The 64,286-nt window shown below is 39.8% G+C and overlaps 1 protein-coding gene across 1 annotated transcript; it reads right to left on the bottom strand.

Annotated features, from left to right (window-relative positions):
• Positions 1-4,734: 4,734 nt before the first annotated feature.
• On the bottom strand, positions 4,735-14,443 carry TLR3 (toll-like receptor 3). The gene is made up of 5 exons (XM_010570028.1): positions 14,362-14,443; positions 10,949-11,397; positions 9,322-9,513; positions 5,684-7,509; positions 4,735-5,041 (listed from the first exon to the last, which is right to left on the bottom strand). The coding sequence occupies exons 2-5, from the start codon at positions 11,387-11,389 to the stop codon at positions 4,813-4,815; spliced, it is 2,688 nt and encodes an 895-aa protein (XP_010568330.1). The 5' UTR covers positions 11,390-11,397; positions 14,362-14,443; the 3' UTR covers positions 4,735-4,812.
• Between the last annotated feature and the right edge of the window lie 49,843 nt (positions 14,444-64,286).

Genomic DNA, 64,286 nt, shown 5'->3' with positions numbered 1-64,286 from the left:
GGGCGCGGCCGGAGGCCCTTCCCGGCGGGCGTTGCTAGGCGAAACAAACCCCGCCGAGGGCGGCGCGGGGTGCCCGGCGCCGGCAGAAAGCCTGCGAGCCGCCCTCCGCCTGCGCAGCCGGCTGTCGTGCGGAGGGAGAGGCACGGGGCGGTGACCGGCCGCGGGCTGCGGGCGAGGGGAAACGCAGCGCGGCGTCGCGCCTTGTAGCCGAAATCCCACCTCACGTCGAGGGGCGGAAGGCGACGCCGCCTGCCGGGGCCGCGGGGCCCCGCCTCGCCCCCCTCCTTTGTGCGCAGAAAGGGTCTTAGGGAACCGGGGAGCGAGACGGGCCCGAGCCAGTACCCCTCTTCACACCAGGTCGGGCAACCGCAGAAGGGAGCCGCCGGCAATCCCAGGCAGCTCGGAGAGCCGCCGAGGGTGTCGGCACCGAAGACCGGGCGCTCTTCCGCTACAAATTGCGGCAGCAGCGGCACAGGCCAGGCAGCTGGAGGCAGATGAGGAGGGGCTGGGGCAGAGACCGCCCTAGCCTTGCAACACGGGGATGGATGGATGGATGGATGGAGAGAAGCGAGTTCATGCCAGCAGCAGTTTGGGCACACTGTGACGGCCGGTGTTATAGACGGGACAAACGGTGTGTCAGCTCAGAACACGGCAGGTAGCGTGGGCCTTGGCAGCGTCCAAAAGAACAGCACAGGGTGAAGGGATAGCACAGCGGCTTTATACGTACGAGCCCAGGATCATACATCAAGCAACTAGCTGCACTAGCAACTTACAGCTGGCAGCTGCCGGTAGACTACAGCCAAGCGTACAACGTGGGGGTTGTTATCCCTGCCTGGTCTTCCTAGCACATCAAGGAGGGCAATGAGCTGGCAGAGCAGAGCACGCACGACACCAAGTAGAGGGCTGAGATTTGAAACTGGGATATTCTTGGCCTTTTTTCTTATGAACTGAAATAAATATGTTCTGACCAACCCTTATGGAATAGGTCCACATAAACCTAACAGCGGCACAGTCTGCATTTATTCCTCACCATGCCAAAAAGCCTTGGCTGAGCCACAGTCAGAGTAGCATAATTGAGCACATTGGTGTGTAGTATATTTATCGCAGCTGCAGCCCCGAAGCAACCCTGCATGAAGACCTGGAATAGAAACTATTATGAACATCACAGCCTGTAACTTGTTCATTACTCCCCGTCATTCGAGAACCACAGAAACAGTCAGGTTCCACCCCAAATCTACAGACTTGAGCATTCTGCCTTGCTCAAGTCCTTTAGATACTCTGCTTTCAATACAGATGATTCCTCTTTAATCCTAGGTAGTATCTTTGACGCTACCACTTTGGAACTGTTTTTCATTTATTTGGTATCCACCTCCTCAGTAAATCAGCATAATTTAGTCTGATGCTGCCCCCTGCAAAGAAACTACCCAGCTCAGATACAGACTGTTAATCCCGAAAGCACTTACAACTCTGCACCCCAGTAAACTCATTTACTTACTCTCAGATAATATTGTCAAACAAATGCACAGGAGCAGAGCAGAAGTGGGTAACTTCCAGACAAATAGAAAATTTATATGAAAATTTTATGTCAAGTATAATTAATTGATGATTACCATTGGCCCTGTGCTTATTGCTTTTGTGGGTTTTTTTTTAATAACAGTCTAATTCTCATCGTGAGCCTTTATAATGTCTTTTTCTGTTGTAAGTTATTTTAAACTGAATGTAGGTACTAAAATAACTGGTTAGAATGCATCATCATATTTTTTATCATTTAAAATTATTTTCACTCAAGTGCAAGTACTTTTAGTTTGTATTCTTAGCTATATTACAAAACTAAGCATCCATAACGCATTTTTTCACTGTTCTGAGACTGACTTTGGGGGCATTTGTCGTAACAAGAAAAATCTGTATAGAATTTAGACATGCTGTCATTTGTCGGGGTTTAAGGGCCAGAAAAGACCCATTTGATCATTTAGTCTGATCTCTTGTATCACATTTGACCTCAGCATTTCTCCATGCATTCTATGCACCTCTATGTCCTTTTTAATATCCATGTGAACTGCTAACATTTTCTAAACAATTTATATTGATGTGGAATGAGACATTCTGCTACTCTGTGTCATTACAGATTTAGGAAACATGGGAACCCTTTCACATGTTAGTCTTTAAATAAGAGAAAGAGCAACTGACATGGTGCATACCTGGCACCCCATCCTTACCGACTTGCCTCCTCAACTTTCATGGCCTAAGCATGAAGAAAGAATTTGTCACTTCACCTGAAAAGGTTGGAAAGATGAGATGAAAGCATCACAATGGGGATAATCCTATTACTGTAATTAGGGAATCATCATCTATCCCTTCAACTGTAAACAAAGACTTTTTTGTTTTCATTCAGGACTTCCTGAGCAAGTGAAGACAGTCTACACCCCCCTCACTCTTCCAGTGCACGCAAAATCTATTTCATTAATTATTTTTCTCATTTACATTTGTTATCATCATGGGACATACAAACCTATTAAAAACCAACGTTTTTCATCTATGCATATAACAAATAATGAGAAAAGCTGCTTAAAATGTTAAGCATTGAACTATCTGAAAGCAGTTTTCTAAAGCAGTAAAAACAGCATTCTTGGAGTATTGGTGGTATTGAAATTGATAAAGGAAACACTAGGGGTAAAAAGCAATTTAAAAATACTCCTGAGCTACTGAAGGATCACACACACCTACTAAAAATTGACAAAGTTTTATAAGGTCCTGGAGCAGCAATTAAATATTAACAAAACCACACAAATAACTGTCTAGTGTCTAATTTACAATAAATTGTGCTAAAAAATTCCATAAAATTGCAACCAGTTTCAAACATTATGAACATCCTTTCAGAGCACGCTTTTCTGGTTCTCAGCTCTCTCCAGATCAGGCTACTAGCCCATACGTTTGAACCTCAATGCTCTAGCAATTGCCAACTAGCCCATGTTCCTGTGAAGTATGTTAAGGAAAAAACAAACTAGACTAATATATAAGAAATTAAACTACAGAATTCTATCCGATTTCTTTACAAATTCCTTTTGAGCTATCAAAGGCAAAACTACATACAGTCATAAAGAAAAAGGAAACAAAAGATTTGAAATTAATCTACTTTTGAAGTTTTTCTCCCACTCTACCTGTAACTGTAGTCACAGTAGTATTTCTTATACGGTTTAACACTATTTCTTATGGGGGGGGGGGTATTTTTTGTTGTCGTTGCACCAATAACAAAGTTTTCAGTAATGAAATTACAGTAGCACCACCTCCCCCACAAAGCTGTCTTCTGGTTATGCTACAGAAATATCTATGCCGTTACTCATTTTATACAGGTGCACCAGCTGTGCCTTGGCCATATTTCACATTAATTTCAAGTTCTATTTAAAGGCCCGCATATAGTTGTATGTGCATTCAAAGAATTAAGGAGATGTCTCTCAGTACAAATGTCCTTCTGTTAGCTCTCTGAATCTGAGGAGGGAAGAGTAAAAATTTTCTTTTTAATTATACCACATGGATTAAATCAGTTGAGTTACAGTCTGAAAATCTGTTTTTGATAGTCACCAGTACTAGCCCCTCCCAGAAGGCATAAGCAATCCTTCACTGAATGTTCTGAACAGGCTGCTCACAGGGTCAAGTTCCTTTCTGTGGCTTTTTCTTAAAAAAAAAAGGTTTTAAAACTTACTTTGAAACTCTGCTGCGTTTCCTGGTTTCAACTACAGAAATAATTTTCCATGTTACTTACTGTGCTTCACGTGGTGTCATGGCTTAACCCCAGCCAGAAGCTAAGTAGCACGCAGCCGCTCGCTCACTTCCCCCCCACCCAGTGGGATGGAGGAGGGAATCAGGGGAAAAAAAATAAATAAAAGAAGTCATGGGTTGAGATAAGAACAGTTTAATAGAACAGAAAGGAAGAAAATAATAATGATAATAATAACAAAAGGATTGGAATATATAAAACAAGTGATGCACAATGCAATCGCTCACCACCCGCTGACTGATCCCCAGTTAGTTTCCGAGCAGCAATCTGCCCCCCAGGCCCCCACTCCCCCCAGTTTATATACTACATATGACGTCCCATGGTATGGAATACCCTGTTGGCCAGTTTGGGTCAGCTGTCCTGGCTCTGTCCCCTCCCAACTTCTTGTGTCCCTCCAGCCTTCTCGCTGGCTGGGCATGAGAAGCTGAAAAATCCCTGACTTAGTCGAAACACTGTGTAACAACAACTGAAGGCATCAGTGTGTTATCAACATTCTTCTCATACTGAACCCAAAACATAGCACTGTACCAGCTACTAGAAAGAAAATTAACTCTATCCCAGCCAAAACCAGGACACGTCGAAAGCTTTGCAATTTTAATTTCACTGAATCTCCCCTTGTGTTATGAAAGTAAGCAGTAGTGTCCACTCTATCTTCTACACAGAATTTGCTATTTTATTGTGTTCTCTTTTGCATATCCCTTTAAAGTAGTGAGTCTATGTCTTTTCTGCACTACATCAGATGGACATTTTTCCTAGAACACCAGTCATTCCAGTGCTTTTCAGAATTTCTACCACATTTTTGATACACAGACTGAAATGACTGTCAATCATGACTTTAACATGTCACTTCAGTGCTGGTGAATTAAAATTTCAGCAAAAACATGAATATAGACAAGTAAATTTAAATTACAGTGACTCTTAACAAATCTTTCCAGCATGACACACTTTTTCAGGTCTTCCTGAAGGCTTGTTAGTTTTCCAATGATAGAAAATATGCAATTAAATGACTTCATAATTCAAATCTGTACTTTCAAAATTCAGTTCACTTTACTATTTGATTTAAGTGCCATCACTAATTGCTGATGAAATGCACTGACTCGTTCTTTCTGGGCTGGCCAGTTCAAGATGCAGCAAGATCTGAACATTCCTCTTCTCAGGTGAAGTGCATGATACAACTTGTAATCTTGGATATCCTGAAGAAAGATCAATATGATGGAGTCCCGACTTTGTTCAATAGCTTGCTGAAGAGCATGATACACCTTAAAACTGAAGCAAAAATTAGACAAAAATATGAGTTTTCTTTCATATGGAGGGAAAAAATGACAAACCATTCTTTTAATAGCTCATGTAATAGCACATAGCAAATTCAAGGACTGGACTCAAACAGGGGTCTTAATGTCTATTCTATGATATAAAATTGTCATTACCTATCTTAAATTAGTTACCTTATAACTAATGAAAAAAATCATCCTCTAAAAATATAACCTAAGTCTACTGTCTTGATATAGCCTTGTTTAGCATAGTTCCTTTCTTTTCAAGTTCACTACCTAAGAAAGGTGAAAAGACTCGTTTAAAGGCCAATAAAAATCATCTTTGGATGCTAGTGATCTCACCCATTATTGCTCTTTTTCAAACATGTAATTTTACAGAAAGCAATCTGCACAGGTGACAGCTTGACTTTTTGTAAAAAAAATACTGAGATATTCAAATTTCTAATAGTGTACATGTGGAACAATTAACTTTATTAATTTAGGAATTCTTCTGAAGTTACGATATATTAAGTAAATATACTAAAGTAGAATTGGCGTGGTATTTTTTATTAAATTACACAGCAAAAAATATTACCTTGTTAAAAAAGTCTGTTAAGAAATTTTTCCCCTTACATATAAAATTTTATATCCTACTCACTTTTTGCACCAGGGATCCTGTAAGAGGTGTTCAGTCACAACAAAAATAATCTTCCTGCTCGTTTTTATACTGTTAATTGTGGCTTCAAATTCAGATACACCTGCTTCAAAGTCCCGTTCTTCTAAACAAAACCTAATTTGAAAGTGGTTATGTTCTTCCAGAGAGATGAAATTCTTCGATACCCAATTCTTGTCCTGTTTTGCATGAATAACATAGGCATCATAATCAAACTCTTCCTGTTGTCTGTCAAGTTCTTTAAAACCGAGTACTCGATTCACTAAAATATTCCAGTAGAAAGCTATTCTCCACCCTTCAAAATGGATGCTGAGAACAATAAAAATGAGTAGCATCACAATAGAGGTAGTGATCACAAACAGAAGTTTAAATGGAGCACTGTCTTTGCAGGCTGAGCTATCAAAATGCAGCACCAGACTACCATGATATTTAGGTGGGGTGTTGCAAATGTACTGGGACTGCAATCCAGGTATATATGCTTGGGTCACATTAAGCCAATCAGCAAACCAAGCAATGCTTTCACAGGTGCAATCAAATGGATTGGAATCCATCTCTAGTATTCTCAAGCTCTTGAAAGCTGGGCCAAACACTTTTTCTTCAACTGAGGTTATGAGATTTTTCTGAAGGTTCAATGAAATCAGAGAGGTTTGGTCATCAAACAGAGTTGCTGGAAGCATATTCAAATTATTTGATCCTAAATCCAAGTTTTTTAGTTGAAACAGACCCTTGAAAACCTGAACTGGAATCTCATCAAGCCCATTTGATTTTAAATTAAGAATGCGCAAGTTGGGAAGATCTTTTAAAAAAAGAACAGGGCCACCTGGATTTGCATGTTTCCAGAGTCGGGCTAAATTATTGTGCTGCAAATCCAGAATGTCAAGTTTGTGAAGTCCATCAAACAAGTCTTCTCTTATGTTTGCTATGTTGTTATTGCTGATGTCCAGGACAGTCAGATTTTGTAGAGGATGAAAAGGTGAAGGAGAAAGTGCCAGATTACTGCAACCTACCTTCCTCAGCATCAGTTTTCTAAGGCTTGGGACAAAAATGAATGATTCACTTTGCAAAGCCAAGTTTTTGTTATAGGAAAGATAAATATCTTGTATATTATTGAGACCTTTAAACTCATGACCTGTGAGCTCTTGACTAATTTCATTGAGACCAAGATCAAGAATTTTCAGATGTCCCAAAGAGGAGAATGCCCCACTTTCTATTGTAGAGATCCTTGTTTTTGTGAGGTTGAGAACTTGCAAACTGGAATTACCAAGTGATGAAAATGTTTTATTAGTTATTCTTTGTAAGTTTATGTTGCAGTTACAGAGACTCAGGTATTTCAGGTTGTTCAGACCCGTGAACGTATTAGCAGTAATTCCTGGAAAATTGTTATTATCCATTATAAGGTACTCCAGGTGGTATAACCAATGAAAGGAAAAATCTTCAATTTTCCCAGTAAGTGAATTTATCAGATTCAGATGTTTGAGGCTGGATAATCCATAAAATAAACGTGAAGATATATGAAAGTTATTATGCTTCAGGTTTAAGTATTGTAAACTTGAAAGCCACTGAAATGAGTCATCTTCTATCACAGACAGAGAATTTTGGGAAAGGTTTAAAACTGTAAGATTTGTTCCTTGCAGTCCCTGGAAAGTTGACTTGCCAACATACGAAAGCTTCACATGGCTTAGTGAGAGGTTCTGAATCGCCGTGTTTGATAATTCTGTACAAAGTTTCTTTGTGCGATTTTCACCAAGTTCAACATCATTCAGTATGAGGCCAAACAGATTTCCGATTGCATGTAAACATCCTACATGAAACTGGAAGGAAAAGGAAAAAAAGAGTTTTGACCTAAACAAGGGGATTATGTAAGAAAGTTGACTCATAAAGCCAAAATTTGGAAAGGTTTTCAAACAAGATTTTGAAGCAGAATATGACCTCCTACACAGATTTTTCTACAGCCAAGGTCAGACAAACACTTCTTGGAGTTTATACTGAATGATTCAAATGCGTAAAGCTACTTTGCAGACAGCAGTACTGTAAAATCAGAGCAGCTTAAACTAGCATAAAGTAGCACTGCCCAAGAAAGGAGCAGTCCCATCTACTTATCCACACACTGTACCCTTGTGCCAATATGGCCATACATGCAGTCACATGATAAATCAAACAGGGAACCAGCCTGACTACAAGCTAACCAAACCAAAAAGTCTGTAGAGTTTCCCCAGTGATCCAGTGCATAGCCTCATTAAAGCTTGTACCAGAAAGAGAGAGGGATGAAGTGGCGAAGGGAAAGAGGATGGTGGGATTGCCTCTCAGCAGTGGTACAAGCTTATGCCACTTTAAAATGTTCTTGTAATTTCCATGTACATGTTCTTTACAAATCAACCAACTGGGAAAAAACCCAAGCAAATTCAATGCAAATTCAGTAGTCATACGCTGAGGGTCAGCCAGTTGAGAACTGCAACACTTACCATCACTCTCCAAAGAATCATACTGCAACACTGAGAAGTGGGTCAGAGAGAAGAGTGCAGTCGGTGTAGGTTGCAGAAAAACCACCCACTTGTTTTTTTTAAAGGAGTAAGTACACTTTTCTGCAATGATGATTTCTCTGGGGTACCCCACAGACACAAATGAACATTCTCTTTGATCAACTACGAAGTGAGACCTAGATGGTATAACTAGCCTTGCATAACATCACACTTTTACCCCACTTAGAAAGTATGTGTCGTGGTTTAACCCCAGCCAGCAACTAAGCACGACGCAGCCGCTCACTCACTTCCCCCCTCATCCAGCGGCATGGGGAAGAAAATTGGGAAAAAAAAGTAAAACTCGTGGGTTGAGATAAGAATGGTTTAATAGAACAGAAAAGAAGAAACTAATAATGATGATGATAACACTAATAAAATGAAAACAGCAATAATAAAAGGATTGGAATGTACAAATGATGCACAGTGCAATTGCTCACCACCCACTGATCAACGCCCAGTTAGTCCCCGAGCGGTGATCCCCCCGCCCCTACTCCTCCCAGTTTATATACTAGATGTGACATATCATGGTATGGAATACCCCTTTGACCAGTTTGGGTCAGCTGCCCTGGCTGTGTCCCCTCCCAACATCTTGTGCCCCTCCAGCCTTCTTGCTGGCTGGGCATGAGAAGCTGAAAAAACCCTGACTTAGTCTAAACGTGACTTAGCAACAACTGAAAATGTCAGTGTGTTATCAACATTCTTCTGCTACTAAATCCAAAACATAGCACTATACCAGCTACTAGGAAGACAATTAACTCTATCCCAGCTGAAACCAGGACAGTATGTCAGCTCTTCACCTTCAGCACAAACAAAAGAAATCCTGCATAGAAAATACCTGGTAAGGGATGACAGAGCTACTTGATCTAGCTGTTGCTTGAGACCTCTAATCTACATGGAACCAGCTCTTGCTGATTCCAGTGGGAGAAAAATAATTGTGTATCACTACTGGAGATCAGGATTAATGCTGTATACAATCGAATGGTTTTATCTTGGACCTCAGTGGATCAAAAGTGTAATGTAAATGCTATACAATCATAAAGGATAAATCAGGATAGCTCCATTTTATACTTACACCTGCTGAATTTCTGTTTAAATGCTTCCTACCTCTTTCAGTGGGTTTGATGACAAATCAAGACTATTCAATGAGGTGTTGCTAAGAAAACTGAAGTCTTCCTTTTTTAACTCAGTGATTTCATTGCTATCCAAGATGAGCACACGAAGGTTCTTCAACTGTTGCTGCAATCCTAAATTTGCCGACTTCAAAAGATTATGAGATAGGTCCAAAATATTCAAGTTCTGGGGAGAAGATGCAAACAGAAAAGTATACAATTATTTTTATTTTATATAATACAAAATAATTTTGAAATATTGCATTAGAGTCCAATTGATTAGAAAATAGTTGCAATACTACAATTAAAATAAATTTGTAATAGAGAAATGGCAGCTTTCAAGATCCTGCAGAAGAAGCCTTCTGTATCTTCCACCCCTGTAACTTTCATTGTATCCATGGTCTTAACCTGCTAAAATATCTTCCTGCAAACCAAAGATTTACTTTATCTAAAATGCCTTAATTCACTGAAAGCCCTCCTGCTCCAGATAAAGTGATAAAAGCAAAAGCCTACAGTTGGCTGCAGTTACAACTCCTGCAGTATTAAACCTTGCATTCCACCCTCTTCACTGTGGTCCACCCCCAGAAATGGAAGTGAGGAAGGTGAAGAGGAGTGCAGTAGCAGCCTACAAAGATCAGTGCTGTACGCCCTGTAATACTCCAGCTCATGCCCAGGTGCTCAGACTCCTCCTGCACCTGCGGAGAAGGACATGCTACCCTAAAGGTGACTCCACAGAATGTGCCTTGAGGTGCCCCAAGCCTGGCCTCCATCAGTAACAGGTCAGCAGCAAAGCGAGGAAGGCCAGAACTTCAGTTCTGTTCCCAGCACCGAAGCTGGCTGTACTCATTTGTACTTAGTTGAGTCAGCATCCTACAATGCAAGCAAGTGCATCTCATGTAACTGAACTGGAATACTGACTTTAGCAGAAAAGTCCAGACTTGTTCAAAACAACATGCACACTCATTAGAACATTGTACAACAATTAGTACCCACACGTTGTCTCTATTTATTTTTGTCCTTAGGCCCTTCCTTTTGCATGATTCCCTGCCTGGTGCAAAGACAAGGGCACAGTCTTTTCCTGATTCCTGTGCTCATAGATGCTACAGAGAATAATATTTAACCACAGGGAAACTACCAGGAAAAAAAAAGATAGAGTAAAAAGACTTTTACTCTTTCTTAATCCCCAAAGTCCTGAGAGACACTACATTCAGCCTAAGCACTAGCCTTCATGATCAGAGTAACTACACTGTGCCCTTGAGAATTTAGGCTAGCTACCATTTTTATACCCCAGGCAACTCAGATTCCACACCATCCACTTCACCTTATATGTCATCTGCTGCTGCTATTCTCTCAGCACAAATCCTGCATGGCCAGGTGCCTCAATGGGCTGCAACAGGGAAAAGGGGATGGAGAGGATTGACTTAATAAGGATGGCTGAGACTCCAGTGTGCTTCTAACACAAGAAGCTACTAGGACTCTTCTTTAGAAAAAGAATGAAGGAATATTATATGCTGGGTATTTTCAGGTGCAAATAGGCAGCTGTTCTGTACACACAGTGGAAAATACAGTAAATTCCCCATTTATACTTTATTTACATGAAAAGGTGCATTTCTAACGCTTACCTCCAGAGTTTTGAAAGGATCATTTTTTGTATCTATTCTGTTGTATCCTAGATTGAGCTCAGTCAGGTTGGTGCAGGAAGCAAAGACTCCATCAGGGATCTTATACAATTCGTTATGTTCTAACTTCAGAATCTGCAACAGGGGCACATTTTTGCACAATTCCGGTTGCAGTTTAGAGATGCTGTTGTAGCCTGCGTTCAAGTAAACCAGCTGGCTGTACTTGGTCAGATTTGCAGGACCTAGCTGCCTTAGCTGATTATGAGAAATGTCCAAACCTGTTATATTGTTTGGGAGATCAGAAGGAATTTGAGTCAGCTTTAGGTGACTGCAGTCAGCCATTTCATTTCGGATCTGACATTGCTTTCCAACTGATGCACACAGCAAGCAGACAGACACCAGTTTGACAGATAAGCTGCTCCGCCAAAGAACAGCACTTCCCATTGTTTTATCTGCAAAGGCAAAATGAACACCATACAAATTACAATCATTTTGACATAACTTATATCTTAAACTGAAGGCTAAGCAAGCCAGGCTCAAAAACCATGCAGTTTTATACCAAGCAAACACTCAGTATTTTTCACCCGTAAAGTAGCATTCATTTCTGCAGAAAAGGTATGTCTAATAATCTAAGTTAAGATTTTTCTTTAAAAACAATAGTATTGTCTTATATGCTCAAAAAGCTACCAACACTTTATCTATTATCAATGCAAATTTCCAACATTTTCCCTTTTCTGATTAATTTTTCATTGCTTTAACATGCAAAAAATACAATAAATATGACAAATTACACACAGGCTCCTCAATTTTAATCACACTGATAAATATTTGTACACCGGCCCCTCAATGTTAATCACTATGCTCCGAGCTTAACTGCACTTAAAATATTTATAGTTATATGCAGTAAGAATGCCTAATATGCCACCACTTTATTTTACAGTTGTTGCCAGTTGCTGTTTTACAAGCCAGCCACACAAACTTCTAACTCTCTTTCTACCTCATAGTGAAAGAAGGAATACCAGGCTATAGAAAGGTATATGAGAAGGTAAAAGCAGACAGAATAAATCAGTACCGACCTAATCAGAGAAAGAAATGAAGAGCCAAGGTGTAGAAAAAACACTGTTCATAGATTCAGTACATTTATCCAAATTCTTCCAGGAAAACTTACACATTTAAGAATTTAAACACCCCACCCCATATCTTTTGAGAACTTCCATTAGGATATCAGCCTCTGTCCACTGGTGCTCTAATCTTCAACGGCTCTGCCTGTTTAGGCATGACATTTCTGAAGAATCTCAGAGTTTTTTGTATTTTATTCCATTTCAATTTAGTATCCATAAGATTTAAATTTACCTGGTGATCTTGTAATGCAGCTTTACTGGATAAAGAAGAAAATTAATTCCACAAAAATTCTGACTGGATTAGAGCTGTAAGAGCTCAGAAAGCTTTGACAAGCCTGCTGAGTCATAGAGCTTGTCTAATTAAATAGCATTTCCACTAATCAAGAGAGAAGTCCAGTGTATCTTCCGTATCATTCTCTACAGAATTAATCTTCAGTAGAGGGAGAACAAATACTTTGGGAGTGCTTGCCTGAATATTTTTCCATGCTTTAGCAGAGAACAGTAAGCTTAGGTTCCTCCACTTCAATTTTTTCTTTTTTTTAAAAAATATAAACCTTATACTTTCACCCCTGAAGCTTTGAGTATCTCCACAATCTCCAAATACACACATCTGTATGGCCTTCTGCCAACAAATTTGGAACGTACCTGCTCAACCTCAATTTACCAATGAGTTAAGTCTCAGCGTGATGGGCTCCCAGGTAGAGAAGACTGTCGGTGCCCCACTACAGAACAGGCTATAGACGGGAATTTAACCTTACTAGACTTAACAGGAATCTAGAACAGCTTCTCGAAAGACTAATTCCCAGGAATATGAGCTTCCTTAGTTCTGCAGCTCACATTTTCCTTTGCTTGGAACCTGTGTTTAATCAACATGATCTAGCTTTGAGCACATTACATTATTGCTCAAACAACGAAACAAGAAATGAAACAAGAAATTAAACCTGTACATTGGTATAGAAAAAGAAAAAGCCCTCAGAACTGATGTTTTTTGAAGAGAAGAGTTTTCACTACCGTAACAAAACACTCTTGAGGAACTGACACTGCAACCTGCAGCCAAACAGGAGTTTAGCAGGTCAGACCCCAGCAAAGTTTGGCACCACAGGTAACATGCCTTTTCAGAGAGCACACATTAGGACTCCTCTAGTAACAAAAAGCCACATTGTAGTGGCCAGAGGGGAACCCTGTGAGTGCCTCTGTGGGAGCAACCTGGCCATCTAGGGAGAGACATCAGTAAAATCCAATGGGAGTGGGCGTAAAAGCAAGGGAAAGAGGGACTTAAAGCATTGCAAAGGCATACAGAAAGGACTGCAAAAGACAATTTAAAATAAATCTTAATGAAAAACCAATTCCCTGCTGGGCACTGCATGTGGGCCTGACCCATCTCCTGCAGCTCACACAGTCTGGCTCTCCACTCACCTTGCCGCTGGCAAATGAGGAAGGGGAAGCGATAGCAAATAACTCAACACGATGGTCCTGCAGACAGCCTGACCTGCTACAGCGGCTGCTGAACACCGCACCCGTGTCCCTGTAGCTGAGGAAAATAAAGGACCGCTTGTCCTGCCTCATTCCTCTGTACCCCAGCTGCTGGAAGAGCTAAGGAAAACAAAGTGGGAGCTTGTCTGTAACAAAAGCTTTACCTCTGGCCTGCATCCCTCTGAGGGTTTGTTTTAGGGACATAGCTGCCAGGCTCCTCGGCAGTTGTTGCCAGCTCATCTTTAAGTCTGAAAGGCGCAAGAAATGTACTGCACAAACACAAAATGAGTTCTTTGGCTGACTTCCAGTGAGGCCTGAAGGCCTGCCTTTTCCTGCTTTTTTCATTGCGTGAAGTCTGGAGTCAGCTTTAGGCGTTTTATGCTTTGGTTGGGGATCCAGTGAAAAAAGCATACACCCATCGTCAGACTGAAGGGACAGTGTTACAGAATAGTATTTAACAGACAAAAGAAAGAATGACAGTTTTAATGTTACGAGCAAGAACTTTAAAAAACTGGAGAATTTAGCAGGGGAGCTTCCAGCATCTCCCAGGGAGGGACATTCCCACTTCACCTATGTTGCCTTCTCCTTTTTTTTTTTTTAACACCCAGAAATACCTCCTGCCAGCTGGGGACACCACACGCGGGCACAAGCACCAAAGCACACAGCTTTAAGCAAACAGCAGCGGCGCCGACTTTGCTAACTTGCAAGCGAGGAGAAATCCAAGATGACGGAAAATCGCCCGAACTCCTGGGCAGTCCTTCGGGCTTTGTACCTCCGATATTCGCGTTTATTACCAAGAAGCGAAGAACGGCATCCCCTTACCGCTGCGGGCTCTACCTCCTCCGGTCTGGAGACATCCAGGCACCGTACAACTTTCCCAGCGCACGAAAACCACGAGGAAACGCTCCGCCGGGAGCCGGAAGAAGTGAAACCGAAAGCGGGGCAGGAGGCGGCGTGGGAAGCCGAGCCGAGCCGGGCCGGGCCGGGCCGGGCCGGGCGGAGCGTCCGCCGGGTGCCGGGGGCGGAGGGGGCTCCTGAGCTGGGCGGCGGGCTGGCGCTGGGGTTTTCCCCACGGAAACCCGTTGCAGCGCGCAGGTGTGTCGGACGCGAGCAGCGTCCCACAGCGCTGCTTATAACACAGTTACGGTTTATTCCTAGCCAATTCCAGTGTCTCTGAAAATCCCCCAGGACACATCCCAAAGGCGGATAGGCTGACCGCCAGATTACCGACATGGGGAGATTACTCTCTTAACGTAGAAACCTACGGGTGCTTTGTTTCTACAGAGCCACGTAAAGCATCCCTTTTCAAAAGGGAACTTGTTTATGAGAGGGAGCAATATACTACATTTTTAAGAGAGATAATCACATATTTTCTGTTGCATTAGAAAGAAATCGTTTCCAAAGGTCCAAGTAGAAGTTTTAGGTACAGCTTTCAGACGTGTGCCCTTTTCATGCTGCCTGCGAGTTCGCAGGTCCCTGCTGTCCCAGGGCCCTGACCATCAGTTTCCTGGGGAGGACTTCCTCAGCACGAGCTTTCGGACGTGCCAAAAGGCGCCACTGCTTCCACTGCGCTGGCAATGGCGAATCCTCTGCGGGGCTCATCCAGCCATGCTTCGGACACACCAACACCACTGAGTTCACCTTACGTTCTTAGGTAGTGGTGCTGTCCCTCTCGAGTGCAGAGCGGGTAGCTGCAGGCTCACCCAGAAAAAGAGTAAACTCGGCTCTTCGTAAGAAGGACATAAACTCTTCATTCAAAGTGTTTGAAATCACAGCCTGCAGCAATGTGTTAACTGCCTGCCGACCAGGAGCTCTGGGGAAGGAGGGAGACTGTGCTGATTTCTGCCCTATATCCCGTTAAATCCGGGACTACTGGCAGATTTGCAGTGGAGCCCGGGGAGGTAGGCTGGCTACCAAAGAGGTTAGGGCCCTTACTTCCTACTCCTGCTCTCCGAATTCTTTCAACAATTGCCTAATATAAATTAATATTTATTCTTGGAGTTCGGACACTGAAACCGAGACCAGAACCAAGCTCCTTTGGAGCGGAAAGGCTCTAGAGCCTGTTTCATTCCCATTTCACAGTTAAACCTTGATCCTCCCTTTTGTCTTCCTAGGGGAAGAGCAAATTTCTGTTCCATGCCGCCCTGTGTGCTTCTGCACTGGATAAGATCATTTGATCATAAGCACAGCCACTTCAAGTCACATTAAGTTACTCTGAGGAGGATTTTCCCTTTGCATTTCGCAACTCTGCTGCTTTGGAACAGAAGAGATCACACTGATGGTAAAGCAGCATAATAATTAACAACCTTGGCAGATCATTATTCCAGCATAGCAATACTGTCAGGTATTTTGCCTCTTATCTCACCCTCCACCATACTCCTACTACAGATAAAGCATGCTCTTTGGTCTCACCTTACAATTTATCCACCCTCAATCCTCTCTTCCCTATAGACATAGGGGACTACCAGTAAGCTGGAGTTGTATCAGGCATAATGGAAGAAAACCACCCGATGCTGATGAAGCTGCTATTTTATCAGTAATGCCTTTCCAACACTCTAGCCTTAGAATAATGTCAGTGGCTCAGGGAGACAACGGCACAAGGGTACTCAAAAGCTCCACACTCTTGTGGAACACTTGCACTGGGTGTAAGAACATTTATTTTATTACAGAAAATGTCAAAGCAACAAAGCTCTTGTAGACATTTTGCAGCATGATTTACGAGAACCAGCAGGTACTACTGTGCAAGGTAGACTCTAGGGCATACACAACCAGTGCAGGTTCAGCAAGTACAGTATTTCTGAGGCAGAGGACAAAGTGGACACATCTGTGCCTATTTCCGTGGTGTGAAATCACATCAGGCTCTCAAGTTGCCGTAACTCCACTGTAGCTTAGTTTAAACTATACTTATGTTTTCAGATGCTGGAAAGAACATGGCAAACTCATAATGGAGGGGAAAGTCAAGCAATCCACATGTCCAGAGAATAATTTAGGAAAAAAACAGTGTAAAAACTAGGCAATGCTCCCACATTGTGGTCAAGGAAAGCAGCCTGAGTGAGTTGGTTCTGAATAGTGACAAAAGGCAGTCAGACACAATTCTGGAGATGTAGCTATTTCACACATATCTTTAACAGCAGCGTAAACAGTTGCTGCACAGACCTAGTTCAAGCTTATCCAGGCTATAGCCACAGAAGGGTAGGGATGTAGGTGCAGTATCTCACATAACACTCCCAGAGCAAACATGCCACCAAAACTTAGCCTAGAAAAAAGCAAAGAGGAAGTCTACTGATCTTAACCTGATCTTCAGATACAAACAAGTGTATTAACTTCGTACACAGCTAACTGGACCTCAGCATTTTTGTAAACCACAAGTCAGACTGCAAGCATCCGGGGGAAGACCCAGAATGACAGAACACACACAGACGCTTCCCATGACCATAAGCCACTTGAATGGTGAAAGCACCACACGTTGTGGTTGGATTCAGACATCCCATGCTGCAATGAATGGGTTCATGCAAACAGAATTTAAATATGTCTGGAAGCAAGCCTAGCTACCAGGAGAAAGAAAGCAGGAAAGAGCAGAGCTGAACAGTTAAGATCGGAAGCAAGTCTTGACAAGGGACATGCTGCAACATCGAGGCAACTAGAAGGGAAGACAGTGTCGCAGACAGTTAGCTTGTATCTACCTCCTGAGACAGGAGAATAGATGCTTCTTCTATGTTGTCATTACATGAATTCAGCTAAGTTTAACTGTGCTGTTGAATATTCTAACAGGTCAGGTGCCTTCTGGGTGCAACAGTTCCTTTAAGACTGCTCACTCATAACTGCTAATTTACACATTGTAAAAATTGAATTACAACATTAGCTTTTTGTGGACACAGAAGTGGGAAAGGGTATCTGAGGACTGACATGCAGATCAATGGTAAGGCAGACTATGTTCATTAGCATTCTCCCAAACCTCTGGGTGCCCAAAGACAGGAGAATTTGCTTCCATGCATTTCTTCTTTTATTCCTAGCTGAAAACATGACCTGGGCAGGTAGCTGAGAACTCCTGCCATTGTTTGGCATTTAAGCTATCCAGTAGCCAGCCATGAGCAGTGGCTCTGGCTAAACTGTTTTTTACCTGGAAATAACATGAAAAATGCCAGTGGACATGCATAGATAAACTCTAGCATTTGCTCACCAGCTTTGACACTGGTGTACACTTTCCTGATGTGTTGCACTGACTGTAAAGATCAACTGCAGAACAAGTCACATTATCTGAAAAATTCTGGCACAGTAAGAGCATTCACAAAAGCTCATCTCAGTACAATGAGACTGCTTTACATAGCCTAGCCAGGAGACAATTTAGAGAACTAAGAATTCAACTCTAGGGTGGATTCCTGTTCAAAACCACCTCTTCCCTCTATATTGGGACAGTTACAAAGGCAGCCTTTGCAACCCTTTTCTCTGCATCTTCTACTGCTCTAGCAAGAACAAGGATGTGTCGTTACCAGTATGTGTGCTGTGTTAATGCTTTTACCTACCATCCAGGGAATTCTAATCCCAAAGAGAGAACCCTGGAGCTAGAGAAATGAGAGGTCAGTCACTTCTAAGTTAACCTTTTAGTCAGGGTTAGAGACAAAATACTTCATTATTTCAACATTTTTTTAAAGAGGTATCACAATGTTTCATGTTTGCACCACTGGATTTATGTGTGTATATATATTTTGCTATTAAATGTTTTAGCTTTTTACATACTGAAGTAGTAAAAAGGCTGGAATTTAGGACTTGGATATTCTCATGTTATGGAAACTTTTTTTGGCAATTTCTACCTTTAAGAACTCTCCCCAGAAAGAGAAGGTGACAGCCTTCTGAAAATCTTGTTCTTACCTAGCTTTCTCAATTAAGCATGGATATTAAACATTTTTCATTGTGGTAGTTTATTTCCCAGCATCTCCCCACAGTATTTAATTGTCTGGTTTCAGAATCCCTTCCTTTTTTGCTGTTCCCCCTTTTTCTGGCACATTTTCATGTTTGTTTTCACAGTGTATTTCCAACAGAAAAAAAATCTATATCCTAATGCAGATCATATACAATTGCCCCCACACCAAGTGATTTCACCATGAACACAGCAAACTTGAATGATAAACTAGAAAAGCCAGTGTTTGATGTACACTCATGCTTGCAACACAGATAGCAAACACTAGTACAAGTCTACCACTCTCCGAAATATTTTCCCTCTAAAGACTATGCCTTTGAAGGCAATGTAATCTCTAGCTTCTAAAGGTAAGCTGTATTTAAAACAATCACAGCTGCATTTGATCTTTCCATGTACTAAAATCCCTATTCAGTTATATCCAGTATCTTTTTGCATTCATTGCATCTTTTCCTCAGTAGTCATTGTAACCTAAAGCCCTAAATGCTCAGATTCACTTTGAACTCACAGAAGGCAAGATGCACAGAAGTGAATAAACATGCAAACACACCCACATAGTCCACCCTTTTTTCTTCCCCGCCCCCAAGAAATATTTGGCTGTGCTGACAACTGACTTCAAATCCAAAATTACTTCTTTACAATAGCCCTTCATACACCTTTTGTCCACACCTATTCTCTATTGTCTCATGAAACTGTGGAAACAGTGGCAATAATTCATTCCTTAGGTTATTTTTTCCCCTCACCAAAAGAAAAAAGTTTTCAACCCTACCAAATTTGAGTGGTATGAAAGGAGAACCCATCAGCTGCCAGGTATTAAAAGTTTCTAAGGTGTATCACAACAGCCATATACACAAGTTGCTACATCTAACTTTACTTACAAGGTACCAGACAAATCACAAACATGCTTTTAAATGCAGTGAATATTCATTGTGAGCCTTCCAGAAATATCACTGCTTACGTGGTGCCAGTGGACCTCAGACAAATGATCCTGCTACTGTATATTCTGCATAATCACATGGGATTTTTGGCAATGCTTTGTTTTGTTGTGAAGGATCCAAGGCTAGTTATGCATTGCTCCCAAAAGGATTCTTTTTATTTTGTCTTAGATTAACTAAAATTGTACCATGTTGCTTTCAGCAGCTACCGCTTTCGGTTTGCAGGATAGCCAAAGAAATTTTAACAGTCTTTAGAAAACCAAATGTTTTAGGGGAACAACTACTTGGACAAAGCTTTTGAGGAAGAATGGTAAACATGACCCATATATTTTAAATGTAATAAATATAACACAAAAATGACAAAGCTGAATAAAAGTATATGATGAAGTAACATGATTCAATGCTCCTGAAACAAAACTTCTGTTCTACAGGTGGTTTAAATTTCAATTTTTCATTCTGAATTGGAGTGAACACAACAGCCATTTGAATCCAATCAACAGCTCTTTTAGGCCCATTGTCAATAGTACCATTATGTAGCCCCCACCCGTTACAAGAGGAACAGTGAAAGTTAGGAAAACATTTACAGAGAAGAAAAACAAGAAAGGTCAACCATAACTGCTATCAGGCTTTAACTATAATCTTGTTAGATTAAAATCTGAGGACTGAATCCCAACACCAGTGCATTAGATTGCTACTAAATTCATCTGCAGAGCTTAAACATCTGTTGCTATTCAATGATTAAGATTGTGAAAGCTTTTATCTATAAATAAAGTGTGGAACACTATCTTTCAATTCCTTCTCCTAGCCAGAACAAAGGCACAAAAAATAGAGAAGTATGTCTTATTGTAACTAGCTAAAAAAATACTAGTTGTATTTAACAGTTGATACACATTTCCAATTTCATTTAATTTGTAAAGCAAGTTTTATGTAAGTATTGGAAGTATGACTATTTTAGACATCAATTATGTCTACAAAAATCTGAAATCCAAGAAAACATTTTATAAACAAAATGTAAAGCATTGGGCCTGATTCAATGGCTTGAAATGATAGACTACTACAATTTTTTCTATATTGCACAAAACGCATTCCCTGAGGCCAATTTCTTTTTGCCTACAGCTTAACACTTTGAGCATACAAAATACATTTGGAAACATTTGTTTGCAAATACAAATAGGCATTTGTGCACAAATGATATGATCCCATGCATGGTAATAGCTGTGCTGCTCTTCATTAGCCATACTGATAAGGGGATTTAATTACATTATGCCCCAGTCACTTGGCCATAATTTTGAGCCAGTGAGGAATTTAGCAGAATAATAGTATGACATTCAGACTCATTTGCATAAGGGAAAGTTAAAACTGCAGAAGAATGTTAAGGAAGTATGGGTCACCACTCTGTTCAGCACAACTAAACCAACATGCCTGTAACATTGGAAACTGGTTATCAGTTGGGTTTCTACACTCGCAAGTATCAGGGGGTGCTTGAGGATAATATTAATGGGCGGAGAAGACAAAAAGAAATCTTCCAGTGTGTTATGCATCTATGCAAACAATGGAAAAAGAAACAGAAACTGTACACTTACTATAAGGGTCCTTTCTGCAGTAATAAGACTTTACCCCAGGCAGACAGAAACCTAGGAAGCATAAGGACCAGGGATCAGAATAGAGCATATAGAAAAATCCTATTAAAGACTGTCATCTTTCCCCACAGCAGGTTCCATTGGCTGAATTCTGACCTAATTTACTAGAAGTAAGGATTTATCATTCACTGCTAGTAACACAAGGAAGATGCAAAATGACTTGACAATGAAGGACACCACAGGGACTATTTAAATGTTTCTAACGAGTTCTTAATATCCATTTGAAATTTTGTATTATGCAACCAATTGCTGATTATTGTTAATTTTAAAAGATACTGAGAGCTAGAAAGATTCTGCAAGAGATGAATTTTCATTCTGCAGAGAATCCTGCCAAGCAACACAGCCAAATAAAACTGTAAGTGACAGCCCGTGTCCCTGAGACCTGCTTCCTGCTTTTACAGACACTTCAAAAACAGTCTAGATCAGGAGGATCTGCACAACATCTGCACAGGCCACTGTCACAGACCACTGAACACTACCCACAGTGTAATGAACTTGAAACCTGTAGCACACATTGACAAATGAAATAATATTACACAGGAAAAGTACAGGAGTGAGAACATCAACAGTGGTGGCTTCCTGCAATAGGAAAATTTGTTTTGGGACTGTCTATAACCTGTACAGGGCAAAGAAGGGTAAAAAAGCCAATCATCTTACCACATGGAGCACAGGAATGGTATATACCCCAGCCCGATACCTGAGCACGCTTAACATAATGAAAGCGGTGCATCCTGTCTGAACACCAGGAGTAACAAATCTACAGTGCTTCAAGACAAAGGAAAAAGCCCTAATGTTCAGTTAAAACTAAAACATTCCTCTCCAAAGTGAAACAAGAAGATCCCATAGCCTGAAATCAATTCAGTATACAGATGTTAAGACCCAGAAACTGAAGGAAGGAGGCCTCAGATTCCTTAGCTCTCAGTGACTGCCTTACATGCCTTCCAGTGAATATTAAAGCTCACTGGTAGAAACATTTGTAAGCAGAGAATTAAGTTTGGGGGTTTTGTTTAAAGTTTGAGCTTTAAGTCACCCAATACCCATGTCGGAAACTAGTCGGTATGGCAGTGTGTTGTACGACCTTTACTTAAAGGAGCTTAAGTCTTGCATAATAAATACTTTCAACTGTTCACAAATGCGTGATACAGTAAGAATCCTTAAATCAACCCCTGATTTACTACAAACCCAGGCTGTTTGCAAGTGTTTAAAGATGTGTTTGAAAATCATTCAATTTGTAAAAAGCTTCCACCCAGCTGTAGCACTGATTACACAAGTATATCTTATGTTGAAAGTTATTTCGAACTGTGTGAAAATATATTAGAAAAGTGTCACATGGAACAACATATTGACTCCTGTGTAGGATAGCCTTCTTGTGGCTTACGGATATTATACCACATGCTTATACACATCAGGTCTCGAAACTGGATGAAATCTGAATTGCTGGGTTGCTCAACAGAACAAAGATTAAGGTATTACTTTTAAAAAAATATATAGATTCTGAGCTAAAATGAAAACTATTTTTACAGAAGAATGTCAGATTTTAGAAATATATGTAAATATCTAGCCAAATATGCCTGTGCATGTATTCATAGTTACTAACTTTAAACTCACGGTGTATGTATATAGCAAGGGGGCAATCCAATTTGAAAACTGTTTTGAAAACTGTAAAAGATAAAACCCAAAAAGTAGTTCCGAGTTTGAATAAAAATTCAGTGGGTAAAAATTTGGCCTCCAAGGACATAATTTCCATCAACTCTTTAGGAATTTCATTTTATTACAAGTTACTTCTATTACTGTTTCTTCTTGATATTAAAGACCCCAGGCAGGGCTAAATATGACTGTAGTCTGGAACAGGGGTAACCCATTTTAGACTTAGATTTTTAAGAAACACGTCAGTATCTCTCCAAGTTTATATGAAAAAAATCTCAATATATACAATCAAATCATCTTAGGCCTACACCAGAAACCTCTCTCCAAAATATAAATTCAGGACTAAAAGGTCTGCATACCACAAGACAAAGTAACCATTTCTGTATCAAATCTGTACTAGTAGCTTTAGCTAGTGTCCTGGTTTTGGCTGGGATAGAGTTAATTTTCTTCCTAGTAGCTGGTACAGTGCTATGTTTTGGGTTCAGTATGAGAAGAATGTTGATAACACACTGATGCCTTCAGTTGTTGTTACACAGTGTTTCAACTAAGTCAGGGATTTTTCAGCTTCTCATGCCCAGCCAGCAGGAAGGCTGGAGGGGCAAAAAAAGCTGGGAGGGGACAGAGCCAGGACAGCTGACCCAAACTGGCCAAAGGGGTATTCCATGCCATGTGACATCATGCCCAGTATATAAACTGGGGGGAGTGGGGCTGGGAGGATCACCGCTCAGAAACTAACTGGGGATCAGTCAGCGGGTGGTGAGCAATTGCATTGTGCATCACTCATTTTGTATATTCCAATCCTTTTATTATTGTCATTTTAGTATTATTATTACTATCATTATTATTTTCTTCCTTTCTGTTCTATTAAATTGTTCTTATCTCAACCCACGAGTTTTACGTTTTTTTCCCCAGTTCTCTCCCCCATCCCACTGGGTAGGGAGAGTAAGTGAGCAGCTGTGTGGTAATTAGTTGCTGGCTGGGTTTAAACCACAACAGTTAGTTTTCCATTCTCTTCAGATGCAGAAATCTTTCTGTGGGTTCTGATTTCCATCTCAACATATTTTAACATGACTGAGAACATAAATGTTAATATTTTTGACATTTGCATAACCATCCCTATACTGCTATTTCTCCATAAAAGAAAATGTAATCATGTTAGCCTATTGGTTGTATTAATTATTCACATTATGGTCAGCCTAAGCTTGTCTTTTACAGACAAGTTTATAGACGACTTGTCATTTGATCAACAAGTGAAAACTAGCACTCTGATATTTTCCTGGATGTGAAGATAGCCCAAAAAAAGTTCTCAATCCACAGATTTAGGTACGGTTTTTTTAGGGTTTCAATTCTGTCTTCTGGCTATTTGGTGATGAAAGCAGGGCCACATTTGGGAGTTGCTTAAGGAGAAAGCAAAGGTAAGGAGCAATAGGAAATTATGAGAAGAGCATTAAAAAGTTCTGGGAAAAATGGTCATATTAGCATTATAGCATCACAGTCCATAGAAGCAATATCACAGTGAAAAAATGGAGGTTCACAAGCAATGTATTCTGGACCGTCTAGAAGCCTCTGAAGTAGCTGGTTCTGCATGTGTCTTCCATACTGAAAGATTTGAGAACATGGTGGGTTTCACCAGCCGGCAGCTCATTGCTCTTACGTAAGACAACGTAAGTCCTGAAGGTAAGGAAAGTAACCCCAGAACAGGTATTTAGCCAAAACACCCGACCTGTGTTCTAGCTTCCTTGGGCCCCCTACCTTTGGAATACTGCCTTTTTCTTTACCTTCACCTCTGTACAATTTCTTTGCAGTGCTGGTGTCCCATGTTTATACTGGTTCTGATCAAGTACATATGTGAAAATGGGATTCTGGGACACTAATTGCATACAAGATTATTGACAATTTAAAATTACAACGTGCTGAGCTTCTAAAGGTTTTATTTTAGGCAGTAGGAGCACTTTAGGTCTTTGCTCTAATAGTGGCCAATCCAGTAAGCAAAACCTGTCAGGAATTTCTTATTAATTGTCCAAGGTTTGAGTCCACAATTATAATTCTACGATTGCATGCATCTGTCTAGCTAATAGCTCCAACTATTTGGACATCCAGAAATTTGGGTGAGAAATAAAGCTTCTGTGTATTTAAGTAACCTACTTCAGTTCAGCATGGATGGCTTATGTCAAGCATAAGGTATAATGCATATTGGGGAAGTAAAGCAGATATGCCAGGTTGCCTAAAAGTGATCTCACATTGACTTTCCCTTTTAATTACACCACACATGTTCAGTGTTGTAAGATGCTCTTTGTGCCAGGCTGCTCCTGACCACACTGGGAAACCCTCTGTAAAAGAGGGGTCATCTATCTACATAAACATGACCATAAGTCAAATTCATTTATCTTCAAGTGAAGTTCAGCACCTTTAATCTATCTGCCTCATATCTGTACCTATAATGAAAACACATGAATGTGTATACAGAATCAGCCAAAGTGTCTCAAAACAGTTATTTGTATCCCCCAAACTAAACAGCTGAAATATCTACTTTGGAAGTGATCTCCCTTACTGTACTTTGTAAACAGACAGTAAATACTATGTATCTCTTCTGATTTGAATTCCTTGGGTTAACAGTATTGAAGAAACCCTTCAATTAAAAGCACTGAAACAGAATAATGAAGTTTTCATTTGGAGAAACCATAGGAGGCAGAAAAGACAGCAGATTTGATCATATATAGTAGTACATGGCCAAATACATAAGTAAATACTGAATAGGTTCATTGAAATTCCTTTAGCTTTCGAGACCTGTGACTATTAGTCACTGCTTTATTACAGCTAACAGTTGAAATAAAAATAGATTGATACAAAAATAATGTATCCAGAATATTTTTAAAATGTTTTTGCACTGCATTATTTAGCAATTGACCTAATAATAATCTTTTCTACATAAGATAGTAAAATAATTTGAAAAGCATAGGATTGATATTGGTGCTATTTTTCCCCCACAATAAAGCTCTTTATAAGAGGAAATGTCACATTATTAGAGTTTGAAAAGGCAGCATCGAAGTATCAGGTTAGTAGTCACACTTACTCATCAAGCGATCAAATTTGTCAGGTTTTTGTACATGCAAAACACCACCACTAGATGTCAGCATTAACTTTCTGCAAAACACAAACGAACCAGCTGGTTTCTAATTAGCAATAGATACAAACCCATAAAGTAGCTCATGAAGTCCGAAGTTCCTTAAAGGAAAGGTTTAACCCTAACGTTTAAAGACTGATCCTGCAACTGGTTCAGGATCAGGGCTACCTAGCAGGCACAGCTCATTTTGTTGAGCTAAATTAGAATTACAAAGAAATTCCAAATTCATATCCTTAATAACTGAACATTTATTACACATAAAATGAATCATTTTTTTCAGCTGCAGTTAAGAAAAAGCCAAGCCCAAAGCCTTATAAAATCTGGTATGTGTACTGCAATCACTACTCATAAGCCTGCTGCTGCTGCTACTGAATTTACCAGAATTTTGACTAAATAACATAAGGAATAACATATGGACCCAACTGCATTTTAACAGCTTTGTAATAGAGCAATTCCTGCACAATTCAGAGCTACATCCTTATGATAGTAGTGAGATACCTGACAAACATGGCTTGTTACTCCTAAGACACAGCCTTAACCTTCCCCAAGACTGCCCACAAACTATTTTATCATATGATTTTCTAGTGGCCAATTCATTAAAATTATGCAAAAAAAACCCAGAAAGCTGCAAGCACTTGAGACTTTTTTGGCAACTGACAAAGTATCTGAGAATTTATCTCCTGATTCAGTTAAGTGTCTCTTCTATCTGCTTACTTCACTTACTGCCATGAGGATCTATGCCTTACTAAAATGCCTTTGACCTGTTTTTCCTTTCTGAATTCTTGTGTTTATTTGTAGAAGCAGGCAGGTATGAACATCAAATATGGAAGTCCCCAATGTAGGAACACTGGTATTAGAATCTAGTCTTTACACTGCTCTTCAAAGCAAGTTATGAAATTGATTAACACATGGTAATAATAAGTTGTTTTGAATTTGCAACATAGGTAGTGGAACATTTTTGGACTTAGATTTCAAGACAAATTTCTGTATTTAAGAGGACATGGACTGAAGGGAGCAGTGGTGAATAATTTTGGTTTAATGCTTTTGTCCCAAACAATGTCGGTAGGAGATTCATGCTATTAGTTTGACTGCAGCTGGGAGCAAGAGCAAAGCACATTGCAAATAGTCAGTATGCAAATCAGAAGCAATTCTATCCTTTGATGTTCCCCTACAGTGTAAGCCTGGGCAGGCTATTTTACTACACTTCTATGATTTTTCCCTATCCTATAGGCAGAGGTGAAACTTGTTTTTCATTTGAGAGAAAACTTGGGCATCTGCAGGTAAAATGTACTGCATATTATCAGCTGCATTTGTGCATGCAATCAGGAATCAACAACCTAGAATCTCACTAGTTTTTCAGATCAGTTCTTCTATGAGATTTTTGCCACCTGCATTGAAAATTAACTGACCATGACATTTGTAGCCTTAACAGCTTCCCTAAGCAGATTACTGTATTGCTATTTTCTCCATTCTCTCTTGTTCCATTGAAATGGCTGTTACAGGCAATTGGGTATTGTGTTGATTCAGTTTTAAGTCCTTTAGCATAGACAGTATCTGAATTTATATAGCACCTGACAACCTTAAACTCTGGGCATTACCATAGTGTTAGTGCTGGTTGAAGGATTCAAATTTGAAATCTCAAAAAATCTGCAAAAGATCCAGAGGGCAAGTTCGGTAGTCCTTGACTCCAAGAACACTTTAAGGTGTGCAAGAGCAGCATGCTGGTTTACCTAAGTTAGAATTGTTGGACATATATAAGCACATAGCAAAACTGTTTGAAGCAAATGGTGCTTCTTTGAGCTACACTGTTTAACCTCCAAATAATTCCTGTAGATACTCAGGAAACAATAGAGAAGAGACAGCAAATCCTTTAAATTGCAAATAAAATCACTTCTATCAAGAAGCAAGACAATTCACAATACAGTTCTGTAACTTGTCTACCTTGTAGAACAAGTCAGAGATGAATTGCAAAAAATAAAAAATGAGGAAGACAAACTATTTACAAACTTAAAAATAAAGGGGTTCAAATCTTCTTTTAATTGTCTGTTAAGTCACCTGGATGATTTTTGCTACAAATAGTTATCAGGAAAAAAAAAAGATAAATTTCACAGAATCTCGGATTTAAAACTAAAGTGAGTGGTATCCCTTGAAATAGTATCTTTTAAATAGGTAATTTTTACTATAAGTTAAACAAGTACAAAAAAAGAAGCTGCTGCAGAGCAGCACATTTCACCACTGTTGCCAACTGCAACCGTTACACACATATGATTTGGATTCCCAGAAAACCTGAACTTGGCTTTAAATTGACCTTACATCAAGAGTAAAACCTTGGGGTAGGAGTACCTTATTACTTTTGCATGTTAGCCCAATTAAGTTGACAACTGGAAGCTCTTACATAAATATGACAGCTAATAACCTTCCCTCCAAACAAGCTGAGATTGTTTTAAAAATGATTCTTCAAGCTATAGCCTTAAACACAAAACAAGCAAGAAAGCTGTGGATAAGGAACAGCAAATATACAGAGTTTTTTTTAATGTTTTTTTCCTGTGTTTTAAAACTTCTTACATGTTTGTAAATTATCTCATGCCTCCTGTTAGAGATGCCTGTTTGTACATTCTTAGAGCAACTATTCAAAAGCAATTTCTCTCCATCTGACACCATGCTCCTCACAATATTGACAAGGTCAGCGAGGTCCACAGGAAGTCATTTACTAAGTGCTAGTCATGCAATTTACAGCTGCTTGGATGAGCAGTTTTAATTTACAGCACATTTTTTCAAGTTGCCAACCTGTTTTAAGGAAAAACACCTGAATTATTCCCATCAATTTTGTTGCATCCTCTCCGTGAGAATGTTAAGCCAGATTTTTAATGCCAGATATATAAAAACACAACCGTATTTGTATCTCATGAACTAAAATGGGAAGTAGTGCCCACTTTATATAATTACAGCCACTTTTCATTCCTGTCACATGTAATATGAGATGAAGAAATTAGATATCAGAGCTCTGAAAGCAGTTCAGGGACATAATTGAAGGAGTGATTAATGCTGCTGTGCAGAAAGGATCTCCTTAATCATTTGGGTATAGAATAGGTCATGGCTTTTTTTAAAAATACTTATAGTAGACATCAAAACACTGTTCTTTGCCAGTTACCCTGCCCTGTTTCACAAAAGTTTTATATCAACAACTTTAAAAGTTGAAAAGGGGAAAAAAGAAGGTCAAAGGATATCAGAAAAGTGATTTGTTCTCATAAGTAAATAAAACATTGTGTGCACAAATACATTCCTGTACAGTGCCTGGAAACACATCACAGAAGGGTTCTCTAATAAAGTGATCATATTATTCATTAACATTTAAAAACTATTCCAGCATACTGCCCTGTGGTATGTTCTCAGCCTGCTTTGCCGCAGTTAAGAAAAAGGTCCAAGGTTCATAGGGGAGGGCTTGTAAGCAGCTCACAAACAATGTGCTTGAAATTCCTTCCTTTTGTAGCAGGAGTGCAAAACTACAGTTGAATAATTAAGCTATTGAACAAGGATTTATGCCGAAAAGACTAATTTGTAAGCTGTGCTCAAAGTGTCTGGGTTTGAAGTGATTTGCATATTTCTTCCTCTGTTATTCTAGGAATGCTATGGGAAACTTGCTACCCCAGGTCTCAGCAGTAGGTTTCTCATGCATACCTTTCCAAACTTGTCTTTGAAAACATGAAAGCAATGAGTATGACAAGCATCAATGTTATATTCGTGTAGCTTATGAATACAGGTATTCATGAAACAGGAAGTTAACTTGAAATTTCTCACAATGTACAATGAGATTCTGTTTATCTAGGTTACATTAAAAATTAATCTTAATGATTTATGCAAAAGCATAAGGGCTGTGATAAACTTAAGTAATTAAAGCCAGCCAAGTGTTTATTTGCCAAGATAAAAAGCAGACTTTATAGCTGTGAAATAGGAAATAGTGATGACACTGCACAGAACGCAGGGCAGCCCTGGGCATTGCTCTCCACATAATTGTGTACTCTATTACAAAGCCTGCTCTTCAGCAAAAGTAGAATTCGGCTGTGACACTTCAATATTCACATTATATTCCTTATTTCATTGCATAATAAATTCACTAATTTAATCATGAGAAGTCATTAAGCTATCAACTTAAATCACTCATCCATATAAAATTACTTTCAAATGCTAGTTTAAGGAATGCACAAATTATGGCAGAAGTATTCACTTAGATCAAGTCAAATGATATTGAATGGGAAATCTAATGCAATGCAGTGGCTATTCAGGTTCAGTAAGAGAGACAAGCAAACAAGCTAGGCACTAAAGACACTGTTGGATATAACTCTTTTTACTGCAATGTACACATCCAGATGCATCTTCTTCTAGGGTTTGACTTCTTATGGGGATTTGTTTTGCTTTTTACATACTTCCTTATTTCTTGTGTGAGCCGTTATGTTTGTATCCCTTACACAGACCAAAGCAGAATCCTTTGGAAAGAGAGTGGAACATAGGTGCCTTCGCTATGGGGCAACTGAGCATGCCTAATGGAATGAGGGTTCAGGACACTGCAGAGTGTACAACTGTATCGATGAGGCCCTGCAAGCGGTCAGTGCTGCCTCACTGCACTGCCCTGCCAAGCACCAGGAGCAGTGAGCCTTTCTAGTACCCACAAGCATGGTGGGGAATGCATGCAGTCATCTTTGGCAAGTCCCTGAGATATGCTAAAAGAGACCCCTGCCATCACCTCTATTCACTATCAACCTTGTTGCCCTACAACAAACATTTCTGCAACCACAGATCAAGAGGGATGGCACTACATATCCTTAACTTCAAAGTACAGCACCTTTAAGTTAGTCCACTTTAAAAAAATCATCATAGTAAGCCTTATGCTGTAGATACACTTATAACTAAAGTAAATATAGCCCATTAGCTTGTTAAAAATGTGAAAGCTTCTTCCTCTGCATCTAAACCACTGCTTGAACGTTTCAATATTCTTGGTACCATTGCTATTTTTGACTTCAGAGTGTCTAGAAAAGATGCATTCACAGATGTGTGAGACCATGTTTGCCTGCAGATGACAGAGCCACATAACAATCAAATTATTTGCGGCTTGTTCAGTGTTTTACAGATTTTTGTTGGACTGCAGTAAATGGGGCTGCACTTTTTTACTGATCAGCAAGTTTTTCCACAGGAACAGCTACTTAACCAAACTCTTCACACTTTTGTCAATGTGTAACCCATTGAAAAGAATTTAGGGTCCTAGATAAGAACAGCCATCTCGTTTATTAATAGCAATGCAGCCATAGTAAGTCTTCTCCAACTACTCAATATTGCTGTGCAAATCTGTCATTGCAACAAATACATGTTGTAGCAAATGCTACCTGCTTAACTAGCTGGCTTTTAAACTCTTAACTTCATTTTGATACTATAGATGCTCTTGCAATGACATACGGCAAATACTGTCACTTATGACTATAAAGCAACTTTTTTTTGATACTAGGCAAATGAAACACTACCCTGTACCATTAGTAAAATGGGAAAAAAACTCTATAGATGCATGTACACAAGAACAATTTTCAGCAGGCCTAAGTACAAATATGGCAAATGAAGATAGGAGAACAGTGACATTCCAACTAATAATTCAGACTGGAAGCATAGCCTAACCTCATGACCAACAACTGCATGAAAAAAACAGGCTGTTCCAAAGGAAAAAGTCTAAATACAACATACATCATTCCACTAGCAGCTTGGAAAGAAAACATGATTATACAAAAGTCTGAGGAACTTTTAATAAAGTTACATAATTTCAAATGCTATATAACACAGGAAACTAACCTTTGCAGTCAATCGTAACAGGAAAGAGTACTTAGGGCATACCCAACGAGTGTATTTCTAGTTGTTCAAAGCTTTGTCTGAAAGCAGACAACCTACATGAGAAACTGATTTTAGATATCCTAAAGAGGACATTGGGGGTTTTGGGGAAGGAATTTTAAGGGTGGTGTTTGGATAAATACAACCTTTGCAGAAGCCAAAAGCCCACCGTATGGGTTGGAAAGAAGTAGGCAAAGATCATTGCTTGAATGGATTTTGTCAGGGTCAAGGCAAGAATCCAACAATACATACCACCAATGCCACCCACTTACAGCACTGCACAAATGAAGTTTCAGCAAATAACATCTGGAAGAGACACTTAATACAAAACTACCAGCTCTTACATGAAAACTGCATTTTCTAGGAAGTAATAGGCAAATGCGTGGCAAAATTAGGACAAAGTGACTGCTTATAAGTCCACTTACCCACAAGCTTTGATTTAAGGTTGCAGTACAGTTGGCAAGGCCATGATCTATTTTTCTGATTCTCATAGTCTTGCCCAAATCCAAGCCATTTTGCCAATGAAGCCTAATGTAAATTCAAAGAAAAACAGTTTTCAGCAGAAGTACTTTTTAAGGCTAATCCTGACAAACCAACATGTTCCAAGGGAAGTGCAAAAACCCTGCACCTGAGGAATAACAACCCCATGTACCCAAACACACAGGGGTACATTTGGAGAAAGTGGCATGGCAGGGAAGAACATGGAGGTCCTTACAGAAAACAAGTTGAGCAGAAATCAGAAATGCACCTGTGCAGCAAAAAAAACAACATCTTGGGTTGCATTAGCCAGAAGGCTGATGGAGGCAGTTCTTTCCCTACACTCAGCACTGCTGAGACCACATCTGGATCACTGTGTACAATTCTGGCTCCCTGGGTACAAGACAGATATAGACATACCAGAGCAAGACCAATGAAAGCAATTAAGGGATTGGAGTGTTTTCCATACAAGAGGCTGAAAGCACTACAATTGTTTAGCCTGGAGAAGAGAACAATCAGGGAGGATCTCTGTGTGTATAAGTATCTGATGGGAGGGTGTAAAGAGTCTGAGCCAGACTCTTCTCAGTGGCACCCAGTGAAAGAATGAAGCAGTGGATACAAACTGAAATACTAGAAATTGTTTAAACAAAAAAGTTTTTATTCTTAGGGTGATGAAACACTGGAACAGGTTGCTCAGAGATTGTAAAGTTTTCATCCTTGGATGAAGGACCAGACTGGACGTGGCCCATATCAACCTGCTCTAGGTGACCCTCCTTTGTGCAGAGGGTGGACTAAGTCTCCAGAGGTCCCTTCCTCCATCCTCAATTATTTTATGATTTAAAGAATCAATGAGACTTCACATCATCTGTTCAAAGAGCTCAGGCCAACCTACCTTCCTTTTAATGGGTTTTCATTTGGTCACATCTCTGAGCAATTAAAGGAAAGCACAAAATGTACCACTTGCAATGAAAGCCAATTTCAGGCTTCCCTTTACATCGTATATGAAACTGGAAAACATTCACTGATAATATTACAGATCCATGAGCCTTAACTGCAGATATTTGCACAGTGCTAATAGGAAACTGAAACACCCTATGTCAACAAGCATGCATTTTAAGCAGAGTTAGCGTAGAATATGCAATACTGCAGCAGACTAAAAGGAATTGGTGCAGAGAGGCAGGCTATCTCTGTATATTCAATGTAGACTTCAAATGTAGTTGGCCATATTCCAGCAGGAACAAGGTACAATGGTTCCTTTGAAATCAAGGGTGAACATCTGCTCCAGAGGAGCCTGACATTTTGCTGCAATCCATTTGTTTTGTAGTGCTCTGGTGGCCTAGAGTAGAAAAATAAATACTCCTTTCAGTGCCTGTCAGTAGGAAAGAATTGGAAATGTGACCTAGAGTATGATATCCTCTGCTTCACATTGCTCTATATGGACTAGAAGAGGGAATAAGTTATACAGTGCTGGAGTTTCTTTAGCCAAAGGTGTTAAGAGGTGCTGGAATGAGGGCTTCTGTTGACTACTGTCAGAAGTGCTGGGTCCAAGATTACTTTGCCTAGAACAGCTTCTGATCAGTAGACATTGCTGTGAGTACAAATGCCTGAACTCATTAACATTCTTTGCCTTATAGTGTCCATCGCATAGGGGTCCTCAAACTCATCAATAAATTCAATTAATGTTTAAGAAAATACAAGTTAACATTACTAAAAATATAACTACTGCCATTTTCTTGCTTTAAGTGCTTTTGCACTAGAAAAGTGTGAGGGGGCAAGAGGGTTTCCTCCACTGTCATTTTTCCCATCATTTTAGCTTTCAACTAAAATACAGGGAAAATACTATATGTAGTAAAACCATAAAATTAGTATATGTAAAGCAACATTATAGAATTAGAAGACTCTTGGATTTATTACCTTTATGTCGGTGAAAATAAAAAATTTAAAAATTTCTAGGTTGTAAATTTATTCAAGTGAGTTACAAGCAATACCTTTAATTTTCACACGTTTCCTTATATTCATTATATATCCTGAATGATGCACATATGGGAAAAGGAGGATATTATCGTGTGACTGAATAAAATTTTCTGTATTGGCAAAGCAAAAAAAAAAAAAAGAACTTTAGACACCTGATTTTTCAATAGAAGTAACCATATTTACTATAAGCTTTTCCCTACTTCCAAATGCTTTTATTCCTTCTGAAGGAAGTGATAAAGTAACTCCTTCACAGGCAATCATGACATGGTGCCTCCTTTGTCAACAGCAAATTTTTAGCTTCAACCAGTCTACCACACAGGACTAAGCAGCCAACATGAGCATAAGAAATCTAACATATGTTTTCTCTTCAGACCTAGAGCTGGGACATCTCCTGTTCCATCTTTTCTGAGCTGATATTAGCTACTGACTCTGTATGCTGGACCTGGGAATAAAAATACAGGAAATAGAGCTTTCCTTGGGGCTCTGGTGATCTAGAACTTCATGGATGCTCCAGCAAATGAAGAACCTCATTTCAAATGGCTGGCAGTATTGACCAGGCTGACAATACTAACCGAGCAGAGGAAAATCAAAACAATTTCATTTATTCAGCATCTAAAGCCTGTTGCAAGCAATATGACAGCCACTCAAGAGAAAATATTGCAAGACTTCTTTACAACAAAACCTGAAAATAGGATGGTAACAGCTCCGCCCCCCCTCCCCCCCAATACCTTACTGCATTGTAAAGGCTCAACACAGCCCAACTGGAATCAGTGGAAGTTTTACCTATTTGCATCAGCAAAGAATCTGGCTGCAACTAAATAACTTGTTTGTTTTGCATTCTCCTGACTTTGAAAACTGTTCAGTTCATGTATAAAAACCTGCAGTGTTCTGGAACATGGATCTACTTGCAAGAGATGACTCATTCTTTTGCATTAAAAGTAAAGCAAACTGAACTTAAGTTAGAAAGGAAATAAATACACTGGCAGATAGGACTAAAAGGCTCACTGGTGTCACACCATTAAGTCCTAGAAAAATCACTCTATCATTCTGCTGCCTGAGCCTAAGATTCTTTCGTCTTAATCTCACTTTCTGGACATTATCCAGCTTACTTGATTCACCCCTCAACTTGTAGCCTCTGTCAATCTTCAGAAAAATAAGCCCTTTGGAGTTTTTTCCTTTCTTCTTGTTGCCAAGGATTCTGTTTAAAAAGCATGCTTGCTTGACTTTCAGGAATTTGCACCAATATAGAATAGCGATGAGTTACAGCATGTTCAAGAAATGCACACACTTCCAAGCACAGAGAGAACTGATAACCAACAATGCAGCTATGGTATCACGGTGCACATATTGCACCATTTATTTTACCTGCAAGAAGGCTTATAAATATTTAGTTGTATTGATTTAAACCAAGATTCTAATAAACCTGACAAATGTTTCAGTATGTGTTATCAAGTACAATATTACAAGCCAGGTGGATATGAAAAGTATGTCTGGACAATTAACAAATTTCTGCTTAAAAACAATACTGCAGAGGATTTCAGTAGAAGTAATTTTTCATGCTAATCCTCACAGTAACTGGGGATGCTGTCAAACATTAACTCTCAAGGTCATGTCTATGTATTTCATATTCTAAAACTTCTCATTAAGAACAAGCATAAATCAGACTTTCAGTCTTTTGGGGAAAGGGGGTTTAAACCAGATGAAATGGACAGAGAAACAGCCTTCCTTCAATTTTTGCATCACCTAGGACAGCAGCCTCTGCCCTCCACAAAGGAGGATGATCCTATGCACCACACTCTGCTAGAGTTTCTCCACATGTCTTTTCCTGGAAGTATTCTTCCCTGTACAAATTACAAAGTGTTTCCAGCAGAAATTACTTGACCCTGAATATTCCAGAACCCTGGACACAGCTTGAAATTAGATTAATATCCTCATCAGCCATTACTTTATTTCCAACTGCAGTGCTATCTTGGCTCTGACTGTTGTCTTTGCCACACAAACACTTCCTGAAAAACAAAATTTGCTGAAAAAGCCCTTTAAAAAAATTTAAGTTAGCATTTTCTGCTGAAAATTCCCACAAAACACCCCACCTGCTCCATATTTTAAATACAGGCTTCCATGCCATGAGGAAAAATGCTACTACAAGGTACCAGACAGAAGTTTGTTTTTCAGTGCACTGTTTCTCCAATCACTCCAATATGTGAACAATGTCACCCCCAAGCTAAATTTCACTGCCACCCCTGTGGTTTAGTGCTCCCTGCTGTCTGGCTTTCAGCCTCCAGATATGTCCAACAGAACATGCTAGGCTCATGGATTTAAGTGAAAAGCAGTGGCAGCTTCCTTGGCCTTAAAGCTTCTCACCTTCATTAGCATAACAGTCCTTTCCTTGGCATCTATCTTTTTGCAATCCTGATTAAGAATAATGCTTCTAGTTTATGGTACAATTCAGACACTGATACTCAAATGGATTTCTGTGGGTTAGAAGCAGACTAAAAATCTGGTTCAGCATAACACTCTAGTCTAAACAGGAAATTTTTAATGTTATTTCACTGTCAGATGTGTATAAATTCCCCACCCTCTCCTCACCAAGAGTACTGTGTAGGTACATTCCCTTATTGTGAACAGTTTTAATGTTATAAAAGCATTCTATCAGAGCACCCACCTTCCTGCTAAATTTGCCATTTATGGAGATCAGAGTAATATATGGCAGTTTGTCTCCCATCATGACACAAACTACTGGGTAGGTACATTAGGCATAATACTTTTCAGAAGCAATGCACCTACTGCATAGATCACAAAACTCTTCCCAACTTCCTTTTGGTCTTGGCAGGGAGAGACCAACACTCTCAGAATGGCAGTTGAAAATAAGCAGCTGCCATTAGAATGTTGATTTGGCCTGTGGCTCATTCCTTTGCCAGGCCAAGAAATTCTTGGATGGTCAAAAGCAGGGTGCAGGCCAGGTGAATTGCCTTGGCAGCCTGAGATATGGCCCACAGACTATTACATCACTATATTTATATAAGTGTAATGTTATGCAGGGAGTGCAAGCAAACATCTGTGCATAGATAAAGCCTGGTAAAAGCTAACAAGATCTTTCACTTTTTGCTGTACTCCAAGCTTTTGTATTTTTCCATTACCCAAATTATTTACAGTACTAAAGCTTATGAAAAGCCTTTTGCTTTCCATTATTCTTAAGGCACTTCAATTTCTTCTTCTAAAATAGCATCTACCAAACTAAAAATCTTGTGCAAAAAAATTTAAAAATACTTTCCTATTCAAAACATATGAACATAAATTTACTAAATTGTCATATTTTGCCTGCTACTTCTATCTTTGAAGATGATTACATTTCATTCAGAGTTTCATTCAGAGTCCTTGATGTCGGATCAAATCTTGCCCAAGAAGAGTTTCATGGAAATAGATTGCTTGTGCAAAGATATACATTACAGGGTATCTCACCCTACCAGAACTTTACATACTTGCTCTAAGTTTCAGGGTATTCAACTGCATCCAGAAGCAAGTCTTAAGAAATGTTTTATTTAGTGAAATTCACCTCGGTTCTCATTGGGTAGATGACTTTAAAAATAAGACAAAACACTTTGAAAAAGTCAAAACAGCTTTGAAGCAACCCATTGTGAACACTTAATCTGGTTTTGTTCTGTGCCAGCAATCATTCTGGAAAATACTTGAGGACAATATGCCCAGCTGTGTATTAGATAATAATTTATTGTTCTCAAATGATATTGAGAGTCATGCCTAAGGGCATGCTTCATAGACTTGAAGGAGTCAAATATGAAAGCCCCACTACATTTTCTAAAGAAAGCAAACGAAGCTGCTAAATTGAGTCAAGATGGACAAGAGGTAAAATTATAATGTAACTCATGACAAAAAAAGCTAAAATTGTCCTATTATTCTTTAGTGGGACATTTGCAAGCCACCACTCAAGATTAATTCAACATCAATAGAAAGGTTTTATTGAGACAAGCACTTAGAGGAAAGTCACCTTTATCTTTCAAAGCAAAAAGGTCAATTGTCTTCAAATACATCACCACCAGTCACTCATGTTATTAGTCTAAAAATCTCTGAACCTCGCTGTTAAGTACCACTTTTTTAGATGTACCTCAGCAAAACACAGCACTCCAACTGTTAAGCAAACATTATGTCTGTTTTAGAGTTTACTCTGTCTTTCAAAGGCAATGTACAACTAAAGGAGTCCTGGTAAAGAAAAGGGACAGCAACTTAAGGGTTAAATCAGCATGTGTTTTACTCACCTTTTCCCCCTTGTGTACTTTTGGTATCTCTCCTATTACTGCTCACACCAGGTGGCAGTTACCAGCAAAGGCAAGGAAATTGGAATTCTAGGCAAACGGTCCATTGCTTCCTAAACATGTAACTAAATACAGTCTACAGATTTTATCTGTAATTATAACACATCACTGCATCCTTCATTTCTGTTATGAAACTTATACAAAAATATTATTTAATTGCAATGTAAAAAATCTTTAATCAAGAACACTTTAACTATGAACACCAAATTTAGTCTCTCACTTGTTGATTCTTTTGGCATCCGAAATTCTGTACCCACTGAAAGGTCAGGCTAGCAAAAACTTCACCACAGTGCAATACAATCAGTCATTGCTCTTCAGGTGAGTCAGTAATTGTGGTACAAAAAGGTCAAGCTGAAAGTAATACATCATACATTTGAGGTCAATCATCCTTTTCATCCAAATGCTGCTAAAAGATTAAGCAGGACAGAAAACAAGAAATTTTTCAGTTAGAAGATGCCCAAATGCAGCTTTCATAGAAAGTTATATTACTGCTTATGTAACGAATCTCAAAGTCTACATCACCTAACTCAGAAAGGATTCTTTTAATTTTATTTGGTATCAACAAAACCAGAACAGCTTCAGAGAAAGACAAAACAGAGTCTACTTTCATACAAAGCAAATGGTAGCACAAGACATAAGAAAATGTGCTGCTTTGAGAAGGGAAGACACCTTTAAAAGATGCCACAGATTTCTAGACTGCCTCAAAGAACTTTAAAAGGTGTCCTGTGCACCTTATGCTTCATCCTAGCCACGGTAAAAGGGTAAAAGCTCCTACATTTTTGTGCTCAGGCAGGGAGAAGGGGTATTTGTTGCAAGTCACCAACTGCTATTTAGGAACAGATTAAGGCAGCATTTGGGCCTCTCCAGCACTACACATTTACCTCAGTTCTGAACTGTTCACCAAGACAGGACTGCTGATGGCAGCAATACCTCCTTTTCATAAGCTTCTCTTTGCTGTGGTTCTAACTGAGTCATTCAGACCGCTGTCTTCCGAACAGGAGAGGGTAGACCCTCAACAGCTGGCTCACAGCTTTCTACCCAACTCAGTGAAACCCTTAGGGGTATAATGAAGGCAACAGCTTGTTCACTCTGCTCCTTTTCAGATATAAAACTCTGGATGAGGAAAGCAATCTATTCCCATAAAAAAATTCCTTAAACAAAACCATTGCATATCTTCCTACCAACTGCTGTATCATAAACTATATCCACAGCCCCTAAAGTTGCCTGAGTAGATGTGAGTGTAGGTGTACTGACAGGCCTATTGTATGAGCAAAATTACCATAGTAATTACAGCTCCCAGAAGTACTACCTTAAGGCATTGCAGATAAGCCTGGTTTTGGTGGAACAGAAATTTAGCAGTGCATGCCAACACCACAGCAGTCCAGAGTACACAACACCAGGCAGAATCAAGCTTAGCACCTTACAGCATAGTTCTCTCCTTCAGTAAACTGGGTCACTATCTACCAATTCAGAATCTATATCTACAAACCCAGCATAGCTGAGTAACAGCATAGCTGAGAGAAGTCTTCAAAATAGTACTGTTAAGACAAGAACACTGAAACTCATTTCTTAAAAAACAGTGATTGTAACAGCAGACAGATCACATCCTTACCCATTGCTGCAGCATACTTTTGTAATTACATCTAAGAGAATTCTAAACAGCCATTAAAATAACTTACTGTAAAACAGTATTATCTTTTAAGGTAACTGGTATAACAGCATACACAGCATCTTTCAAAACCAATAAATCCATACAATTATGAATTGCAGCTTTCAGCATAAATATACTTTGTAACAATTCCTCAAGTGCTGCTATTGTTAGTGGGTTTTCAGAAGGATGAACCTATAACCTACATCTCAAGTAAAGAGGATTTAGGTGTTATGAGTACCACACTTGTCACATTTTTCCCCTTCTCTTCATTTCAACTCTTGCCCACCACCTCCTTCCTCTAGAACAAACAAAAAAATTGGACATTAATCAGTCACCTTTGCCCTGACTGTGAATATCCCAAGTATAACAGTGTGCTTGGCACAGTGGGCAATATTTGGAATGAAAGTAGTTTCCTACCAATCAAGTTAAACTATAACCCTGACTAACCTCAGTCCAAATTCTAGAAAGATCATCAGCATTAGACAGAACATAGTCAGGGATTCCCAAACCGGGAATTACAGCCAGCCATAGTACACCAGTAGAGCCTTCCAGGCACCACAAGGACTTGCAGCTTCAGAGAACCAGCTTGCAAAAGCCTGACTGTTCAAGTTCGTCCTCCTGGTGCCATCTGGATGTGGCATAAAGACAACAGCAAACAGAAATCCCTGCTGAGCTGGAGACTGGAAAGAGGTAGGTGCTGAGAGTGGATGGGAGGTGGCTGGGCAATGTGGAGCTTGTGCCTCTGCTATGCAGTAGAAGGAGAGAAGGATGGGAAAGAAATGACAAATCCAAGTGTAATAGTCCTAAAAACAGGTGTTCTAAAGCAGGGAGTCAAAAGAGAATATCAGAGTAGAAGCTAAAGCCTGAGGTGGGCTACAATAGCTTGCTGTGAACTTGTTCTAAAGAAGGGCTCAAGTGGGTGGAAGACTCCAGAGAAAGCTGCCTCAGTCTAAGAGGCAGCTAAGAAAAGCTGCACTGAAAAAGCCCATAGAGGGTAAGATAACATGGGATGTTAACTGTTGCTAACGTTGTTGCTTACTTTTCCCTGTAAATAAACCTAGAATGTGGGAAAGGCAGATGGGAAGTTAACTACTCCTTAGCAAGAAGGTCAAGCACAGAAGTTCAAGTCATCCCTCCTGCAGCTTATGCCATCATTACAGGCATCTGCCACTGACAGGCAATGGTCCATCCAGCACCCATCCCCACTTGCTGGAATGGCCTTTTTTTGAAGATGACACACCCCCCGCAACCATAAATCACTGCACTCATCACACTCCTGCTGCCTACAAGGCCCACACAGCACATTGAAGTTATCCAAAGGCAGCGGTCACTCCAGGACAAGGCTTTCTTCCTTACCACACAGAACATGCCTTTTTGCATAGCTACAAGCCTGCCCAAACAAGCTTCACTGCTCATGATGCCATCACCACAGCAAGCTCTTGCCTCCCATATCTCACCTCACAATCCCCTGCCACCCCTAGACAAGGCTCCTCCCAAACATTCCCAGCCCTTCCTGGAGGAGACTACCCCAGCCTGAGGGGCCCCTTTTCATAGGGCTACAAACCTGCTCAAACAAAGTATTCAAGCTTATGAACACTGTTGCCACCACACCACAGCAAGTGGAAGCTGTGCACTGGCATTCACACTTGGGCAAGACTCTGCCCCAGAGGTCCCCTTCTCACAAAAAACTTCAAACAATTGGACATGAAGGACTTTGCTTGTGAACACCATTGCCAGTGCATGCTCTGGGTTCCCTCCTCTCCCTCAGAGACCTACTGTTCCTGGGAAAAGATCTGGCCCTTGGCAGAGGGTCCCCTGTTGAGAGTTTGAGCTCCCAGAAACACCACTCCCTTTGCTCCTCAGCACCAGTGCTACCCCACATTCCTGCCACCTATGTCATCTTCACAGAACATGGAAGCTACTTACAAGCTTCTTTTCACAAGATTACAAGCCTGCTTAAACATGAGGTACTTAGCTCATGGGTAAGGACCCCACGTAACAGGTCCTCTCTTGGAAGAGAAGCCCACCCAAACGTGAGGCGCTTAGCTCATGAATATCATCACTGCTCTCTCCTGCCACCCCCACCACCCTCACACCATATGGAAGCTGCACACATGCATGTGCGAGTCTTACAGAAGGCTGCTCTCCCCCCAACAACTCCCTTCTCACAAGACTGCAAGCCTGCCTGAATACCTCAGCCCAAGAACCCATGCTACTGCAGCACACTTCACCTTGCCACCCTCAAAGGCATATGCTCCTTCTGGCTAATCTGCCCCACCCCCAGATCCCTTTTCCAGAGACTGCAAGCCCACCCAAATGCCTTTCATACAAGGCACTTGTAAACACCATTATGACTGCACATTCCTGCTGGCTCTGCTGCCCTCACAGACCACGTAAACCTCACACAGGCATCTGCCCCTCCTTGGGGAGGCAAACGTTTTCTGCAGTGGACACTTCCACAATACAAGCCCATATATACACTATTTAGTTCACAAACATCATTGCAGCCAGACTTCTGCCACTTCCACAAATGGCAGTGGCACACAGGCTTCTGCCCCCCCCCACCCCAGCTAAGACTCCAACCCCTGTAACAGGTCCTTTCTGCTGACATGAGGTCACCCAAACATGAGACATTCAGCCTGCAAATGCAATTGCATGCTCCCACTGACGCCATCACCCTCACAGCACATGGAAGCCACACAGGCATCTGCCATTCCTGGGCAAGGCTTTCCCCATCCCCCAGGCAGTTCCTACCTTGGGAGACTAAGCCCATCCAAATGCTTCTCACACTTGAGGAGCTTCACTTGGAAGCACCATCACACCCTCTGCTCCACCCTCCCCACCCCCAATGGAAGACATATACCAGTACACACCTTTCCTCTGCAAAGCTTTCCCACCATCTTCCAGTAGGTACCTTCTCCACAAATCCACATCTGCTTCAAACAGGAGACATACAGGCTCTGAACACTACTGCAGCTACACTCCTACTGGTCCCACAGCAACTAGAAACTGCTCACAAGCATGTGCCACTCTTGGGCAAGGCTGCACTCCTCACTAGCAGTTCACTTCTCTCAAGAGTGCAAGCCTGCCCAAAAACTAGTCCCTTACCTTATGAATACCACCATACACTCTTTCCACCTGTGACACCCACACAAGCATCTGCAAATCCTTAAGAAGGGTTCTCCCATACCCCCACTGCATATCACTTTTCTGTAGACTAATCTCCCCTCAAAGACAAGGCTTTTAAGCTCATAAGGTCATTGCCACCACACACACCTTTTCATGTCATCTACACAGCATACAAAATCTGCACACAGGCACTGTCCTTCCCTGGGGAGGCCACACTCTACGCAGGAGGGTTCCTTTTAAAAAGGCGGTAAGATCTTTTGGACAAAAGGGATTTAGACACTCCTGCCACCTCCGTGGCAGCAAACAAACTGCATATCAGGCACCTGCTTCTGTCCAGCAAGACACTGTTCCCCCACAAATTCCTTGTCATTACACTATATTTCCCACCAGACTTGAAGCACTTAATTTAGAATAGCATTGCATAACCCTGCACTTTCCACAACACATGGAAGCTGTGCATAGGTGTGCACCACTGCTCACAGATTTTCCTCACCTTCCCTTCTACAATCCCAACACTTTACAAGCTGCTGTCACCACTGCACACTCCTGCCTCTTGTATCACCCTCACACACCCACCACTCCTGGACAAACATCCCCTTTGTCCATTCCCTTTTTTTTTTTTTAATTTCTGTAACTCTGCAGTTTACTTCAATTGTGAACACCATCACACCCTCCTGTCACTCCCACAGCAAATTCAGGCCACATGCAGGTCTCCACCCCAGGTAACACCTTCCATTCTTAGGGTTCCCTTCTCCCTTAACACTTGCCCACACCAATGACTCCCAGCAAGAGGGTCTTAGCTCAAGAACACAGGCCCTGCATCACACTGTTTCTGCCAGCACCACTCTCAAAGTTGATTACCACAGCTGAGAAAGGCTCCCCTACCACAGGGCCCTTTTTGCAAGTATCCTAGCTGCCAAGGCACCTCCTAAACACAAGGCATGTTGTTTGTGAACACCACTCCCACTGCACACTCCCTCTACCCCACCACCTTCACAGCATACAGGACATACCCACATGCATCTGCCCCTTCATAAGGAGACCTCCCTTCATACCACCCCCCACCTGCTCCCTTCTATAAGCCCAACTGTAGGCTTCACAAGCAACCCCACACTCTCCTCTCATGACTATAAGCTCACCCAAATACAACTCTGCCACTTCCCCAGCAAACAGAGGCAGAGCTCCAAGGCACCCACCAAGCCTGGGCATAGCTCCCCTCCACAAGAAGTTGTCCTTTTGCATTATTACAAGACCTTCTGAAGGTACTTCATTTAGCCAGGCAAGACCCTCACACTCTCCCACCACCACCCCCCCCAGCAGGATCAAGCACAGGTGCCCACTCCACCCAGCACTACCAAGGGTAGCTTCTCATAGAGCCACAAGCCCACACCAACAGCCCCCAACACAAGGGCCTTTGCTGATGCACACCACCCCTACTGCACACTCTTTCTGCCAGCACCACTCTTAAAGTCCCCTCATGCCTTAAGGCACTTTCCAGAAGGTCCTGAACCACCCAGACAGTTGCCATACACAGGGCATTCAAGTTACAAACAACATCGCACACCTCCAGCTCCATGTCACACCCCAACTCCCTCCTACAATCACCCACCGGTCACATCCCAATTTCTCAGGACAATGACTCAGGTTTGCTGATTCCCAGGTCAGGGTTAAGGTGAAACAACACCAGGGATCCTTTAACTCACAGAACTCAATTTTTACTTGCTCACAACAAGAATTGGCACGCTCACCATCAAAATTGGCATGAAACTATGTCAGTAAACTGTGTAACACATGCTAACTACACCTCACCAAACATACACTACAGACCTTGCTTATCTGGGAATCAGTTCAGGGAAGACAATAAGGAGAGCTCTCCCATTGAGTCACAAGGTTCAGAGTGGACCCCCTTCGCTTTCTAGACTCCTTCTCAGTGAGAAGCCTAGGGGTGGCTGAATCCACTCCTAGTCCCAGACTTGGTCAACAGTTTATGTCTAAAGGGGTGAAGTGTAGGGATTGCAGAAAAGGAAAAGGGAAATTAAGAGAGAAAAGAAAGATTTCACCAATCCTGGATCCAGCATTGGTCCAGTCAACCAAAGGGTCTGGTTCCGGTGGGCTTGCGCACATGGGGCTTCAGCTTGTGTCCTTTAATCATCCTTGCCTCTCCTTCGGGCAGACACTCAAACTCATTAGGCTAATTAGGTAGCCTTTGGGCCATGGGCTTGGGGGGTCATCTGGGGAGTATCTTCTCCTTCCCTGCAGATATCATCTTTGGCCATACATGGTGAGCTGCCCTGCTCAGCACAGCCTCCCCCAGCTGTTGCTGATGGGTTCCCTTTCACCTGGTGTTCCTTGCTAGGCAGAGTTCCTTGTTAGGCAGAGTTAGTCATTAAGCAGAACTTGCCCCACCACAATACTTGAGACATTAACTCCTTCAGCCTCTCACACCACCCCAACCCCCCTACAATAAGCTTCCCTCATAACAGACTGCAACCCTTAGCAAAGCCCTTGACAACAGTACTGCACCCAGCCCCAAACAGCAGCCCCACCACCCGCTCCCAGCTCCTTTCCTGTAAGGAGCATCTCTGTGCAGGACTCGATTCCTCCCCATAATTTCTGAGAGGCCCACAGCCCACTACACACAGCCTGACGAACCGCTGCCCGCCCTTTTATAGCCGGCCTGCCGCCCCACACCACCCCCCTCCGCCCCCGCCGCCGCGGCTCTCTTCTCGCGAGATTACGCGCTGCCGTAAATGGCCGTTAGGAGGCGCGTGCTGTCGGTCGCTGTCCCATGCTGTCGGTAACCTCCACTGGAGCCCAGTCCGCCATTATGGCAAAGGGGGCCGGCCTGCCTACCTACCTACCTGTTTTCTGGTGGGCTTCCCCGTGGCCGCCCGAGCTTCAGGGAGCTTTTGCTGGTACGTGATGTGGTTTTAATTGTGTAGGACGTTTTACGTTTAGTATAGCGCAGCAGTAGAAGGTATGGGAGTCTGTGGTGGTTTTACTTAAAAATAGTTTGGGTTCACTTTTTTTGTTTTCCCCTCCTTTTTTTTTATTTTTTTATTTATCTATTTATTTTTAAATATGAAAGGGTAGGCCCACTATTTCTGGTAAAAAAAAAAAATTATGGTTGTTGGAGAGATGCTTCTTGTACCTACCTTAATCTTACAGCCCTATGACTATGGCTCTGATCTAATTTAAAATCATAATTAAAAACCCAAACTGTTGGCTTAAATGGACAGCTCTTTTTCATGTTGGTTTTTTTTTTCATGTTTATTTCCCCATCTTAATGCCCAAATTGGTGGAGGCATTGAAGAACTGCTGGAATGTAAAATAGTTATATAGAGCTTTTTGTTGTTTCTTTTTACGTGTGCAGTTGCAAAATAGTTGTAGCTACAAAACATGCAAGAAGCAATGCAACTGTTTATTCTCAGCTCTTCTTGGGGTGCTAATGATTAATTCTTTATGTTTCATACCTCCCCCTTAAAAACTTTTAATATAAGCCTGAGAACTTCAGAGTGGAATGAGTAGCTCCTTGATGACTGTTATTAAATTGTTGTTTTACTATATGTGATAACAGCCATAAGGAAGCAATTAGGATAGACAGTAAAGGCTTGGTTTGGAGAGTATTTTATCTTACTTCATAGAAAGGTTCCGATGCTGCTTTACTTTATAGATTGTTTCCTCTTGTCAACTTTCTGACTGTTTCTTTAGCAGTCATGTGCCAAGGCTAAAACATTGGCTTCTTTTAGAAAGCATTAATTGTCTAACCTTTTATTCTGTAGTTAAAAGTTTGAATCTAGTAGCAATATGAGGGGCTAAGTTTATGACACACTTAAATATGGAGAAAGATAGTATACAGCTATTTTTTGAGACAAAGAGCCACACCAATTTCTATAATCTAACTGTATCCTTTACTCTCTGCAAAATGAGGGATGTGAGCTTTTGGTATCTTTAAGGAAAGGTCATCTTAACTTGTAGAGAAACTGAATTTCTCAGTGAGAACTTAGTGGGTGTTGCTGCAGTGTTAAAATAGAACACCTGTTCTAGTCTACCATAAAGCAGAGCATTTAACTTGGCTATATTTGTTTCTTGTGGAAATGACTTCAACTGTTCGCTGTAATATCTGCCTAATAATGCACATGTTCCAGAGCACTAATAGCTATAAAAGCTTGTTTTCAAGCCATGAAAACTCTGGACCTCGTGACTGAATGGTAGGTGTGATTAAAAATGTAACTTTTGCCGTTATTAAAAGTGAGTTCTGTGGTGTGAATGAGGCAAGCTTGTTTCTGCCCAGTTTCCTCCTATTTCCTGATTTTTCAAGTTATGCAGCTGTGCGATTTTTACCTTGGTTTTTTATGCTTTCCTAATTATGTTGCTGATGAGCTTGAATAGAGTCTACTTTTCCTTAGAAGGAGAAAAGCCTTATGAATGAAAAGTTAAATGTATACCATATTAAGTTTTTAATTTGCTTGCCCTGGTAATTTGTCACCTACTTAACTTTCAAACACTTTATTGAAATCAATCATTGAGAAATTGTTTCTGTGAGTTTTCATTTCAGTGCTGAATTGAATTAGTGATAGAAGCTTTGAGCTCGGTTTAGAATGTAGTCAAGATGTCTTTTTTTTTTTTTTTTTTTTTTTTTTTTGAACAAGTGTGACTTTTATGCTTACTACTGAGGACAAGTACTGCTTCAGTATCTCTTCTAAACTTTTTCCAAGCCTTTTATTGCTGTCATAATATTGGATTAAAGACAGCAGAGTCTAATAAAATACCACTAATTGGATGCTTACCAAATACAGTAATCCAAATACTGAAGAAAAAAAGGTTGCACAGAACAAGGCTAGGCTTCACACTAATGAGAACTTGGTACAGATGTAATCACTGTAATGTGTCAATAGTCAAAGCTGTAGTAAGAAATACAGTTGACTTTGACCCTGGATAAAGCATCTGTAGATGTTTAAGTAGAGTTTAAGTTTTGCCACTATGAACTAGCTGTATATTCTGTGGTAAACGTGTTTGAAAAACTAGGTGAGCATTGCTAGTAAAGTGCTTTTAGTGCCTGTGGCTATTGAGTAGTTGAGAGAATGTTTTATGCATTTGTGGTGCTTATGAAAAAGTGAGGGAAAACTACCAGAGCACTAACTCTCTTACTGTGGCAAGTTCGTAAAAATGTGAGCTATGCTTGGCTCATAAATTAAGGTAAAAGTTAGCCATCCAGCTTGATCTCAGCATAACTCTTCTGTCTAGTGCTGCTGGGCAAGGCACAAGAGTTAAGTGTAGTCCATTTATTATGAAGTAGCTAAATCCTAGTGGAGTAGAGAATGAGCTGGAGTTATTTGCACAGCCTTATTGGCACAAGGCTAGAGGAGAGTTTACTTTTCATGCAAACTGTGTCAACTTTGGCAGAGGTACAGAACTTGAATTTCTGGAGAAAGTTTTAAGTCTACTAGCCTCATTTTTGAGGACACAGTGAACTGTTTCAGTGTAGATTTTGAAGAGTAGTGTATGTGTAAAAATATCAAGCCAATCAAATACCAACTAGATGCCAAGCTAAACTATAGTTACAACCACATCTACTGCAAGAAATGTAAAAGTGACCTTTCAAAAAACAACTGATAAGTGAAAAGCCTCTGTAGTAGCACTTAGAGTAGGTATTTTTAGATATTTCTGGGTGCGTGTGGCTTAACTGAAGATTCTCTAACTCTTCACTGGGAATACTGGATTCAGTCACTGCTGTAACAAAATTAGCTGCCTGCTTTGCTCTTTGTGGGTATGTACAGTCTTGGAGTTACAATTGTCCTGGTACAATCCACAGTAAGGACTGGAGACAGTAAGGATTAAAACTGCAATGGTAAAATAATTCCAAATTAGATGTGGTAGGATAAGAAGTTACTGTTAAGTCTTGGAATCTGCCATAGTATCTGCTGACAGATAAAGATGGAGACAAAAGCAGACTTTGCAGTCCTGGTAGTCTCAGGTAATCCACTTCTGTTTAATAATATAACTAAATATTACAAATAATTTTCTAATATACTGCTTTCATTAATCCCTTCTTTTGAACATCACCTGTTTCCTAGGAACTTCATATTTAAGACATTGTTGGGGAGAGAAGAGATGGAACAATGTTCCTGCTCTTAAGTTAGGAAATACGGATCTGGGTGAAAGACATGCCAAGTGTCTTTTATAGCATAAATAGTATTTCAATACAACTGGCCACAAGCCTCAGCTGACTTACTGCCAAGGTGTTCTTAACTGGGACGAAGTGCTGCAAGTAGTCTGTCTGGTGTTCCTGTAGTTACCCACTCTGCAGTTACATTCCTTGTTAACTCTAGGGCATTTATATCTAGAGTGACCCCAAAGCTTTTTAGTGATAAGGGAAAACTGATGTAGCAGAAGAAAAGCTGGGAGGAGAGCAACTGTCAGGTCTGGTGCTTCTGCCATGTGAATTGAGAGGTAAAGGCATCTGAGGCAGGACACAGTCTTACTCTGTGTAACTTTCTGTTCCAGACCTTTTTCTCATTTTCCTCAGAGACAGCAGCTTGCAAGTCTTTCCAAGGCTCTGGCAAATTTGAAATAGGCAGTGAAGATATTGGTGCTTTTTCTGCCCTAGGCAACTGCTTGCCTTATGCCTTATACTATTCAGCTGTGACTAATTGTAAGTGGTGGGATATAATGAACAACTGGAAGCTTGCACAGTAATGTTACTCAAACCAATGTGCTATTGCCAATATAAACTCAAATATATTTAATGTTATCGTAATTCCCTAGCAGCCTTCCAAATTTGCTGGTAGACTCTGAAAGCCCTCTTTATTGTGATTTTGTAAAACCCTGGCACATTAGATTAAATAAACGGATGTTGTGCTCTTAAGCTTTTTTTAATGGAGATTAAAATCTTTGTCAATTTAGCATTCTATAGTGTAACCTTGCATAGGCCCACATGTTGTACTTGAATGTGCTAATGAGGATTGTTCAGATTGGAGAAAATGGCAGTGCCCTGAGGATGTGAGCACCTCTTCATTTTTTTTCTTTAGTCTCAGACTTGTACTTTTTATTTATTCATTGAAGTAGCTGCTGTTTTTTCTGACACTTTTCATTTTGACACATAGGATACTAATACAGACCTCTGCTCAAGGCTTTGCATTCCAGCAGTGTTGAAATCTGGCTGCTATGTATATTGTGTACTTTGAGGCTGAGTCCTATGGATAATGTACAGAAACACTGTATTTAGTAGTATGGTGCTAGTTCCAGTAGCTATTTAATTTTTTGAGTGGTAAGTGCTGTGAAAATAAGTGAGAATTACTTAGAAGAGCTTGCCATTTAAGAACTACACAGCTCAGTATTTAGTAGCCTAAGGGTACGGGAGGACAAACTTGTTTGTGGGACTGAGCTTGGAAGAGAAAGCTACAGCAGAGAAAGAAGGCAACTAATTCTCTGCTACAAATGTGGTGCAGATAAATCTGTCTATGCTTTCTTGAAGCCCAGCTGCCTTTTCCCCTCCTAGCTCTGGTAGTGGTCCAGGTCTGCAAATAGGGTTAGTTCCTATGCAGAATTGACTCTGCAGTAGGACTGATGCTTCAGATAGTGGCACCAGCATGCTGCTGCTAGCTTTTAGCCTGTTAACACACTAGCTGGTATTTTTCAAGTGCCCTTCAAGTAGCATGTAACATTTTTAAAGGAAAAGAGTAGAGCCCACAAAAATAGTGGAATGGGGAAAATTACCTCTTTTGCTCTGTTAAATATGTGTAACATTTACTTGGTCAATGCTTGTTTCAACTCAGCAACCTGCTAACTTATGATAAATCTTGCTTTAACTGGAACCAATTTTTTTTTAACAGCCAAAGCTGCTAGAATCATATGACACATGACACTCTTGGTTTCTATCTTTAAAAGGAGTTTCTAGTTTTATGGCTACACTGAAAATGTGAACCAAAGTGCAATGTAAAGGTGGTCTAAAGACTTTCTGGGTTATTGCACCCCAGTTCTTAACTTGACCTATTTGGCAAAGGGAAATAGCTTATCTTTGCGTTTAATGTTGAGATTTTGATTTAGTAATGCAAGAAAATTTGATTGTGGCACATGGTATTCTGTTTCTGTTTTGCATTTGTTGTGACTCAAGAGATGTTTCCTATGTGCTTCCAGAATCCGTTGTGGTTACAGGCTCCTCTTCACTTCTTCATGCTGTCCTCCAAGCTATTGCTCTAAACAAAAAAAAATAGCCTTCTGTGGAACCTTTTTGATTCTGTTTTTACAAGGCAGGTTTAAGAAAAGATACTATTCTTGGTTAAGGGAACTTCATGATGAAGACTGGCATAGCTTGTCAGAAGTCACTTATCAGTCAGCTTAGGCTATTTGCAAACTGGTATGTATCTGTCATGCCTAGAGAATACCTGTGCCAAAACTTTTAGCATATATGAAACTGCTTGAAAAACATCTTTAACTAGAATAATGGGAAGTAGCAGTGTACTGAGATAAATAAACTAGCTCCTTCTATATTAAAGCTTATGGTAGGGCTTTTATAGGTAAAGGTCGTCTTTTGTCGTGATGTTTGATCTTTAATGAACTTGTGAGTCTTTTTCTTCTGGTTCTGTAGACATTGATGTTATCTGAGCTATGCATTTTAATTTCACTTAATGTACTTGCTTTGGCATTACATGTTTTATCACTGGGGAAGATTCCACTTTATATTCTGCACTGCAGCTTTCTCTACTGCATAGAAAAGAAAGTGTATATGTAATCTACCAAACACAGATTTAGAATGCTAATTCTAATCCTCCTTCCCTCTGAGTGTTGATTGAATTTACTCTTAGTGAATTGTACTGCTGTTAAGTTTCAGTTCAGTTACTTTTAATCCTGCCGGATGGTTTGAATGTGCCCAGCTATTGTCAGTGCCCTGCAGTTGGGCAAATGTAGCCAAAGCTTTAAATAGGTGATGGTTGACCTAACACAGCTTTGTTATACATAAATGCACAAGGAAAACTTCAATTATGTAGATTTCTTGAAATAGTTGAATGTAACTTGTAGTTGAATAAAATGCTTTGGTAATCTTAAAAGGGCAAGGAAGTAAACAAATTGGTCCCTGGTCACTTTGCATTTCCCCAGTACAGCAAACATGGTAAAGATGTCAAAGTTATTTGTAAATTGTACATTAAAAATAGGTGTTGGGCTATTTACTTTCAAAAATGGAGACGTTGAAGAATTTAAAAAAGCCTCAGTCTCGCTTTCAAAACTAATGTTTAGAAGCACAGAACTTTAGATACTAGGTGCTCCCACTGGGTTAAATTGTCATGTAGCTTTCACCTTGATGTTGGGAATCCTTGAAAGTAATTTCCAAGCTGGTTGCAAACCAGGGTTTATTTGAGTATAGGCATCTAAACTCAGAAAAGTGATTCTGTGAGCCAGAGCTCAGCTGCTACTTGATCTTCAGTTAACCTTGGGAAGTGGGATTTGTTAGTCTGGGGATTATTAAGTGGAGGAGAGAAGGGTTAAAAAAGAATATCATATGGCTTTTATACATACTGAGAAAGAATTGTAGCTTTGGCAAGGCTCAGCATGTTAGCACCAATTAACACCAAAACCCAAGCAGGATTCATAAATTGTTCTTCTGCCTGGAAGCTGGTTCTGGCAACTCTGCTCTGAAAGCATTTTTAACACTACTACGTGATGGAGTCTCTAAACATCCAGTTGTCTTCCATAGGGAAAGGTGCATAAAGATGCCTTTGCAAGATAGACCAGTACTAAGAATTTACCTAATGTGTGTGGGTTGAGGTTTTTCTCCCTCTGATGTGAGGAGGCTTTTAACCATGTTTCCCACTTCATTTGTGATTCCATGCTCTAGCAGGCTATAAGCTGTTGTGGTGCTTGTTGAGAACTCTTTACTGAGCTGAAAAATGTTTCACAGGCAGGAAACAGGGCATCAGTACAGGAGTGGAGGCTTGAGTCCTGGTTCCTACTAGTGTACCTCAAGCAATGGCTATCATAAGTGTTTTTATCATAGCTACTGTGGCAAGAATGAGCCCTTAAAAGGTGTGCTAATAACTGTTGCATGTATGAAGATGAGATTATTAACTTAAATTTGCATTACACTTTGCACATGTGCCCAATAGTGATGGGTTGCAAGCTTTGAAGGACTTGGTGGGGGTGGTGTTGGGTTTGATTTAGAGGAACCTCTGAGAATTCTACACCAGAATACTTAAGGTTTTTAGTGTCAGAATTCTCATTCTCTCTGAATAGATATAATATGCTGATATATAGTGCTCATTGGTGAGCATTCACTATGTACTGCAACACAGGAGAATGATCATCTTTATTGTTAAAAGATCTGTATGAATGCCTGTTAACATCAGGAAACACATTCTTGTTTATCTCAAAAACAGATACATGTTATGTGCATGCCATTAGTTACATTGTGTAGGTAATTTTATTTAGTCTTGTAAAATCTAAAATAGATGCAAGAATGCTATTCTTGTTTAAGTAATGCAATTCATAATACCCTTCTAAGATGGATTAGGTAACCTTATTTAACTCTATCCTCTAGAGGTCTTTAATAACCTTAACATATCTGTCATTCCCATCTGTTTTAATTTAAGGCTGATTATGCTACCATGCCTTAAAACTGGAAACCACCTGACCACTCAATATTGTTTTAAGCAGATACAGCTTATAGTATTTTCAGAATATAAACACAAAGCTTGCTATTGTGAAGCAATTAATTTTATTAGGCTTGTCCTTGTTTAGTCTACATGTAAGCTTAGAAAGCTATTAACCTTTTTTGAGAAGCTTTTCTTGGTTTGGAATTTCCCCTCCCCCAAACCAGCTCTTGCTAAAGTGCTACTGTTCTTGTAACTGTCAGTTTTCTGAATGTGTCCCCAGGGAAATAACTGAGCCCAGCTGAAGGGTAAGGTGGGAGATGTTAGCTCAGCAGCTATCCTGTCACACTTGCAAGGAGGTAAAGGTTTGATGCTTCCCTACAAGTCACAGATTTGATGATGCTGCTTTGTTGTGCATGAATGCAACACATGTGTTGTAAATGCCTTATGTGGTAGTAAATGCTACCATGCAGATCAGAGAGGAAAAGGCAGCACTGGAGGGGTACAGGCATGTGCAGTATTATAACTCTATGTAGTATCTGGCAAGCAGACTGCAACATTTCTGTGCTGGAGTGTTCTCACTTCAAGGTATTGATATTTTCATTACTGTTGAATGCTTCATTCAAAACAGAAGAATTACAGGGATTGCCATAGTATTGATGCATTAGGTTAAATGATGTATTTCAAGGAAGCACTTCTGTTATGTAAACTATCAGTTTTATAAATGGCTAAATTACATGTATTGCTAACTGTTCTCCATTGACTATTTTGTCTCTTGAGACTTAAAATAAGGCTGGAAGAGCTGGCTAATTACAGAAGTCTGTTGTTTCTGCTGCTTCTATAACTTGGTTTTGTGTATTGCTGTGAGACAAGTGGCACTTAAATATGTAAGCAGAATGAAAAAGAAACTGCTACGGGTGCAAAAAGGCATATCTTATTGCTGATCTACATGAGTGTATTTAAGGAGTGGCGAAAGGGGATCTGTAAACTGCAGACTAATGGCTGAGTTGAAGCATGATTATGCAGTGGATTACAGTAAAGCAAATGGAAGTTCTGTGGAAGGGGACTGCTTTAAATATGCACAATGGTAACAGCATGAGGACTGTCATAGTATTTGACCATAGTATTGTTGTTAAGAGTTATAATGAGCAAGCAGGTATGAGGACGTTGAATACTTTTGTTTGTTCCAGGACAATTCAATGAGCTGAAGCTAAAGATCCTCAGAAATTTATTTGATCAGGAACTCTACAGGGTGTTTTCTCTCAGTGAATGCCATCTTTTTGTCTTCTGTCTGTAGCATCCATTTATCAGCACAGATAAGTGTCATTAATTTGAATAAATACAGTACTTTTAAACTGAGGCTGACATTTTGTTGTTGCAATATTGGAAAGCAATAACAATTGTATTTAATGTAAGTGTTCATAAATAAAATTTGATATATGATTAACTATGTTGAGTCAGTCCATGTGTGCCACAGCATGGGATTGTGGGTAGTGAACATAGGTATAATACAGAAACCGATGGTATGTTCTGGAATCAGAGTTCTGGCATTTGCTAACATGCTATGATTGCGTCTTCTAAGCTCATCTAAGTTTGTATCCTGATATGATATGCAGGAATAAATTGGTTAACTGCTTGCATCCATAATTCTCTAAACTTTAACTACTCCATATTCTTGCCACAGCGCTGTCATCTCTGAAGTTCAGTGGATGCAGGTTATACCTTATGTTATTGGTCAAAACGCCTTTTATGTCAGAAGCTCACCAATTACTATGATAATTTCCTAGTTCCAGATGTCATACTTTCTTTCAAAGGCTTTCAAGCAAACTAAAGTATTCTCCCTAAAATATAGCTATGCAGTCTACAAATAATGTGTTGTCAGCTGAACTGCTAAACACAGACAATGCCATTTATATCCCCGCCAGTGCTTTGATCACATCTTTTTGTTACCTTGCTTTACTTTTGCTATTTCCTCATGTTCAAATACTTAGTGCTTTGTACATAATTTGATTTGTGGATTCTCTACAGGGTGGAAAAAAGGGAACTTCTCATGGTGACAGTAAAGGTAGGAAGAGTTAGAGATAGATAGGATATCAAATAACTAATCTCTAAGAATTAGGTTATCAAACTGAGTTAGTGAAAACTAAATGTTCAATTCTGTGCCTTCAGACATCTTTTACTGGGGGGGGGGGGGGGGTCTCAATTGTTTTTCCGGTTGTTTTGTAGCACTTCTGAGTATTTCAGTTTCCCCAGTATATGAAAATTTATATATTGGAGGCATTCAGATAGCAAAAGGACTGGGCAAGTACCTTAGCTTTTCTATTTTTTTTTTGTACCAAATTAAGAAAAGTTATCAATGATTTACAGTTCAGAAAAGCAGTGCTTAGCGGGAATTTCTTGAGGTTAAGTAACTTCAAACTGCATATTTATTTAACAGAAAACCATTTTCTTTAAATAAATCCCTGACAGTTTTCTTCTTGGAGGAATGTTCTACTTCTTCTAAGGACCAAGTGCTTTTGGCACTGTGCAAAATGGAGAACCTGATCTTAAATAAACGCTAAGCAAAGCTATGCATAAGCCTGAAAACTGATTCCCCAGGGTGGATGTGGTAAGGGAGAAAATAAGATTTTTATTATTATTATTTATTTATTTTTTTTTTAGAACAAAGGGGGAAAAATAAACAAAAGTAGTGATACAATTTTAAAAAGTTAATGTGCTTAATTTTAAAATTGTATTTTTCTTCAAATGTTTTTCTTGGCAAGGGAACAAGGTTCCTGTGAAGTTACTTCTGGAAAGTTCAGAAGACTGATAGATTGTAGGTGAGCTTAGGCAAAGAGCTTGACATACCTCTCTCCTTGTTAACAAAGGACACTCCATAAAACTAGTAAGTGTTTGTTTCATAGCCCTCTTATGGATGTGTCTTTCTAGATACAGCTTCTTCATTTCATAGGCTGTTCCTGTATGGTTGGCATTCTACAAAGTACTTTCTTGGGTGATTGTCTTCACTAAATTTTTTTGAACCTGCCCCTCAGAGTGAGAATGCAACATCTTTATCATAGTCAGCCATCTTGTTTCATTCTAGTGAGCTTTAAGCTACTTCTCTTGCCTGTACTCCTTCAGGTGCTTGTTTCTGGGCCTGTAAAGAAATAATGGGATGGACTTTTTTATTTTTTACTTTCTTTCCATCTCTGCCAGTTCACAAGGATCACTTCCTTGGAATAGCTTCATGTATTTAGCTTTCATTCGTTTCCTATGGCACATGCTGTAAAGTGACTATAGACTTGTAAAATATCTATTTTCTGAAATGACAGTGTCCCATATATGTGCAAGCTGCTGATCAGATCTAAATTGTACTACAATGGGTTTTCTTTAGATGTCTGGCATAACAAAGTTTTATCTTTCTCTGGATTTAAAATGCCAGCTTCCCTTTGAATGTAATGCCATGGGCATTCTCGTTATGCTATGTACTTATGCTGACTGTGCATATATATTATAAAAGAATCTGCAGAAATAACTTATACTGAGGCATACCCACTCATTTCAGAGGGGGGAAGTAAATTTCCTAAAATTCTGTTTTTGTTCAAAGCTGGTTAAAATTCATCCTTTTCTGGGCATAAAGTGCAACTCTTCTCACAGTTGCCTGCTTCTGGGCAGCTTTCTTCTCAGCATGCTGGTTGCTTTAGATTGTGGGTTTTTTTGTTGTTTGGTTTTTTGTTTGGTTTTTTTTTAAAATGTTTATGTTCTTTATAGGATTATAAATGCCTTAAAAGGGTTCCCAGGCTTCACTGCTGAAGCCGAGCCCCCAGACATTGTGGACATACAAGCTCTATATTGAGGTGCTACATCCTGTGAGAGAGTTCATCCAAAGCTTCTATCCCAGAAGAAGGAGTAAAGCTACAATGCAGTTCAAATGCTCACTTGCTTGGTATGCCTAAATGTGGATATAGAAGAGGCTATCAGCTTAGAATAGCTCGGTTTCCAGTGAAGATTTTTTTGTCCTTGAGAAATCAGGTGAGATACTTCTGGTGGTCATCCAACTCAGCACCTTGAAAATGAGACTGATGATTCAGGAGCTTAGTTCCATTACCAAGCTTATAAATACAGGTCTTTACCATATGTGCTCAAATTAATGCTTAGGCTTGTATTTTAGACTTGTCTAAAGTCCTGATCTGGGAATTTGCATTACTCTATAAGCTATACTTCAGGCCAGCAACCTTCAGTTTATTCAGGAAACTGGTAGGTGGGCTACCATGGGAGGTAACTCTGAAGCCCAGAGGCATTGGGAAAAGGTGACAAATTAAGGACTGCGTAAGTGCAGGAGCAGGCCATCCTTATGATCAGGAAAAAGGATGTATTAGGAAACTGGTTTCACTAAACAGGAACTTACAACAAATTCCAGTGCAAAAAGTATAATGGAGGAAGTAGGAAGGCCATACTTCAGAGGAGGAATTTGGAAATACTGGCCACGTAAGCATGATGTTAAAAAAGCCATAGCTCAACTGGAATTGAGACTTGAAAGGGACGACAAGGAAGGCTGCTGCTGCATGGGAAATGCAGCTGCTGTAGAGCGGTGTGTATCATTGAGTGACAATGCACATGGATAAGGCTGAAGTACTTGCTGCTTAGGTTTCACCAACAAGGACTCCCGGGCCCCTTTCCTTAGTGAAAGGTTTCAAGGAGAAGAGCTACCAGCAGTAACTGGATGAGAGTTTCGTCGGGTATTTCTTCAGAGAATTCAATACAGACAGAGGTCTTGATGTGCTCTATGTAAGTGTGCTGAGACAACTGTCTGCTGTCCTTTTGAGGCGTCTCTCTTTGGTCTTTGAAAGGTTATGGAGATAAGGAGAAGTTCCTCATAACTAAAGAAGGGCAAATCTTGTACCCCTCTCTAAAAAAGGCATGAAGGTTCAATCCTGTGAAGTACAAACTGGTCAACTTAACTTTGATCCCTGGGAATATCATGGAACAGGTCCTCTTGGAACACACTTCTGAGCACGTGAAGGCAGTGATTGGGAAGAGTCAGCTTGGATTTACCAAGGGCAAGTCTTGCCTGACTAACCTGATTGTCTTCTAGGATGAAGTGACCATATTATGGATGGGGTGGGTGAAGGTAATTTACTTTCACTTTATCAAGGCTTTTTACATTGTCTCACACAGTATGTACACTCATATTCAAGTTAGGATGTTGTGATCTAGGTGGGTGAACAGCTAGAATAGGTTAAAAAAAAAATCAAACCTGCATGACTAGGCTCAGAGGGTAGTGGTTAATGTGTCATATTCTCACTGGAGGCTGGCAACAAGTGGTGTCTTGTTTCTGAAATTTAAAGGTGGAAAAGAATTTGTATTTCAGTTTGTTTGTATTTCAGTGCAAGATAACTGTCTTTTAGGTTTTCACATTAAAATAACCTGAATATTATAGTTACAAACAAAAAAACCCCAACAAACAGTTGCTGAAGTTCCTGCAAATCAGAATATCTAACTATTTTCTAGTTTTGATTGTCTTAAGCTGAACTTTCTATTTTTAAGGATTCATGTGTAAGCTACTAATTTTCTTGTTAATAACATTTTTCCTTTAATACATCTTTTAAATGAAACTAGGTGACTGTATCTATCCGTTTTTGATCGTGTCAATTTCTCATTTGTCTTGTCCCTGCCTTTGCCCTTTAGTATGATTTTGCCTTTCCATCTTTCATCATGCCCAGCTTTAAGTATTAATTGTATTAGTAGTAGCATATGACTGTATTTCAAAGGCACAAATATTCTGCCATTAACATATATTTAGTTAAAATGAATAACCGAGCACAAAAAGGGCCCACTTTTTCTACATATCTACAAGAAGATAGAGAACCATAATACTCCAGTCATGGAGTGAGAGGCAGGAAATGTGGGAACATCTTTATTAAAACCTTATTAACAGATTTCATTAGAAAAGAAGGTTGAGGCAGCTGTTACTATTTTGTCTGTAAAGTAAATACTAAGACAAGCAATGTTTCTTTATAGCTCTAGTGAATATCAATACAAATGTAAGATCCCTCTATTAATGGTACATAACAAATAATTTATAGAGAGGCTTTGGCTATGTTTTCATTAACAAGTAATGCAGCTAGACAAGGTGGACCTGTTGAAAAAAAAAAAAAATACACCATGCCATGGACCTGTCATCCATGCTGCACTTACAGTGGAAATACTTCACAGGATCATGAGAGAACTAGCCTGAACTGAGTGTTGATGAAGGGTGTGCAGTACTTTAGTGACCCTGTGCCTAGTCCAATGTGGTGTGCCATAGGATCAGTGGAATCAATGCCCCATGGTTATGTTTAAAAATCAGTTTCCTTAGCAATTATTACATTCTGTATTTCCCTACTTACAAGTTTATGAAACTTGGATTACACTTAGACCTTGGATTTGCATTCAATAGTACACTTGCATCTTTCTCTCCAAAAATATTCCTTGTATTGTTCTAAGTTAGCAATTTATATCTTTGCATAATAAACCGAAGAAACTGTCGTTTCAGGAAAAAATAAACCGACATGGTATATCTACCCAGCAAACTGTGTAACTTGTGTTCTTTAGAGATACTTATCAATATTAGCTAATAAATAGATAAAATTCAGACTTCAAAGCATATCACACACTAGGTAATCACAGTTCTGTTAAGAAGTTAGACTTTTTAGATTTCCATATGTTTTCTTGCTTGTGGAGACCCTCAAGTTTATTATTACTTGTATCTCTATATTTACATGTATAAGCAGATGTATCAGAGATTAAAGTCAGTTTATAATGTTAGTTACTTAAAAATAATAAAGTAGAATACTAGCTAAAAAGAAATACTGGCAAGTCTTCGTGTAACAAAATCAAAAATAGTTAATTGGTTTAGTTGTGGTAGCTATGTTGTTTGAGAGGAGATACTAATAGATGGTGTATAGAAGTAAGTGAACAAAATAACTACTTTATCTGGTAGTTCTTTATATTTACTGGATTTTAGCTGTTTGAGTAGCCAGCAATCAGATATAGTGTTTCTATTAAATGCCTTGCTTGAAAAATATAGTCTTTAAGTAATTTGTACTGTTACTAGTTAGGAGAAAGGATAATGTCAGGAGGGGAAGATTAATCTTTAGACAGAGCAGTGAGGGATCAATTGACATAACCACAAATGCCTCAAAGCTATCCCATAAATATATTACTTCAGTTAAGATGAAGCCAAATTTTTATAAAATTTTCATTTTAATTTCTTGTGCTTGTTAGACTTAATCAGAAAGTGGTTTTTTTATAGATATATATACATTTTGTGTATGCTTATTTGGATATTGAACACATGTTCTCTTTCTGTAGAAATGTGATTGCTTGCAAGTCTGACTGGTATGGCATACAAAATGTGCCAAGCTGTTTTTGTATGAAGGTAGTGCTTACAACTGTGCTATAGAAGCCTGAAAACCAGGTCCTGTGTTTCATGGCAACAGACATGGGGAAGCAGAGGTTTGTAGCTCTTGCCAGAAAGTCTGTGAAGCACACCAAATACTTCACAGAAGTATGTGAGTAGTATTTATATAGACCTAGAGTTATAGTGCCTCAGGGTGTCCTTTCATAAAATCCTGTCTGCATTTGGCACTAGTGACTCTGTAGTACTGTAGGTGACAAAACAGCATTTAGATATCAAGGAATTAATCCTCAAGATTAGTTTATAGAATAACCATTGGGAATAATGTACAAATATTAATATCACTATCCACTGTACACAGTAAAACTTAGATGCATCATGAAGATGTAGGCGTAATAATCTGGAATCTAGAAGAACAAATCTGCTTTAGTAGTCCATGCAAGTGCTGTGTTGTACTTGAGATAAAACCATGAGGAAGCTTGCCAGTATTGGTCAGAAAATGATCTGTGTCTAGGGATTCTCAAAATATTTCTCAGTTGTTAGATCACTTTCCTCTATTGGAGTGGTTAGGTAAAAGTACATTTGGGAGGAGCAGTGAATGAGTGGTGTTCTGGATGAATGGTGTAGTAGTTTTCCCATGTGAAAGTTGATGGGTTTATCCTGAGCCATAAGTGAAATGGAGAACGATTCAAATGTGACATAAGGTGTTGCCCTAACTTGGTGAAAAAGAAAAGCTGCTGCTTATACTGGATTTCAAGGACTAGGCGGGGAAGGGAAGGTGTATTCCTTCAATATACACCTCAATTCTCTGCAAAAAGAAAATTCTAACAAATCTCCACTAAAGTGAGGAGATATCATTTGGGTTAGCTTACTTTGTTAGCTCAGACTCTTGAAATAACTGAAATGAGTGTTCTACTGAAATAGTTACAATCCTTGCAGTATTGCTGAGAAAAGCTAAAATAGACTGAACCTGTACCATATAATTATAATACATTTTATAATTCATCTGTTGCCCACTAAATATAATCATGTCTTGTCAAATTAATGGTAAATGCTTTTCTGCAGTATCCTAATAATCAGGTTGTTTACTGTTTATTTTGCATTTCCCCAGAAGTTATTTTTTTCCTTATGCTATGTTCAAAAATATACAAATCCTGCTCTGGCAGGAACCTATTACCAGTTGCTGTGAAGTATAGGCAGACAAACTAAGTAGTAATATCTTGTCTTCTCAGACACGTTGTCAGATAGACCAACATCAAAGTGATTCAGTATGGTGTTCATACATATGCTGGCTTCTATTATATATGTACATACACATGGCCATATGCAGGCTGTACACAGGCACTGGAGTTTTAAGTTCTTGCTCTTCCCTAACGTCACCATGCCTTTTAGTATAGGGAGGTTTTGCACTATAGATTGTGTTTTTGCGTATTTCAGGATAATGCTTGTATGTCTTCAGTGAAGAATTTGGCCACGACGCTAAATCAGAATATAAGAGCAATAGAATATGCTATGTACATGTACACTGATTTATCTAGAATTTGGTAGTTTTGTTTATAAAAACTTTATAGATAATTATGAACAAATGCATATGAATGTAACGCTTAGTTTTTCTGAGGGAGTAAGGAATGCATGTTAACCAGCTACACTAAACTGCTTGTTCAAGGATCCTGTAAGATCAAGTTAGATCGCAGTTTTGATTAGAACAATGCTGTAGAAGAATATAGAGCTCAGTTCCACCTCCATGACAGAATTTTGGACCTAAAGCCATTTAGGATTAAAATCCCACAAAGGACTTTTACTTAAAACTAAACACCCTAGTATTTACTCTAATGCCATTACTTTTAGTGTTTTGTGCTCAGTCTTACTTCACAGTGTATAAGGGCGACCTTGGGGCCTTAGAAGTACATCTAAAATTAGACAATACATTGAGCTGCTGCCTGGAACTATTAGTTAAGCATTTCCTAGGATGATAGGAGGGTATCTTGACCCATGAACTAAGGCGTGCCCCAAAAATGCTGGTTTACAATTGTGAGAACTAAAGGGAGGGAACCTTTTCTGAAGGCCTAATAGAAGTGGTTTTATCTAAAATAAATAATCTTGGCATCCTGCTGATGTGTTAATGTGATGTAAACACATCCTAAATGTCATGTAAAACTGATTAGGATTTTTTGACCAGAAATATACAAATTGCTGAAGCTTAAGGGTATCAATGACTAGGAGCACCAAAAAATGTCCACTAATGTGTACATACTGGATTGTAGTGCTTAGTATTTTAAAGAGTTCTCAGTAGCTCAGTTTTGTTTGTTTGGTTTTTTTTAATATTATTTTTAGAACTTAAGCTTTAACATAGCTGTTGCTCTCAGATTTTTGATCTCCCCTAAAATTTCACACTTGCCATTTTAAATTAGGGTGGTTGTAACTGCTGTAATTTCCTATGGTTATTTTACTTTAAAAGACCAGACAGAAATAGTATTTTGCAGGCTTCTATTAAATGAGAGAGGGCGTATTGGAAAGCTGTGGCTGAAAAGAATTTGCTGCTTTCAATGCATTGTGAATTGTTGGGCTCAGATTACTTTAAGTAGCTATGTAATATGTTGCAAAGGTGGAGTGCTAATGAATACACAGATTCCAGGACAGAAGATACTGTGTGCTGAAGTAAAGTGATATTCTCCAGCTTCTATTGAACTAGTCCCCTGAAAAGACCTGAGCTAACATCAGAAATGGTGGGAACTGGCTTGCATTCAGGGTTTTGTTCTGGTTTATTCATATTTTGTGAAAAGGGATGGATTGAGAGAAGTGCTCTTATGCAGTGTAATGGTTTACCCAGAAGGTATGAAAACATGAATAGACTTATTGAATTGAGGTGATTGAGTGAAAATACACATGCTTTTGAAGCTGATGGTAATAAGCATCTTCTAGCCTTATGCTAGCACTGACCTAGCTTCCTGTAAGCTAACTCAGTACTAGAAACACTTAAACAGAATTTATGCTGCACTTTTTTTATTGACACCATCAGATTGCATTTAGTCCCTGAATGTGTGACCTCTGAGAACCAGTTTATTTTGCTTTGGGTATTTCTAATGATATTTTTG

Source organism: Haliaeetus leucocephalus, unplaced genomic scaffold, assembly GCF_000737465.1.
Source record: "Haliaeetus leucocephalus isolate CR32 unplaced genomic scaffold, Haliaeetus_leucocephalus-4.0 Scaffold284, whole genome shotgun sequence".
Classification (NCBI taxonomy): Eukaryota; Metazoa; Chordata; class Aves; order Accipitriformes; family Accipitridae; genus Haliaeetus; species Haliaeetus leucocephalus.
This window is presented reverse-complemented; position numbering and strand designations above follow the sequence as displayed.

Coding starts and splice junctions, on each gene's coding strand:
- TLR3 (XM_010570028.1), bottom strand. CDS start 11,389: ATGGGAAGTGCTGTTCTTTGGCGGAGCAGCTTATCTGTCAAACTGGTG. Junction 9,514..10,948: donor ATCCTTTCAAAACTCTGGAG/GTAAGCGTTAGA, acceptor TCTTCTCCCCAG/AACTTGAATATTTTGGACCT. Junction 5,042..5,683: donor CAGGATCCCTGGTGCAAAAA/GTGAGTAGGATA, acceptor TTTTTGCTTCAG/TTTTAAGGTGTATCATGCTC.